This window comes from Passer domesticus, chromosome 17, assembly GCF_036417665.1.
Source record: "Passer domesticus isolate bPasDom1 chromosome 17, bPasDom1.hap1, whole genome shotgun sequence".
NCBI classification, from domain to species: Eukaryota; Metazoa; Chordata; class Aves; order Passeriformes; family Passeridae; genus Passer; species Passer domesticus.
Genome location: NC_087490.1, coordinates 12,270,573 through 12,334,881, shown reverse-complemented (window position 1 = coordinate 12,334,881; position 64,309 = coordinate 12,270,573). Strand labels below are relative to the sequence as shown.

Here is a 64,309-nt window from a genome sequence, read left to right as displayed (position 1 = left end):
GAGGGTTCAATGGCCTTGGGATCCGCAGCCCGTGGTGGGGAAACTGCCTGGAGAATCCATCTTCCTGCAATCTGCGGAAGAGATAACTTATATCGGCTGCCCGCATGTCGTGTAGCAGTGGATGCACCCACACAGGTTAACGTCCTGTTAGTGCCATAAACACAACCCAAAAGGGGCAGGGGTTTTGTGTCAGAGCCCCGGCAGCCCCTCCTGGTGATGAACAAACAGCCTGCCCTGCTCTGGGCCGCGTGTGGGACAGGTGGAGAGTGACAGCCGAGCAAACACCTGCTGGATGTCCCCTGTGGTTGTGGGACTGGAAGCAGAGCTGTAATTTGTCATTTTTACTGAGGGCATCACCAGGGTGAGGCTGCCTGCTGAGCCCCGTGCTCTGGCGAGGCCACACCGCGAGTCCTGTGCCAACACTGGGCCTCCATTCAGGGGGGACATCGAGGGGCTGGAGGGACTCCAGGGAAGGGAACAGAGCTGGGGAAGGGTCTGGAGCCCCAGGAGAGGCTGAGGGAGCTGGGAAAAGGCACAGCCTGGAGAAAAGGAGCTCAGGGGAACCTTGTGGCTCTGAATAACCCCTCACAGGAGGGGACAGCCTACTGTAGGATCGGGCTCTGCTCCAGGGAACAGGGACAGCACAGCGCCTTAAGCTGCGCCAGAAGAGAGGTTTGGGTTTAGGTTGGAGAGGTTTAGGTTTAGGTTGGAGAGGTTTATGTTGGACATTAAGAATTTCTTCCCAGAAACTAAGAATTTCTTCCCAGTACTTAGATACTGCAATGTACATCCCAGAGAGATGGCGAGTCACGGTGCTTAAGGACAGCTCTGGCGCGGCACGGAGGGCTCTGGTTTGGATGACCAGGCGGTGCTGGGTGGCAGCACTGCTGCTGGGTGCCCCGATGATCGCAGCAGCGTTTCCCCCCAGCCCAGCCGTGACCCCGCGCCCCGCCCGCCGCCGCCATCGCCCCGCGCCCCTCAGGGCCGGGCGGGCCCGCGCTGCGGACGGATCCGCGCGGCGCACGGCGGCCGCGACGCCGCCGCGCCTGATTGGCTGCGGCGCGCCTGGCCCCACATCAGCCCAGAGCGCGCTCTCCTCGCGGCTGGCCCGACGGGGGAAGAGCCGACGCCAGCAGGGACCAATCAGCGCAGAGGTTTCTCAAGCCGCTCTCCCTGCCGGCCAATGAGCGGCCGGACCGGGGGGAGGTGTGCCCAATCAGAGGAGCGCTCTCATGCGCTCGGCGGGCGGGCGGGGGTCCCTCAGCGCTGAGGCGATGCCCAAATGGTGCCGGTTTAGGGTGAAAAAGCGCGGTCACCGAATCGATTGGGCTGGCACAGACCCCTCAGCTCATCGATCCCGGCCGGTGACTCAACACCACCCTGGCAACCAGAGCACGGCGGTCATGCGACCTCTCCCGAGCCCGGTCGTGCCCCCGCCTTCCTTCCTAAACCCACTCTAATATCTCGAACTATTTTAAATATTTCTGCCAGGTGTTTCCTCCTAAAAGCAGCAGCTAAACTGCCGCTTCTCCCACCCAAAGCAACCTGAACTCCTAAAAAGAAAATCAGCAGCTAAATCACCTGAGAAGGGACCCAAAAATCCTCTTGCAGAGCAGAAAAAAGTGTAATTTAGAAAGGACTGACCCGGTTAGAGCTCAGGGAGGAAGGGGAATGATGGATTTGCTGATAAAAGTGGGCTTTTGGGTAAGCCTGACAGCACTTCCTCCATTATTAGCAGCAGTTTTACTGTTGTATCTTTAGTTAAGAGTTTAGTATCCTTACTATTTACTATTGTATCCTTACTATTGTATCCTTACTTAAGCATCCATGTTCCCTGCTTCATTCCAGTTTTCCCTTATCCAAACCAGTTTTTTTCCCTCTTTCAAAAGTGACTTTGGAATAATCAGAAGTAAAAGAAGGAAAATGAAGCAAACCTTTAATGAGAAAATGGGAATTAACAGGACTGCAGTGACTCTTGAAATTAGTTTGGAGACTAGATTAGGAGGAGGAAAATAGCCTGAATAAGATTAACCGGAATTGTCCATCCCCAAATCTTTTTAAGCCTTGCCTTATGCCTGCTAATAGTAATAACAGGGTAGAAATGAAATCATGTTTTCTGCCTCAGATTAGATTAGGGGCCGTTCTGAAGATGCTTCCGAGCTGAAGAGCAGCAATAATTCTGCTGATGGCACAACCCCACCGAGGTAACCTGGAGTCACCTGCAGGACCAAACTGATGAAATGCCAGAATCTATGAGATAAAAGTTTTGTAATAATGCCTCAGGGCAATCTCTGCAATACAGCGAGGCCTGACCATGATCCCTTGAACCAACAGCTGGAATAAGATTTCTAAAGATTTTGGAATTATTTTTTTTTAATCCTATATTCAGAGCATCAGCCAGCTGGTTAATGAGTCTGGGTAAGAATAAGAAATTCCTGACTCATTTGATGTCCATGATCTCTGCAACCTCTGTATGGTGTCAGTAACCAGAATCAAAATCAAAGGTGTTTGGAGAAAGGGAAAAAGAAATAAAAGGAAAAGGGAAAAGAAAAGGAAAAGGGAAAAGGGAAAGGAAAAGGGAAAAGGAAAAGGAAAAGGAAAAGGAAAAGGAAAAGGAAAAGGAAAAGGAAAAGGAAAAGGAAAAGGAAAAGGAAAAGGAAAAGGAAAGTAAAAGAATAAAAGAAATATTGACACATTGCAAGAAAGACCTCATGGGGCAAACATTAAGGAAAAAAGGCCTAAATGACAAATGGCCATAAAGAGATCAGCTTGAGACTGTGAGAGGAAGCAAAGACAGAAATATAAGGTCAGTGAGGTTCAGAATTGTAACATCAGCTGGCTTTCTTTAAGGCCATGCCACTTTTCTGAGCATAATGATGATTTTTACAGGGAAAACCCTGCGATCTGCTAAAACTCAGACCCCTAGAAGCCCCCAATTTTTCCTAAACACTGCTCAAATTGTTGTTAAATCCCTGTCTCTGAGTGAGACACCTTACACCGCGGTTGGTGCAGATGAGGAAATAGAGAAGCACATTTCCCTGTGCAGTGAGACCCTCACCAGAGGACCTTTCCAGAACCTCCCAGCTCCCCTCACTGAGAAGCTGTGTGGCTGAGATCTGTGTTCCATGCCATGATGCAATGCATTCTTTGAGCAGACACTGTTTCGTTTATTTAAACGAGGAGGGTGAAATACCACGTAATTTCATAAGAGCTGGGCATTTGGAGAGATCAGCTCACCTGAAATGGCTCGTTGAGACAGGCCAGGATATCAACGAAATACCAGGAATTTTCCCAAATTGTCCTGACCTCGTGCAAAGGACAGCCACTACCACAGGCCCCTGGAACTCCGTGAAGAGCAGATGGGAAGGCACAACAGGCACTTTGGAGAAGGGATTTTGAGGGGATTCCACCGTGGAAATTCACACAGAGAAATAGGAACGTTCCCAAATTTGCACAAACAAGACCCATTGAACCATAAACAGCCATGCCAACTGGAAGCAAAGCAAAGAATTATACCAGGCACAGAAAGCAACACTCAGGACAGCTAATTATCATCAAGGTTTTTTTGTACCATGTAACATGCAAGAAATGCCTCAGAAACTGACATTTAGTGTGTGCTCAGAGTATAGGCACAAGGTGGAATTGACAGAAACCTCCTAAGAACCTCCAAAATCTCATCAGTTACCAACCTGCTCTGGAGCAGCATGAGGCTTCAGACTCTGCACAGGTATCAACAGATCAGCAAATCTTAAATGAAAGAAAATTTATAAATATGTCAAGCATCTATATCCTGCTGAAATCGAATCCTAAGTACCTTCCTGGATGTGGGCCCAAGCCTTCCAGGGCCAAATAGAAAACAATGCTGAAATGTCCAGGCCGTTCTGCTAAATGTGAAAATAAGTGCTTTGGCCAGACTCAAACTGGGAAAAAGGCCATGGCAGAGATGTCTATATTCTAAATGTCTACTCAGCTACCGGTCCTAGGCTGAGGCACACGGTTTAAACATCAAGAACATGGGGTATAAAATCAGCTCCCACAGTCTCTCCTCACAAGAGATGTTCCAAACCCCAAATCATCTTTGTGGCCTCGGCTGGACCCTGTCCAGCAGCTCCTTATCTCTCCTGCACTCAGCACCCTGAGCTGGGCACGATGCCCTGAGGAGGCTGACCCAGAACAGAGAGACTAGACAGAGTTACAGAATAAAGCAGGGATTTATTTATTAGAAGGCTCCATGGATCCACTTTGGGCAGCACAAGAGCCCAGCCAGGGATACACCAAAAAATAGTCACAAAAAAGATGACTGGTCACAGGGTTTCACACTTTTATAAGTTCTGCTCCATTTGCATACTGGGGTTAATTGTCCAATTACAGCTTTAGGTTATGCAGTCCCATCCTGCTTGTTTCTCTCTCTTCAGTCCACGTTTGTACTCTTGGGCCTGAGATTTGGATCATTTGTCCCTGGTCCCCAGCTAGAGACGGAATTGCTTTGTCTCCCTACTCTGTGAAGAGACCATACTAATACAAAGCTCACAGCTACACCCTAAAGCAGCACAGAATCTGAAAACTAGAAAAGCTAAACCTGAGGCAGCGGGCACAGCGCTCTGGACCCGTGTCTGTGGCGGAGCAGAGAACAGGGCCCGTGCCTGTGGCGGAGCAGAGGTACAGCACCCCTGTCTATGGTGGAGCAGAGGGCAGGACCCCGTGTCTGTGGGGGAGCAGGGAACAGGGCCCCTGTCTGTGGCGAAGCAGAGGGTCAGACCCGTGTCTGTGGCAGAATAGAGAACAGGACCCCTGTCTGTGGCGGAGGAGAGGGCAGGATCCCTGTCTGTGGCGGAGGAGAGGGCAGGATCCCTGTCTGTGGCGGAGCAGAGAACAGGGCCCGTGTCCTGTGGCGGAGCAGAGGGACAGCACCCCTGTCTGTGGTGAAGCCGCGGACAGCACCCCTGTCTGTGGCGGAGCAGACGGCAGGACCCGCTGTGGCCGCTCCCCTCAGGGCCTTTCCCAGCCCCGCCGCCTTCCCCGTGATTTCCTCCCGCCGCGGGAGCCCCGCCCGTGCGGGCGCAGCTGCTCGGCGCGGCCGGCGGGCGGCGCTGCGGCGGGCGCGGCGGGGCGGCCATGGCGGCGGCGCGGCGGGTGCAGCTCCGGGCGCAGCTGCTGCTGCTGCTGCTGCTGCTGCTCGGCGCGGCGGGGCCCGGCGCTCGGGCCGCGCGGAGCCGCGGCGCCGACCGCCAGAACAGCCTGCGCCGCGCCGCCAGCGGCCTCTACCAGGGCGTCAGCGGCCTCTTCGGCGAGGACAACGTGCGGGCCCTGCAGAAGGTGAGGTGCTGCTCGCCGCCCCCCTCCTCTCCCTTCCGTCTCCTTCGCTCGTTCTGCCCCCGCCCGGCGCTGAGCGGGCGGCTCTGGGGCCGCAGCCCCGCGGCCGCATCGCCCAGCTCGGGGCTGGACCGGCCGTGGCCTCGGCGGCGGAGCGGCCGGAGCGCTGCTGCGGGAGCAGAACGGGAGGCCGGGCTTGCAGCACACTGGGGGGAAATAGCAGCTGAATGGTTAAAGGAGGGTGCGAGGTGGGGGACACGGCCGGGCCGGGCAGCCCCCGGCTGGAATCCGGGCTGCAGCAGCAGAGCATCCTGCGCTCGCAGGGCCGCGGGACTCGCGGCGAGGCAGGCGTGCATTCCTCCGTGCCTGATAAATTCTGCTGGACTGACCTCTGAGTACACCTGAGACATTCGCTGGGCACATCGCTCAGTTGCTTGATTAAAAGGAATTCTTTGGTTTGCCTTGCCAGTTGTTGGTAAATCTTTCTAATCTTCAAAACGATAGTAAAGCCAATAAAATGCGTTTTTAAATCCTGCCAACATATACATTTACATGCCAAAATACCTACAATAACGATAATTGCAACGCATAAATTCATGATTCGCACAGTTTAAAAAAAAAAAATCAGATTTACAATTTTTCCCATGGGGGACTATGAAATAATCTGCAATTCTTGCTTAATGAATTATAATTCTACTCATGACAAATAAGTCTCAAAGTGTTACTTTAGGAATTTTTACTTTAGGAATTGAGGATTTTTTTTAATTTTCAATTTTATTTCTCAGTTTTTCTCAAGGTTGACAGAGAGGTTTGTGAATGGGGTGGATGTATTAATGGACACATTCTGGAGAATATGGACTGATTTGTTAGATGTTCTTGGAATTGATGGTAAGTGTGATGCCTGCTCACCCTTGAACTGTCTCAGCCTGTATCAGTGTTTCAAGCAAATGGGAAAACAGTTACATTTTATTGTGCTGCTTAAACATCCATCAGTGGTGTGTCTCTCTGCTTCACATGGCTTTGATTTTCCTATTAGTGTCTTCAAACAAGACTGAACCCACCATTCCATTTCTGTATGTGTGTCCACAGGATGTGTATAGAATGAATTACCATGCACAGCTGGTTCCTTGGTGTCATCATTAAATGGATTCACACAGCCAGGAACAGTGCAGGGAAATCAATGAGGACCAGAGGAGGGAAAGATGCAGTTGAGAGCCTTTAGAATGTAGCTGTTACAAAGCAGGATCTGTAGCCCCAGTATGAGTTTTGACCTCAGGCTGTACAGTGGTTTGTCTTTAAAGAGCCTTTAGCACCTTTCCTGGAATGAATTCAGTTGGAGCTGAGCCAGTGATTTGAAGAAAGTTCACCCAGAAATAGGTGAACCAGTTTTACCCTTTAGAAAACACAGCCATGACGTGACCCCACTGCTGTGGGGGTTTGACCCTTGGAGCTCTGCTGGTTTTTGTAGCCCCACTGCTGTGGGGGTTTGACCCTTGGAGCTGTGCTGGTTTTTGCCCCACTGCTGTGGGGGTTTGACCCTTGGAGCTGTGTTGTTTTTTGCCCCATTGCTGTGGGGGTTTGATCCTTGGAGCTGTGCTGGTTTTTTGCCCACTGCTGTGGGGGTTTGACCCTTGGAGCTGTGCTGGTGTTTTTGCCCCATTGCTGTGGGGGTTTGACCCTTGGAGCTGTGCTGGTTTTTGTAGCCCCACTGCTGTGGGGGTTTGACCCTTGGAGCTGTGCTGGTGTTTTTGCCCCATTGCTGTGGGGGTTTGACCCTTGGAGCTGTGCTGGTGTTTTTGCCCGGTGCCACCTTCAGCTCATTAACATCCTGTACATTTCCCTTTGTTTTTCAGCCTCCAACCTGACTCATTATTTCAGCCCAGCAGCCATTGCCAACAACCCGACCCGCGCCCTCCTGCTGATCGGTGCCATTTTGCTGGCCTACTGGTTTTTATCTCTCTTCCTTGGATTCTTCTTCTATCTCCTGCACATGCTGTTTGGCCGCTTCTTCTGGATCGCCAGGGTGGCCCTGTTCACCCTGTCCTGTGTGTACATCCTGCAGAAGTACGAGGGCGACCCGGAGCACGCCGTGCTGCCCCTCTGCTTCGTCGTCGCCGTCTACTTCATGACGGGGCCCGTTGGCTTTTACTGGAGGAGGAACAGCAACAGCAGCCTGGAGGAGAAGATGGACCACCTGGATAGTCAGATCAGGCTGCTGAACATCCGCCTTTCCAGGGTGATTGAGAACCTGGACAGGGGCACTGAGCAATGAGCCCGGCCCTGCTGAGCACTGCACACCAGCTCTGGAAAAATCCTAAGCACTGTCTCATCCGAAGTGACGAAGCAACAAAACATCACATGGTAAAAAGTGTGCAAAGTTATAACTTCTCATCGTGTCTAAGACTAATTTATCTAGGTTAAACACTCAGCCGTTAGACTTCTAGGAGAAAGAAAAAAAACATTTACAAAATTCAGCTGTATATTCAGAGTTTTATCCAGTACTAGAATTTTCTCAGTAGATAAACGCTTACTTTTACAAGCATTTAAAAACATCTTTTGTAAAGTTTTTATAAGAGCAAATTGAGTAGTCTTTCAGATATTGAAATTGAGTTAAACATATGCAAATTTGACACTTTAACAGTTAAAAAGAAAAAAAAAATCTCAAGCTACCAAGCACTTCCATTGAGAAGTAACTGCTGTGGGTCCATATTTTTTCTTCAGAGTTGTGAATGTTTTTGTGTTTTTGTTGGCTTATTTCATTGCCTTGAAGTTGCCTTTCATAGAGTATCAGATGAGGAATTTTCTGGTATCCAGGCCAAAAAATTCTCACCATAGCTTTTAACAGGAGGTGGGGAATGAGGGAGAAGGAAGATCTGAAGTCCTTAAATGCCAGTCCAATGTGAGGAAGCACACGTGTGGCATTTTACCATTGCATTTCATCCCGAGAACTTTAATTTGTTAGTGTCTGGAAGGAAGTCTGCTTTAATAAATTGGCACAGAAGGAAGACGTAGCGTGACAAATTGTAATTCATATTTGATCTGCACAGTGAAGCATTTTCCAAGCTTAAGTGCACAGAGTAAAACATGGTTTTTAATCTCAGGACCCACGTACCTTCTCAGAAAAGGCAGCAGTTAAAACACGTGCAAATGTATTGTTGCTTAAAGCTTTCTCAGGACCAATCAGCGGCAATAAATTATCTTCAGGAAGATCTGGATTTTTTTCTAAAATTACAATAGTTTTATAGGAGCTTTTTGCCTGAAGTCTATGTCCTCATGAGGTTTTGGGAAAAGCGAGTCACCTTTAGGAGGAGGGTGTAGGAAACGGTTCTCTTTCAAAGCAGTGGAGCTTTGGAGCAATTTTATTTTGCAGGATTTCTGTGTTTCTTAGAAGCTAACGAGCTTGGTAGGGCATCACTGGCTGTGCTGGTTTACTGAAACAAAGGGAACCTCAGGGAAGGAAGCCTGGGATGTGGCTTCACCTGGAAACAGCAGCATCCAAGGACACAGATGTGAGCAGGGAGGGGAAGCACCCGCCCCTAGTGACGAGCACAGTTCTGGCACCACCAGGGGTAGGATGGAGCACAGCTGGAGCATTCCATATTCCATAGGGTCCAAAAGAACAACTGCATCAAAAAGCGCAACAAAAATTGGTCTGGGATGGGGCCTGGCTACCAGGCAAGGGAACCAGGAGGAGGAGGAGGAGGAGGGTCCCCAGCTGTGCCTGCCAGTGCCAGCTCCAGTGGGCTGAGCACAGCTTGTTCTTCCACTGGGCAAAGCCTCTGGGTGTGATGCTTAACTGAATGTAACTGTGGGGCAAGTTTCTGTTTCTCTTCATGCTGAAGTTCCGTGTTCTTCTTGAAATGTGTGTGTTACTTGCCTGACCTCTTTGGGTCTGTGTGTGGCATTTCCATGGGGGTTATTTTTAAATCCATGTCAATGGCCTTTACTCCTGGTGATCACTTTGGTTCAACAAGGTTGAAGTTCATATGCACTTGGCACAGTCGGAATGTGTTTTAATTTTTTATGTCACCTGTAAATCCCCCTGCACCCCATTTATTAACAAGTACATGGTTTAGAGTTGTTAAATAACTGGTTATCACAATTTAGAATCTTTCCTGTGATCAAACAGGGACTATGGCAAAAAATAGTCCATTTTGTAAAGCTGAAAATATGAATTACAGGAAATTAATTTTTTCAGCTCATTCTCCATAGTATTACAGAGTCTTCCCTGTATTACTCAGTGAGAACTGAGTATTACAGACTCAGTTCTCGCTGCTGTTGTGCACAGAGGACTGGGCTAAAACACCAACCTGGAAATTGGGAATTGACCAGTAAAGCTTGTCAGGTCTTGATGTGTTTTGCCAAATTTGAGACCTGAGGACCAAAGTTTGCAAACCTCGCTCGTGTCAGTGGCTCCATGGCCTTCTTAGGACAATGTGCATGGGTCAGTTTGCATAGGTTGTATTTTGTCTAATCCATATTTAACTTCAAAGTTAAAAATACTGAACATTTCTATATTAAGAGTTGTCTATGATAAAGGTTTCTTTGAAAGTATTATATAAAAGTTAATTTGGATTATAGTTTCTCCCTGTCTCACTCTAATAATTTATCTTACTTTTGTAAAATCGGCCCTCCTATATTAATACTGTTTATTTCGATCACCCTGCTGCTTGAAAAATGCTATTTTTATATTTACTTGCATCCCATGTATAGCAAAATATTATGTGAAAAGCAGTATATATAAAATTGGGTATTTTTAATCAGTATTTTTCCCAGCACTCAGTTTTCACGTTAGTCAAATTCAGAAGTAATGATTTTTTTAAAGCACAATCTAATCTTCAGTATATATATATAAATATATATATATAAATATATACTTTAAAATGCTCTGTATTTTTAAACATGCACTGTAGTGAAAGCGCTTTTGGGGACATGAATGTGGTATTGTATTTGATCTCTTTCAACTTTTGTAAATACCTTTTACAAGTATTTTCCATACCGGGCCATCTAGTTTATCCACGGAGGTTTTTGCTGTTTTTTAGAAACCCGTGCCAGTGGCTGCCCTGCTTTTGTGTCCCACAGAGCACCTCGGGGACAGGCAGGGCTCTGTGTCACCTGTGAGCCTGGCAGTGCCACCTGCAGGGGTGGCACTGGAGGGATCCTCAGCAGTGACACCTGCAGGGTGGCACTGGGACAAACCTCAGCAGTGACACCTGCAGGGGTGGCACTGGGACAAACCTCAGCAGTGACACCTGCAGGGTGGCACTGTGACAAACCTCAGCAGTGACACCTGCAGGGTGGCACTGGAGGGATCCTCAGCAGTGACACCTGCCCAGGAGAGGGGTGGCACTGGGACAGCCCTCAGCAGTGACACCTGCCCAGGGCAGGGGTGGCACTGGGACAAACCTCAGCAGTGACACCTGCAGGGGTGGCACTGGGACAGCCCTCAGCAGTGACACCTGCCCAGGGCAGGGGTGGCACGGGACATTCCTGGTAGCTTTGGCCTTTTGCTGTGACCTCACGGAGCTCTGCCCCAGCCACAGCTGCAGGGAGCTGCTGCAGGGGCCCAGGTGACACAGGGACGGGCCCAGGTGACACAGGGACGGGCCCAGGTGACACAGGGACGGGCCCAGGTGACACAGGGACAGCCCCAGCTGGCAGCTCCTGCAGGACAGACCCTGCCCCTGGACCTTGCTGCAGGAGGTCCCAGCCCTGTGTGAGCAGGGCACAGGTGCTGAGGAGGGCTCTGCTGAGGGCATCGGGAGCTCCACGGCCTTCCAGGGGCCCTCACCTGCCTGCTCTGGGACCAGCTGTGCAACCCTGCAGGGTTCTTCCTGTTCTTGAAGCTTTTCACCTGCCTGCTTTGGGACTCAGCCTTTGGAACCCTGCAGGGTTCTTCCCATTCCTGAGGGTTTTACCTGCCTGCTGTGGGACCAGCCTCTGGAGCCCTGCAGGGTCTTGAAGGTTTTCACCTGCCTGCTTTAGGACTCAGCCTTTGGAACCCTGCAGTGCTTTTCCCATTCTTGAAGGTTTTCAGCTGCCTGCTGTGGGACCCAGTTTTGGAACCCTGCAGGGTTCTTCCTGCTCTCAAGGGTTTTACCTGCCTGCTCTGGGACCTTGCAATGTTTTTCCCGTTTTTGAATCTTTTCACTTGCCTGCTCTGGGACCAGCTTTGCAATCCTGCAGGGTTCTTCCCATTCCTGAGGGTTTTCACCTGCCTCCTCTGGGACTCCGCCTTTGAACCCTGCAGTGTTTTTCCCATTTCTGAATGTTTTCACCTGCCTGCTTTAGGACTCAGCCTTTGGAACCCTGCAGGGTTCTTCCTGCTCTCGAGGGTTTTCACCTGCCTGCTCTGAGACCAGCTTTGCAATCCTGCAGGGTTCTTCCTGCTCTGGAGGGTTTCAGCTGCCTGCTCTGGGACTCAGCCTTTGAATCCTGCAGTGTTTCTCCCATTTTTGAATCTTTTCACCTGCCTGCTCTGGGACCCAGCCTCTGGAACCCTCCAGGGTCTTGAAGGTTTTCACCTGCCTGCTTTAGGACTTAGCCTTTGCAATCCTGCAGTGTTTTTCCCATTCTTGAAGGTTTTCACCTGCCTGCTTTAGGACTCAGCCTTTGCAATCCTGCAGTGTTTTTCCCATTCTTGAAGGTTTTCAGCTGCCTGCTGTGGGACCCAGTTTTGGAACCCTGCAGTGTTCTTCCTGCTCTCAAGGGTTTTACCTGCCTGCTCTGAGACCCAGTCTTTGAACCCTGCAGTTTTTCTCCCATTTTTGAATATTTTCACCTGCCTGCCGTGGGACCCAGCCTTTGAACCCTGCAGCTTTTTCCCATTTTGGATGTTTCCAGCTGCCTGCCGTGGGGCCCAGCCTCTGGAGCCGTGCCGTCCCCCTCGGGCTCCTGTGGGCACACCCCTGCAGATACCCGGTGTCCTGTGGAGTGTGACTCTTTCCCAGTGCTTTGGGCGTCAGGGTGCAGTGTACAAACCTGCTGTGGCTCCGTGCTGTGCTTCTGCTCGTCCTTCCCTTCGTGGTGTGCTTCTCGAGGCTCGTTGCGTCGTCGCTGTGGAAAATGCCCAGTATCAACCTTAGCTCTTCGGTGGTGTGGAAGTGTTCAAGTGTGGTTTGCCTCTCATACTGATCCGTATTTGGCAGCTAGTGACCATGAGTTCTCTTTGTCTGGGTTGGAAAGTAAAAGGTTTTATTGTATCCGCATGTATTTTGAACTTTTTTGGATAATTCCATCGACCTGTGATGGCAGCACATGTAAAAACCGATCTTTTCCTTTTATTCAGAAGTTCTATTTGCTGTGGTAGCACTTGTTGTGGGCACTGATGGTGGTGATTTCACATCCTGTTCTGTGCATCAGGTTTCATGATTACAGTGTTTAAGTTTGTACAATTGTTTATGTAAAAATGATTTGGTCTGGAGGGATGCTGTGAGTTCACTTCTGATCCCAGACACACACGAGATCCCACTGGTAACCCTGTTTAGTAGTTACAGCTGTACCAGACTTATTTTCTACAGAGCTTTACATGCCTTTATTTATTCCTTTATCGGACCACCCAAACCATGTACTCCGTAGCTCAGCATTTGTAGACCAGGTTCACAAATCAGCCTAAGGTATCGTGGTAAAGCTTCGAATAAATGTTTACTGAGACTTTGCACTGAGCCGTGAGCGCCTGCTGAGGGGCTGGGGAGTGGGGTGGGAGGGAAGGGAAGGGAAGGGAAGGGAAGGGAAGGGAAGGGAAGGGAAGGGAAGGGAAGGGAAGGGAAGGGAAGGGAAGGGAAGGGAAGGGAAGGGAAGGGAAGGGAAGGGAAGGGAAGGGAAGGGAAGGGAAGGGAAGGGAAGGGAAGGGAAGGGAAGGGAAGGGAAGGGAAGGGATAGGATGGCCTGGGAGGGGAGGGAAGGGGTGGGATGGGATGAGGTGGGATGGGAGGGAAGGGGTGGAATGGGATGGGCTGGGGTGGGGTGGGAAGGAAGGGGTGGAATGGGAGGGAAGGGGTGGTGTGGGGCGGGGTGGAATGGGATGGGATGGGGTGGAATGGAGTGGAATGGAATAGAATGGGGTGCGATGGGATGGGGTGGGATGGGATGGGATGGGATGGGATGGGATGGGATGGGATGGGATGGGATGGGATGGGATTGGGAGTCCCAATCCCGTGGGGCCGCCCCCCTCCCGCCTTTCCCCGCCCCTTTGGCTCATTTCCCCGCCCCTTCGGCTCATTTCCCCGCCCCTTCGGCTCATTTCCCCGCCCCTTCGGCTCATTTCCCCGCCCCTTCGGCTCATTTCCCCGCCCCTTCGGCTCATTTCCCCGCCCCTTCGGCTCATTTCCCCGCCCCTTCGGCTCATTTCCCCGCCCCTTTCCCGCCCTTCTCGCGAGACCCGCTGACCCGGAAGTGGCGGCAGCGCGGCCGCACGTGTGGCCGCTCCGTGCCGAGCCGAGCCGAGCCGTGCCAGCTTGGATCGTGCCGTGTCCCCGTCCCCGCCGCCGCCATGGGCCGAGCGCGCCGCCGGCACAACTGGAAGGCGCGGCAGGCGCAGGGCCCCGCGCCGCCGCCCGCCGCAGAGGCGCTGGAGCTGCCGCTGGAGCTGGGAGGTGCGGCCGGGCCGGGCCGTGCTGTGCCGTGCTGTGCCGTGCTGTGCTGGGCCGGGCCGGGCTCCCCGTGAGGGCTCGGGCCGAAGGGCCCCGCAGCGCTGCGGAGGCCGGAGCTGCTGCCGCCTCTGCCGGGTTTTTATCGCGTTTTTATCGGAAGCATTGTTACTTTTAAAGCCCCGGCGCTCCTCCGTGCCGGGGTGCGGCTCGGGGTGCCCTGGCGGTGTTGGGTGCCCGGCCGGGCTCGGTGCCAGGCTGGGCTCGGGGGTGTTTCCCAGCCGAATTCATGCCCTCGCTCCGTGTCTCGCTGGCTGTGCATTAACAGCTCTGTTTCAGCAGCGAGAGCCTCCAGGGAGCTCAGGAGCTGTCCCTGGCTCCCTTCTGAGTCAGTGGTTCCATTATTTATTACAGCAGCTGTATTCAACATATTAAACATGCTTCTTATATTTAATATTCGCTTTCTCAAACTTAAAAATATGGCGTTGCTTTAAAAAAGAATACGTTACTTATTCTATTTTTATTATTCAGAATCTAGTAATACGGTTTTTTTTAGTATTAAAATCCACTGGTGCCCGGGTGAAGCAGAATGCTGGGGAGTCACCCCAGGGCACACCGTGTCCTGACCCTGGGGGATTGAGTAAAAAGGCAAAAATTGCATAATACTGTTAAATAAATCTTGGAGAATCGCCCTCAGGGCTATAGAAAGCTCAGGGTTGTTGAATGCCCAGTTTCGAGGTCTTTTGCCCTTGCTGATGCTGCAGGATTTTTTATTTTTTTTTGGCTGGGCATGAGGGTTGTGTTTGTTTGAAGCAGCTAAATGTGGCCTGGTGCTTGATAAGCCTGCTGGGCAGTGTGCTGAAAATAACCCGCCTGGCCCAGGTGAATAACCCAGACCCTTCCCTCAGATGCTGCAACGCTGAAGGGGATTGATGAGAGTAATGCCCTGGTCCTGCCAGCAAAAAAAGCCAAGAAGAAAAAAGTCACCAGTGCTGTGCAACAGCAGAAGAAACCCCTGAGCAAGAAACAGAAGAAAAACCTGCAGAAGGTTTTGGAGCAGAAGGAAAAGAAAAAACAGGTGTGTTGCTCTTTCTGGCAACAGCAGCTTCTTAAATCCTAAATTCTTAAATCTTTAATTCTTAAATCTTAAATTCTCTTAAAATGAGGGTTTGGTGTTGGTGTGTGGGGAGGGGGGGATGATGATGAGGATGGTGAGGGAGCTGAGCTGTCAGGGGGTGTCTGTGACTCTCAGGGGTGTGCAGGTGCTGAGGGTGATGCTACAACACCAGTCCCCCTTTGCTGGGCATTTGGGCAAATGTGCCCAAAATTTTGCTGGGCATTTGGGCAAAGATGCCCAAAATTTTGCTGGGCATTTGGGCAAAGATGCCCAAAATTTTGCTGGGCATTTGCCCAAAGATGTCCAAAATTTTGCTGGGCATTTGCCCAAAGATGTCCAAAATTTTGCTGGGCATTTGAGCAGAGATGTCCAAAATTTTGCTGGGCATTTGCCAAAGGTGCCCCCAGGGGCTGCTGAGGGCAGCTGCAGGGGGAGGCACTGCCTGCCCTCCCAGAGGCTCAGGGCTGCAGGAACACCTGCTTTGTGGGCCAGCTCCTGCCCTGCCCAGGTGTGCAGGTGTGGATCCATCAGGATGGGATGGTTTTGCATTTTAAAAGCTCTCTGTGGAGCAGGTGCTGGGAGCAAACCTCCCTGCACCCCAGCGTGGGCCTGGCAGTGCTCCTGAAATGCTTGTTGTGTGTTTTCAGGGTGGAAATGGGAGTTTTTCTGTCTTTGTAAAAGCTTTCCAGGCAAAGTTAGTGTCCTGTTAGTGTCTGAGCAATGCTTTGACAGAGGAGCTCTGGTTTTGGAGGCAGCTCCAAGCTGTGGCTGCCTGCCCTGCCGTGTCCCACAGGAGCTGCCATTGCTCCAGGCTCATTCCAGTGCTTCAGTTCCAATCTGTGTTCTTTGCTGCTGTTTCTAGGGTGCAGCTGAGCTGCTCACTGCTGGGTTTTCTGTGGTACAGGGCTGAGATCTTCACCAGGCAGGACTGACCCTGCAGCAGCAGGAAGCTTTTACAGCAGGATTTGCCAGAGCACACCTTGGAATGCTCAAGTGCAGATCTTGGAATGAAATCCTTCCCTGGTCAAAGCAAGCACTGATTTTGGTTGTTTTCCCCAAACAGAGAGCTGAGCTGCTGAGCAAGCTGAACGAGGTGCAGGCGTCTGAGGCAGAAATGAAACTGCTGTACACCACTTCCAAACTGGGCACGGGGGAGCGCATGTTTCAGGCTAAAAGGTGAGGGGGTTTTTGGGTGGAACCCTTGCAGCTGGTCACTGTGTTTGAACAGCAGCATCCCGAGCTTTCCCCTGATTTTTTTTTCTTCTTCTTGGTGCAAACAGGTTCTTCAGAATGGATGGAGTTAAATAATTAGCTATTTTTGTCTGATAATGGGATAGTTATTTTCTTGGTCTTTCCTGTGGATGAGGATGAGGAGGTGACACAATCTGCAGGCTTTTAACAATTGTGCTAAACTGCAGAATTGATGGATAAACACTTCACTTATTTTCTTGTGCTGGAAGACATCTACTGATGTTGACCATAGCTGCTAGATTTATCAAGAGATAGATTGATCAAGAGCTGCATTTGTAGGTTAAACTGCAAAGATGCCTGCAGAAGAAATGGATAAACCCCACACAGGAAATGCTTAGATACAAAAATCCATCCACCAAAGGCAAGGCTTTACCTGGCAGAGCTGTGAAAACCCCCAGGAGTGGAGATCTGGTTTTTGGGGAGGTCATGTCTGCTTTGAGGTGCCAGAACACAGTTCACAGGTGGATGTTTTGTTCCCAGGGTGACACAGGAGCCAAGGACTGATGTCCCTGAAAGGATCAGGAGCATCAGCGGTGCCAACAAGAGAAGGCACAGCTCAGGTTCAGAATCAGAGCCCGAGGAGGAGCCCAGCAGCTCTGAGGAGGAGGAGGAAGAGCAGAAAGAAGACACTGAGCACTCCCCAGCCAGTGCTGTGAATGCTGCTGGGGAGGCAGAGGGAGGAGTGGGGAAGGCAGGGGCTGAGCAGCCTGCAGCTGCTCCCAGAGCCCCAGCTCCCCAGGCAGCCCCCAGCAAGGCTCCCTGCAAGCCTGCAGTGTTCATCCCTGTGCACAGGACTCCTGAGATCCAGGTGAGGCTCTGAACAGCACGGGCTTGTCAGGGGGATGGGGAGGAGGGTTCCAGCAGCTGGGTGCACTCAGCTCTGCTCCAGCAGCAGGAAAACTCGCCTTGTTTCAGGGTATTAGCATTTATCTTTAGCTTCACATACAGAATCTATCAACAGTCCTTTGCTGGAAAGTTTTCTGAAGTCCCTTTCAGCTCTCTGTTTTGTACCTGATTCTGGATGGTTTTGTCCCATTTGGTGTGGGCAGGGCATCGTGCAGAAACAGAAAAGCTCCACAAGAGCCTCAGCGGATGAGGCAGTTGTGAAATGAGTTTTCCCTTGAAGTGCTGTATTAAGAAACTCAAGGCACTCTGAAGTTTCACAAATTAAAGTGCAGAGCTTGCCCTCTGCTTGCCAGGAAGCTGCTCTGATGGCTCTGGTTCTCAGCCATGCTTGTGTGGTATGAGCTGGTTTAGAGATTCCTGAGTCAGGGGCTTGCAGAATTCCTGTTGTGGGTTTTATGTTCTGAGGAAGGTAACAGGTTTCAATCCTGAGGAAAACAAAAAAGGATGGAGAAACAACACAACTAAAATACGTGTTTTATACATTGTTTAGGAGGCAAGACTAAAGCTTCCCATCCTTGCTGAAGAGCAAGTGGTCATGGAAGCCATTAATGAGAATCCCGTTGTGATCATATGTGGAGAGACAGGGAGTGGCAAAACCACCCAAGTGCCTCAGTTCCTCTACGAAGCTGGATATGCCAGGTAGGAGTTGGATTTTATACGCAGCAAATGGAATTGCAGGGACAGCATTTTGGGAAAAACTTGACTGTAATCCATGCATCTTCAGATCTGCACAGGTATAACAGAAGGGAATCCCAAAGCTTCCTGTCTGTGTTTTTATTCCAACTACAGCTAAGACTGAGGCTGTGTGACTGATGCCATTAATCTAGAGCCATCAGCGAGAAATCCTGTTGTCATTTTTGGGGCTGCTGCTCTGTGTAATGAAAACAATTCCTCCTTTTCCTTCCCTCACCCCGTCAGCTCTGGCGGCGCCATCGGCATCACGGAGCCGCGGCGCGTGGCCGCCGTGTCCATGTCCCAGAGGGTCGCCAAGGAGATGAACCTGTCCCACAGGTGAGCTTCAGAAGGGCTTGGGACCTTGCTGGAAGGTGGCACTGAGGTGCTCTGTGGGTGACACGGCTTTGTGCTTTTCCCTGGGGCTGCCCTGGCGTTTCCCACAGAGTGGTTTCCTACCAAATCCGCTACGAAGGGAACGTTACGGATGAAACCCAGATCAAGTTCATGACGGATGGAGTGCTGCTCAAAGAGATTCAGAAGGTAACTTGCTCTCCTCAGTGTTATAAAAAGGGATTTTTTTTTGCATAGCTGGGAAGAGAGGCCAATGTGGACTTGTTGCCAGTCTTTCAAATCAGAATCCCTTTCAGCACCAGAGATTTATTTAATCTCTACCCTTGATATTCCTGCCCAAATCCCTAAACATTAGCTTATCTTGGTGGGGAAAATGAGAGCAAGAAGAGGCTTGGGAACCAGTCTGCTTTGTGTAGGGTGAGTGCATTAAACTGAGTGAGAAACAGAGCTGGGGATGGGGTCAGAGCTTGTGCAGCTGTGGGGTGTCCTGGCTCAGCTATCCCTGCTGAGGCCTCCTGTGCTGAAATCCATCTCCCTCCCCAGGACTTTCTGCTTTCCAAGTACAAAGTCATCATCATTGACGAGGCCCACGAGAGGAGCATGTACACAGACATCCTGATAGGCCTCTTGTCCCGCATCGTGCCCCTCCGGCAGAAGGTGAGAGGGGTGCCTCAGGTTTAACTCTTCTATTTTCACATTCTGTGCTGCTTTAGTGCGTGGGTCTGGGCTTTACATCAGGGCATGGTGAGCTCTGTGCACAGAGCAGGGAGACAAAACAATCCATTCTCTAGCTGGGGACCAAGAACTGATCCAAATCTCAGGTCCAAGAGCAGAAACCCTGTGGGCTGCAGAGAGAAAAACAAGGGTGGGACTGCAGGGGCTGCAGCTGGGGTTGGGCACTGAACTGCAACCTGCAAATGGAGCAGAACTTATAAAAGGGAGAGACCCCATGAGTAGTCATGCATTTTGGGACCATTGTGGTCCATCTTGGGTTCATTTTGGGACCATTTTGGTTCATCGTGGGTGCAGCCCTGGCTGGGCTCTTGTGTTGCCCAAGGTGGATCCATGGAGGAGATCCTTTTAATAAACCCCTAGTTTATTCTGTAACTCCATCTAGTCTCTGCTCTAGGTCAGCCTGCACAGGGCATCAAGAGGGGCAGGGCCCCTGCTCTGGACATGGCTGTGCCAGGGAGGGGATGTTCCACATGAAGAGGCTCTGTGATGTGGAATTCCAAGGAAATCTGACAGAAATACCACTCAGTTAACACATTTCTCTTTCTGTATGATTGAAGAAGCACAGGGCTTGCACCAAGGGGGAAATAGCACAGATCAGTAGCAAGAGGTGACTTTTCAGGCAGAATCCAGTTCACCTGAGACTTGCAGTGCAGATAATGGAATTCCAGCAGCAGTGCTGGGGAGGAGTGTGGGCACAGGGTGACAGATGTGTGTCCCTGCAGAAGGGGCTGCCCCTGAAGCTGATCATCATGTCGGCGACGCTGCGAGTGGAGGATTTCACTGCCAACAGCAGGCTGTTCTCTGTCACACCTCCTGTCATCCAGGTACTGTCCCCTCCCTGGGAGCTGAGACACAGCCAGGCAGCCTCTGGAAAACCAGGGACAAACAGGGGCACTCTAATCTTTCCAGTTGGTGCTGAAATCTTTCAGATAACTGATGTAAAAACAGTCATGTAGTTTAGGCTATTGTTTCTTTTGGGACTTGGTGTTTTTCTTTCCACCTTTATCAGAAAACCACCCTGGCAGAATCTGATTATCTTGAGAAACTCTTAAGTTATGGTTCAGGGGAAGTAGAAAGCCTCAATCTGAGCTGATGATGTGAAAGGGGGGAAAGCTTTGGTTTCTAGCATGGTTTTATGGTGGAGCTGACAGCACCAGTGATTTCTGTGGCCTTGGTGTTTTGTAGGGTACCAAACCCTGGAGGTGAACAGAAATGCAGGGTGAGCTTTTCTGGCTGTCCCATGAGCTCTGTAATGATTGTGTGGGGTTATGACAGCAAACAAACCCTTTATTTCTATAACTATCTTTATTTGGTGTTTGCTCTGCAGGTTGATGCAAGGCAGTTCCCTGTAACTGTTCATTTTAACAAGAAAACCCCCCTGGATGATTACAGTGGGGAGTGCTTCAGGAAAGTCTGTAAAATCCATCGGATGCTGCCTGCAGGTGAGAGAATTCACTGCTGAGAACCTCTCAAATTGAATATGTCCAAAGTTTTGGGGGTTGTTATTGGATTTTTTTTTCTTTTTTTTTTCCCCTTGCAGGTGGGATTTTGGTGTTTTTAACAGGACAGGCAGAAGTTCACTCTCTGTGTAGAAGATTAAGGAAAGCATTCCCATACCTAAAAAACAACACTGCAGGTAATGCTGTAGAAGCTGTTCAACTTCAGAATTATCCTGCTGAGAAGTGAGCTTGCTTTGCATCTGAAAATGTGAACTTCTATTTTAAAATCACAAAATAAGAGATTTGGGGAAAGTTGTGGGTGATTGTCATGACTGATAAGTTTTGTGCTGGTTTGAGTTTGGTTAAAGATCCCTTCCAGTTCCCCTCTGCCTTCAGTTTGCTTCTTCCACCTTTTCCAAGAGGAAAGCTTGCTCAGCTGACAGCTGTTCCACTGCTGTTTTTCAGGAGGAGAGGATGACAAAGAAGACTCTGTGGAAGAAATCAGGAAATTGAAGAACTCGAGGAAGCGGAGGAGAGTTCTGGTAATGTGTGATGGGTAGAGTTCCTCCAGGAGGCAGCAGGGAATGGCTGCAGGCAGCACTGCTGTGGGGCTGTGCCTCTCACCTGAAGCCCTGCAGCCCACAGGTGCCCCCTCAGTGCTGCAGGGTGCTGAAACTCTGGGTGTTATGGGCAGGAGATTGATTTAGGTTGAGTACTGACCACTAAAACTTGAATGGAGGGAGCTCCAGACTTGCTGGCACCAGGGCTGCTCCTCATCTCACCATTTGTTACCCAGAATTTGGACTGGGTTTGACAGGGAGATGAAATTCTAACACTAACCCATGTTCACAGAAACTTTGGAACGTTTGTTAGACATATCTGGATTAGGAGGCCAGTTCTCTTCTTTCTAAGAGTTATAATAAATGACAATATAAAGAGATGGAATGGGATTTGGCATTGTATGCTTTTGGAATGCCTCCAATTTAAAAAAAAAAGTCTAATTAGGAAATACTTTATTTTGTACCTGAGAAGGCCTAAGAAATGTGAGTCCTTGTCTCAGCTTTGCCTCCAAAGCAATGCAAAGTGCTGCTTGTGTCCCCCTCTTAATGGGCTGCTTTCATCTTCCCTCTCTTTCTCAGACTCTCCCCAAAATTGATCTGAACAATTACTCTGTGTTACCAGTGGATGAAGGAGATGAGGACAGAGACATTGACAGTGATGATGATGCTGCAGGCTCTGATCTTGACCTGGATTTAGGAGATGGAGACTCAGAAGAAGGTTTGGCACTTGTGAAAGAAGGAATCCCTGTCTCCTGTGCAATGAGTGACTTGAGTTGTTTGTCCTGTGCTGAGCTGTGGCCCCAGAGCAGCCCCATGCCATGGGAAAGCTGTTCAGCTTTTCCAGCTCCAGTCCCAGTTACTGGCACCAGTTTGTACCAGTTGCTTTCCTGGTTTTAGTGGTGTTTGTGCAGATGTTGCTGGGGCTAAGCCTGAAGCTGGACTGAGCAGTGTTGCTTTGTTTCCCCACAGATGAGAAATCTGATTCATCCCTGCCCCTGTATGTGCTCCCACTCTACTCCTTGCTGGCACCAGAGAAGCAGGCAAAGGTAAAGGATTTATTGTCACAGTGAGCAGGAGATCTTACAGATAACAGTGATCACTGTCTGAGGTCCCAAGTGAGATAAAACTCCCATCTTGGACTGTGACAGCTTGAATGGCCCAGTGGGCAGGTTGGGGTGGGACTGGGGCAGGCCTGGCTTGGGCTGGGCTCACAGGGTGGGAGAGGTGATCAGCCACAGCCCTGTAGGATCTCTGAATCCATCCTGGCCCTGGGCACGTGGAGATGCTGCTGCCAGCAGGCAGCTCGAACAGATCCTGCTGTCCTGGAGGCAGCAGCAGTGTCTGAACACCACTCAGTGCTGGTGTGTGCCCCACTGCAGCCCTGGGGCCACACCTGAGGCTTAACCCAGCTGGACAAAGACCTTCAGGGCTGGAGACACGGGGCTGGGTCTGTGCTCTGACTCCTGCATGCCCCTTGCAGTGCCACATACACTGCCATGCCTTTGCAGCCCCCCAGGACCAAGCCTGCCCCTTTCCTTGCGCCCTTTCCCTGCCCCTTTCTTTCTTCCCTGCCCCTTTCTTCCCTGCCCCTTTCCTTGGCCCTTCCCTGCCTCTCCCATGCCCCTCTGTCTCCTGCAGGTGTTCCGGCCTCCTCCTGCTGGCACCAGGCTCTGCGTGGTGGCCACCAACGTGGCTGAGACGTCCCTGACCATCCCTGGCATCAAGTACGTGGTGGATTGTGGCAAGGTGAAGCGGCGCTGCTACGACAGGATCACGGGGGTCTCGTCCTTCAGGGTCACCTGGATCTCCCAGGCCTCGGCCGACCAACGCGCCGGCCGCGCCGGCCGCACCGAGCCCGGCCACTGCTACAGGTCAGGGACAGGGAAACCTTCAGCCTGGGGGTTTGGCATCATTCTATGGCCACTGCTACAGGTCAGGGACAGGGAAACCTTCAGCCTGGGGGTTTGGCATCATTCTGTGGCCACTGCTGCAGGTCAGGGACTGGGAAACCTCAGCCTGGGGGTTTGGCATCGTCCCATGGCCACTGCCACAGATCAGGGACAGGGAAACCTTCAGCCTGGGGTTTGGCATCATCCCATGGCCACTGCCACAGATCAGGGACTGGGAAACCTCATCCTGGGGATTGGCATCATCCCACACCACTGCTACAGGTCAGGGACAGGGAACCTCAGGATTGGGCATCATCCCATGGCCACTGATACAGGTCAGGGACTGGGAAACCTTAGTGGCATCATCCCACACCACTGCTGCAGGTCAGGGACAGGGAAACCTTCAGCCTGGGGGTTTGGCATCATCCCATGGCCACTGCTACAGGTCAGGGACAGAGAAACCTTAGTGGCATCATCCCACACCACTGCTGCAGGTCAGGGACAGGGAAACCTCAGCATGGGGCTCTCCCTGGGGATGTGGCATCACCCCCCACCCACTGCCCCATCCCCTGCTGCTCACAGTGCTCTGGGGTGTCTCTGTTCCAGTTCAAGGTGAAGCCAAGTGAGAGCTGGCACTGGTGGTACTGGTTTGGGCACGGGAGTAATTAGCATGGACTCCATGATTGCAGAAGGCTGATCCATTGCCTTGTTAAGCTATGCTATGTTATGTGGCATTCACTTTTTCTGGAAAATGCTTTTGCCCAGGATTTTTCTCCTGGGAAGCTGAGAAGCCTCAGAGAAAAAGGAAAACAAATATTACCTCATTTGCTTCTGCTGTGTTGTGTTCACATGTGGAATGTGTTTGGAGATTGTTTACCCACAGGTGATTGTTTCATTGGGTTCTGCTGTGAGTTGTTTTCACTCTTTGGCCAGTCAGGGCCAAGCTGTTTCAGGACTCTGGAGAGAGTCACCAGTTTTCATTATTATTTTTTTAGCATTCAGTAAATATCCTTTCTGTATTCTTTAGTATAGCATTCTTTAATATAATATAGTATTATAAAATTATAAATTAACCTTCTGAGAACATGGAGTCAGATTCATCATTCCTCCCTTCATTGGGGCACCCCATAAATACAATAATATTATATTATACTGTGAAGAAACTCGTGACTCTTACAGACTGTCTGATGCAGCTTTAACTTAATTGTCAATCAATCCAAACACCATCCAGTGTCCAGTTAAGAAAGCACCCTTTGGTAAACAGTCTCCATAACACATTCCTCATGTGCAGAGCAACAGGTGCAGCAAGTGGAGACAAGAATTGTTTCTCATTCTCTTCTCTGAACTGTCTCACAGCTTCCCAGGAAAATCCTGGGAGAGAGCTGTGTCTCTGCTCAGAGGATGTGTGATTGCCACATCACTGGTTTGGGTTTGGCTGCTCAGGGGCATTTCTCTTGCTGAAAATTCTTATTTTCATGGCTGGGTTAGATTTACCATGGCCAGGTGGATTTAACTCTCAGCCAAGTTAACTTGTGAATAAGGCAAATGCCCCAACCTGTAAATAATGATAGGATGATGTAAATATTATCCACAGTTGCCCTTTTTTAATCCCTTGCTAATTTTTCCTGCATATCCTTTGGGTTAAGATTTCTTTTAAGTATCTAAATAACACTTCTGGTCCACTAGGTTATACTCCTCAGCAGTTTTCATGGACTTTGAGAAATTTTCTGCTCCAGAAATAACAAAGCGACCAGTGGAAGACCTGATTCTGCAAATGAAGGCATTAAATATAGAAAAGGTGAGCTGGAAAGGGCTTTGTACCACAGCACCCTTTAAAGTGGTTGCCCTTAGGAGCCAGAAACAAACAGGAAATGTTACAGAAATGTGTTTTATTGTCACTGCTTGAAGCTGTGCCTTGTGGCAGAACTTCAGATCCTGAGTCCATTTTGGTTCTGCACATTGCAGGAGCTGCTCTGAATTCCACTGGGCCTTAACAGACATGTTTGTTCAGGCAGTAAATGCTTTCTTATATTCTTAGAGGTTAAAAAAAGCCCTGGGTCTGTGTTTTGGAGATACTGGAGCTTTCAGAAAGCACAACACTTGAATTCAGACCTTCCAGCAGCCTTGCCTGGGCGTGCCTGCACTCAGTGCCAGCTCAGGGTGATTCTGCTCTTCCTGTTCCCTCCTGGTTTTGTTCCAAGCATTTCCTGCCATTATGTCTCCTTTCCTTTCACTCCTGGCAGGCATCCTGGATGTTTTGCTTTGGCCCAGGTAACCAGAGGGGAGGATTTCACTCCCTTGCAGAGCTGCTTGCTGTGCCCAGCCTGTTTTCCAGTGTCAGTGGAGAACTGAGGGGCTTTGCTCTTGTTTCCCTAGGTCATCAACTTCCCATTCCCAACACCTCCTCCCACGGAAGCTCTGGCAGCAGCTGAGGAGCTGCTGATAGCCCTGGGTGCCTTAAAGGAGCCCCCCATGACAGGAAGGTAATGCCTGTGCTCCCCCACTGATGTGAGCTCTGCTGTCCTGCTCCCGTTGCACCCCACAGCCAGGGATGTCCTTTGGCTCAGAAACTGCCCAGTTTGCTTCCCCTCTGCTTGTTCCATGGCCCTGGGTGTGTTTGGGCAGGGAAACACTGCTGGGAGCCCCAGCAGGGCTGCTGGGAGCTGTGGGAGGAAGAGGAATCTTTCCCCTGCTTTTGGCACCATCACACACCAAAACCTGAGAAAACACCTCCAATTAATTGGGCTGCCAGAACGGGGAGCACAAACTTGTTATCAATCAAACCTACCTCACTACCTGAGCTCTCTGTGCCCTGCCCAGGCTGAAGCAGCAGCTGGCAGCGAAGCTGAGCTGCCCCATCAGTGCCCTGGGCAGAGTCATGGCCACTTTCCCCGTGGCCCCCCGCTACGCCAAGATGCTGGCCTTGAGCAGGCAGCACGACTGCCTGCCCTACACCATCACCATCGTGTCTGCCATGACTGTCAGGGAGCTCTTTGAGGAGCTGGACAGGTGAGTGGCTGAGCCCGCCTGTGTCCCTGTCACCCTGTGCCCTGTGCCTGGAGCACAGCTCTCACAGTGCTGCTCTGTGTTCCCTGCAGGCCAGCAGGCAGCGAGGAGGAGGCAGCCCAGCTGAAGGGGAGGAGAGCCAAGTTTCTGCAGATGCAGAAGGTCTGGGCTGGGCAGGGCCAGATGCAGAAGCTGGGGGACCTGATGGTGATGTTAGGTACAGAGCCTGCTTCCCTGCACATTCCCCTGGTTCTGTGATTCCCTGTGCCATTCCTCTTGTTCTGTGTTAGGTACAGAGCCTGATTCCTGTGCCATTCCCCTGGTTCTGTGATGGGTACAGAGCCTGATTCCTGTGCCATTCCCCTGGTTCTGTGATTCCCTGTGCCATTCCCCTGGTTCTCTGATTCCCTGTGCCATTCCCCTGGTTCTGTGATGTTGGGTGCAGAGCCTGATTCCCGGTGCCATTCCCATTATTCTGTCCTCCTGCTGTCACCCTGAGCCCTCAGCCTGGCACTGCCAGAGGCTCCCCTGTGCTCCCTTGTGCTGTATCCATGCAGGTGACCCCCTCACAGCAATAACGTGCTCTGACTCCATGATTCAGAAAGGCTGAACAAATGCTTTATTAAGCTGCACTATATTACACTAGTGCTATATTATCTTACATACTAAAAAGATAGTGCACTAAAGAATACTAAAGAAATACCCATGAGTGTCTGAGACAGCCAGGACACAGCTTTGAGTGATGGGCCAGTCACTCAGAACAGCTTTCACCCATGTCTAATTAACAAATCACTTCAGGTAAACGATATCCATAACACATTCCACATGTGCCAGACAACAGGAGCAGTGAATAGAGATAAGAATTGGTTTCTTCTCTGAGGTTCTCACTGCCTTCTCCAGGAAAAATCCTTGGGAAACTTGTGCCTGCTGCTCTCTGTGAAGAGAACTGCACCACAGTGCTGCAGGGCTGAGCTCAGCACTGCTCTCCAGCCTCCGCTCCCCCAGAGCACACAGGAAACCTGGCACATTTCCTGAAAAATCCCTTTGCCCAGGATTTTCTCCTGGAAAGCTGAGAAGCCTCAGAGAAAAAGGAAAACAAATTCTTACCTCATTTGCTTCTCCTGTGTTGTGCTCACGTGTGGAATGTGTTTGGAGATTGTTTCACTGGTTTCACGTGGATTGTTTTCACTCCTTGGAACTGAAGTTTGCAGTGTTGCCATTTCCTGGTGTTCAGGTAGGAAATGTTATAAAAGAGGTAAGAAGTACCATTAGTTCATCTTGTGAAGTGCTTGGTGTCTCCAGAGAAGGTGAAGCAGAAAATGATGGGGTTATTAAAAACCTCCATCACTTCAGGAAAGCTTAAAAATTTCACAGTGCCAAGCTGTGTCAGGGCTCTGGAGAGAGTCACCAGTTTTCATTATTATCTTTTTAGCATTCTGTAGCTATCCTTTCTGTATTTTTTAGTATAGAATTCTTTAATATAGTATCATAAAATAATAAATTCTCCTTCTGAGAACATGGAGTCAGATTCATCGTTCCTCCCTTCATCGGGGCACCCCACGATACAATAGAAACCCTGCAATGCCACATTGCCTGGGGCAGTGCTGTCCCCTGTGGGCTGATCAGTTCTCCTAATTAAACCCTTCTGTCCACACCAGGAGCAGTGGGGGCCTGTGAGTTTGCTGGCAGCAGCCGGGAGTTCTGCGAGCAGCACGGGCTGCGGCACAAAGCCATGCTGGAGATCCGGCGCCTCCGCGGGCAGCTGACCACTGCAGGTGAGGGGCTGGGGGAGCTGCTCTGCTGGGGGAGCTGCTCTGCTGGCTCTCTGCTGGGGCTGGCACACCCCCACAGAGCTGGTTCCTGTCCTGCTGCATCCTCCCTGCCCTGGTTTCCCCGCAGTGAACTCGGTCTGCAGGGATGCTGGCCTCTACGTTGACCCCAAGATGAAGCCCCCAACAGAAGCTCAGGTCACCTACCTGAGGCAGATTGTGCTGGCAGGGCTGGGGGATCACCTTGCCCGGCGGGTTCAGGCAGAGGAGCTGCTGGATGACAAGTGGAAAAATGCCTACAAGGTGAGCAGCGTGGGTGGGCTCAGTTCCTGCTGCCCTGCGTGGCAGAAAGGTGCTGCTGTGCAAAGCCCAGGCTTCTGGCTGGCTGCAGCACTGAGGATGCCTGGGCTGCCTTCCTGCAACTTCTCTCTGTGGAACTGAAGTTTGCAGTGTTGCCATTTCCTGGTGTTCAGGTAGGAAATGTTATAAAAGAGGTAAGAAGTACCATTAGTTCATCTTGTGAATGCTTGGTGTCTGCAGAAAAGGTGAAGCAGAAAATGATGGGATTATTAAAAACCTCCATCACTTCAGGAAAGCTTAAAAATGCACCTCTGAGAGAGACTGAAATGAGGAAATTGGATTGTCAGTAACTGCTTCAATCTCTGTGCCTCCTTCCAGACTGCACTCCTGGAGGACCCAGTGTTCATCCACCCCAGCTCCGTCCTGTTCAAAGAGCTCCCAGAGTTTGTGGTGTATCAAGAGATTGTTGAGACTTCAAAGCTGTACATGAAAGGTGAGGAGCTCACAAGTGCCTTGGCAGTGTTTCCCCCTGTGCTGGCCTTTCTGAGTGGTTGTGACTGCTGGGATTTGGATCCTTAAGGCTTCCTAGATCTGGATCAGGAGATAAATTGCTCCTTTTTTTTTATTTATCTGGCAGAATTGGCTGGAGCAAAGCTCAGCTGCTGAAATAGCTCCTTTGCCCCAGCCCTGCCAACCACAGCTGCCTGCTGCTGATCTCTGAACAGATTTTTACAACATAAAAAGTCTGAAAAAATCGAGGGACAAGTAAATCTGTGGAGATGAGACCCTGACCGTGCCCTGTACCCCCGGGGCTGCCAGTGAGCTGTGGCCCTTGGCAGCAAACCTTTATCCAGGTGTGTTTTCCCTCCTCCTCAGGTGTGTCTGCAGTGGAGCCCGAGTGGATCCCTGCCCTGCTGCCACCCTACTGCCACTTTGGGAAGCCTCTGGAGAGCCCCCCTCCCTCCTACTGCCCTGGCACGGGCCGGGTTCGCTGCCACAGACCCAGTGTCTTCTGTAAGTGTCCCTCAGGAGCTGCCCTGCCCCACAGGAAGGGCCAGGAGGGGCTCTGAGCACCTCCACGGGCTGTGTAGCATTTAAATATTGGCATTTCCCCCTGGAACGGGCACTGTGGAGGCTGGCTGGGGCTGGCAGTGTCCTCCCCTGTGGTGCCAGGACAAGGGAAGAGATGAGAATCTTGGCTCCATGTTTCTGAAGGCTGATTTATTATATGATGATATATATTATATACTAAATTATACACTAAAACTCTGCTAAAAGAATAGAGAAAGGATCCATCAGAAGGCTGGAAAGGACAGGAGAGGAATGATAACAAAAGCTCCTGACTCCCAGAGTGTCCAAGCCAGCTGACTGTGAGTGGCCATTAATTAGAAACAACCAATATGCACCAGTCCCACATTAATCAACCATTAATCAACCAACATGCACCAGTCCCAGATTAATCAACCATTAATCAACCAACATGCACCAGTCCCAGATTAATCAACCATTAATCAACCAACATGCACCAGTCCCAGCTGCACCTGCTGCATTCCACAGCAGCAGATAATTATTATTTACATTTCTTTCCTGAGGCTCCTCAGCTCCTCAGGAGAAAAATCCTGGCAAAAGGGTTTTTCAGAAAATATCGTGGCTGCATTGCCCCCTTCTCCTGGCACCTGTGCTGTCCCCCTTCCTGGAGGTGTGCCCTCCTGGGGAGCAGGGGGCAGACCTGGGCTGTTTGTTGTTTCCAGACCGGGTGGGCTGGCAGCTCCCTGCTGTGGAAGTTGATTTCCCCGCGGGAATCGATCGCTACAAACACTTTGCCAGGTTCCTGCTGGAGGGGAAGGTGAGTGTGCCCCAGCTGCACCATTTCCCTCAGGTTAGCAATCAGCTTCTAGCCCAGATTTTGGAGGAGATGAACCTTATGGCTTCATTTTTGGTGCCTCCCCATTCCTCATCACTTGCTGGTGGGTGGAGGAGTTTGTTGTGGTTGACGAGGTGGGAAGGGATCTTTAAAACACAAAATAAGCATGAAAAAAATCAGTATTTCAATAAAACACACCCCCAAATTTAACTCCTCTTTTTGCAAAGTAAAAAAAGCTAAAAGCTCTGTCTTTGTCCACCCTGAGACAGAAGAATTGTCCAAGAAGTCAGGACAAGATTATGGACACAGGGATGGGAGGAAATGGTGATGGAGAATATGGCATGGAAATCTGCAGCAGCACAAGTTCATTGATGGTTGTTATCATAACACAATTAATTTACCTTATTCATTATAGAATTGTTGTAACAAATCTTCCAGGTCATTAAAAAGCTGAGTTCTTACAGCCAGTGCCTGCTGTCCAGTCCCCTCATAATGCTGAAGACATGGTCCAAGTAAGTTCTTAAAAACAAACTTCAGGTCCTGTCTCCACCAAACACCTTTCACTTCCTTTCTAAATTAAAAAATTCAGTGCTGAGGAGGGTGGTGGAGATTGTGATCTTGGGAAAATGTTGTCTGAGGGCCCTACAATGACCAAGTTTTCTCCTGTTTTAGTCAGGTCAGAGCTCAGCTTGGCCCCTGGGGAATCCTTTTTGCTTTGCCTCGAGCTCTGCAGCTGCAGGGGAGACACAAGAGCAACTGCTGCTGCTTTTAGCCACGGGAGGTGGTGGTGGGGGGAAGAAAACCCTGGTAGTGAATTTTCTTCAGCCATGTCTGTGTGCAGAGGTTGTGTTTACACATCTGTATTTAGCCTTTCCCAGAGATGTGGGGTTGCTGAAGGTGAGCTGCATGCTCTGCCTCTGCTGAGCTGTGCTAATGAACGTGGTTCTGTTCTCCATTTCTCTGATTCAGACTTCAGCCCAGGACAGAAGCCCTCCTGCAGGCTCTAGTTAAAGAGAACTGTGATAATCGTGGTGCCTTGGTGGCTGCATGGAGGAAAAATCCTAAATGTAAGTGTTCTGCTTGCCTGATCATCAGGCGTGGCAGTGGGGTACCTCGAGCACTACTGAATTATAATTTCAAAAAATTGACTCTTTCACTTCTTAAGCTCCAAATATTTCCTGTTTTCTTATCAGAAGCAGTAATGCCCTGTGCTTGGCTCTTGTGAAAAATGACAGAGAGCACTTCAGAAAGCAACATTTATTTGTATTCTAAGATTTTTTTTTCCTGTAGTTATAACCACAGTTAAAATGCACAGACTGTGATGGTACTGTCCATGGATATATTGAATTTTTTTCCTGGTAAAATGGATTTCCTTCAGCCAGATGATAAGAATTCCTTGACAGAAGCAGCAGCGAGGTGCTGCAGTGATGGCTCACAGAGGTTCCTGGAAGCATCCCAGCTCCATCCCAGCAGTGGCTGCTGCTCCTGGCTCCAGGGGGGTGATCCCTCAGGAGATTTCCCAGCCAAACTCAGTAGCTCTCCTCTCCCCCTGCAGATCTGCTCTCAGCCTACTGCCAGTGGCTGCCCGAGGCCATGCACCAGGAGCTCGCCCTGAAGTGGCCACCAGTAGCCCTGTGACCCTGGTAATGATGGACTCCTTCTCTCCAAGGTGTTCTGGGAGCTTTCCAAAGGTTTCCTTGGAAATCTGAACCAGATGGACTCACCAACTGTAGTGATATCTTTCTGTAAGCAAACCAGGTGTTGTTCTGCTTTCCCAGAAGTCCTGCCAGCTGTTGGGCTGCTATTTTATAATATTAATGTTTGGATAATTTTATCCACTGTATTTTACAGATTTATTTTTTTAAACCTGAAGTGTCTCTTTGGACTATATTAGTCATATGAACTGTAATAAATATGTGAAATTCTTGGTCTGGATGGGAGGAATGTTTGCTGTGTGGGATGCTGCAGTGAGCAGGATGTCAGAGCTGTGCAGGCACATCCTCACGGGTGTCAGACAGAACCTGGGCAGCAGCTCAGGACAGGGAGCACAAAAATCAGGAATGGTTTAATTAGTGAAGGGAAGAAGCTTGAGTTTCCCTTCCCCTTCACCTGATCCTTCTGAGCCTGGTAAACCCAGTGCTGCTGGGCTGCTGCTTGTGCCACTGCTGCAGGAGAAAGCTGGGCCAGGGACCCTCCTGTCCCCGTGTCCTACAGAAACTGGTGCAGCCCAGCTGGCTGGATCAGTCCACAATTCCCAGTGATCCCACCACTGCCATGGGCTTCAGGGGAGAGGCCAGAACACAAGCATTAAAAACATCCAAAGCTGAAGAAACAGCAACTTTATACCTGCAGCTAGAAAGAAAGCAGCCCCTTGGTGTGTTTTCAGTCAAACACTGGGGTTTGGAATTTCAGCACCATTGGGTTTGGGGTGTCCCCAGGCAGGAGGGTGCTGGGGCTCTTAGCAGGGCTCCTTTGTTTAGCAGGGATTGCAGCACAAGTCTGCACACTCGGCTGGCGGGAGGGAAGAAAATCAACAGGCGGTTATGGACTGTATTGGGAAATTTCAGCTCCCCCCGAAAATGGAGCAGGAAAAAGCAAAAAGAGCCGGCCTGAAGGGTGGGGGCAAAAAGTGGAGATGCCGGGGATTGAACCCGGGGCCTCATACATGCAAAGCATGCGCTCTACCACTGAGCTACATCCCCTCGATGAGGGGCCGTTTGCACACAGTCTATACACGGATAGCGGCAGCCGCACAGTGGCCCGGCGGTGACAGCGCGGTGACAGCGCGGTCACCCCGAGCCCCGCGCTGCGCCCCGGCCGCGGGGACCGAGCGGGACAGCGGCGGCTCCGCCGGGGACGGGACTGAACCCTCATAGGGCACAGCAAAAGCAGCATTGCTGTACCCGTCCTCGTTAGTATAGTGGTGAGTATCCCCGCCTGTCACGCGGGAGACCGGGGTTCGATTCCCCGACGGGGAGGTACAGTTAATTTTGTCCCCGGACGCCATTTTTTGTGGGCGGCCCTTCGTTGGGTTTGTTTGTGGCGCTGCCGCGGAACCCCCGCCGGACGGGCGGGGCAGAGCCGCCTTTTGCGCCAGGGGAGGGGCGCGGAGTGCCCGGGGTGCGTGCGGAACACCCAGCCGCGCCGGTACCCGGGGTCTCCGTGGGATCCTGGCAGTGGAAATGGAATCCTGGCAGTGGAAATGCCGGCGGGAAGGTGCGAATCCCGGACACCCCGTTACCGGGCGGCGGAACCCCAGCAGGAGCACGGGTACCGCCCGGGCCGCGGGGCGGGGTCGTATCCACGGCCAGCGAGGGCGCTGTCGCCCGCCGAAATAGCTCAGTTGGGAGAGCGTTAGACTGAAGATCTAAAGGTCCCTGGTTCGATCCCGGGTTTCGGCAGAGGGGGTTACACTTTTAGGTCTGGTTGGATTTTCTTGGTTTGTTTTTTTTTTTTTTCCTCCTTAGTGTCAAGACGGTTCCTTTTGCTGCCGAGCGGGGGGAGCGGGGGCTGCTGTCGCTGCGCCGGGCGGCTCAGCCGGTGCCATCGCAGGCGCTCCCGCGTGCGGGAGTTTTGTGTCAGGAGCCGCTTCCCGAAGAGCGGTGGCGATGGCGCAAATCCCGCGGCCGCCTCGGGCATGACCTGGCCTGCGGGGAGCCGTTTGCCAACCGTCCTCGTTAGTATAGTGGTGAGTATCCCCGCCTGTCACGCGGGAGACCGGGGTTCGATTCCCCGACGGGGAGGTTGCGTGTATTTTTTTTTCTTCCTTTAATTTTTTTTTTTCTTTCCGCTGGGATTTCTCTGCTTTCCGACGGAGCAAAACCATTCGGTTTTGCGCGTGCGAACCAGCGCGATCCCGTCCTTTTGAGGGCCGCGCCAGGCTCTGTACCCTGCAGCGGGTCTCGGTGCCTCCCGCCCCGGGGCCAGCGCAGCGCGGAGCGGGCGGGCGGGCAGGGGAGGCAGCGCGGGCACGGGGATGTAGCTCAGCGGTAGAGCGCATGCTTTGCATGTATGAGGTCCCGGGTTCAATCCCCGGCATCTCCACGGGGCTGCTGCTCTTTTTCCTGCTTTTTGGTGATGTTTTATCCCGTCAAAGCAACGCGTCACGTTAAGCAGCAGCAAACGTGAGGGCCGGAATGGGCACACAGCGGCACTTCCCAGAGATAAAAAGTGCTGCATTTTTGGTTTTTTTACATTTGTTTTTCCTCAGGCCTGTGCAGACACACACGGCTTTTGGTCCCATCTGTGAACTAAGGGACGCAGGAGGCACAAAAAGAAGGGCAGAGCAGCAAACCCCGAAACGCAGGGGGACAGTGGCCACTCATGGCAGGCTGGCACTGCCACATCCCCAGCCTGGCAGAGGTGCAGCCACAGGGAGCTCAGGGCTCTGCCCCACGTTCCCGGAGCCAGAGGGGAAGGACAGAGCCAGGGCACTCAGGAGCAGCTCCTGGCTCCGCAGTGCCCGCTCCCTCCCCTGTCCTGTCCCCCCTGGCAGCAGGAGCGGCTTGGGAAGAGCTCTCGGGAAAACAACCCCCTCTCAAGGTTCTTTGTAATTTCTTATCTAAAACATTCTCTGTCTGGCCTGCCAAGGTCTGTTCGGCTGGTCAAGCCAACACACACTGCCCTCCCACGGGGCTGGTGTTGCCTTTTATACTACAAACTACATATTCGATATTTACAGTTATGTTCCAATACCTGTCACCTATGTTAGACAGTGACTTTCTGCTCCACACCAATCCAAATATGCTAACATCACCAAGAGATGGAGGCTGGGAAGAAGAGGGAAGAACAGGACAACGTCCAAATTCCTCCATCTTGTCTCCTAGACCCCCATAGTAAAATTCTGCAAATTTCCACCTTTCACCCTGTGACAACTGCTGTTATGCTGCTTAAACTTTTGTGACTTGTAATTCTTAATATAAGGCTGGTAATTTGCTCCATGAGTTGAACTCAAAACTTTGAAGATGCCTGCTGTAAATTACTCCCTGGATCTCCCTGGCAGCTACACTTCTGGAATGTGCCCTGCATAGGAATGTAAGAGACAGTAACAAGCATGCAGAAATTGACTTTTTCTCACAAAACACTTTCCCATGTGCCTTTTTGGTGATTTTCTGACCAGTCCCAAGTGCTCACCTTGTAATAAAAAGAACAAACTTAACATTATTATTCACTTTCTGCTGAGGAAAAACCCAGACCTGGAAGGATTCTCCAATTTTTGATGCTTATATACTCCCAATGCACAGCATCAGCCACTGAGCAGTAACCAAAAGACTTCTGTGGTATTTTTTTTTCCATCTAAATGAGTGTTTGAGATTATTATCACTACAGCTGTGGTGAGTGTTAGTACAAACACAAAGCAGCAGAGGCAAAGAGCTCCCCAGAGCATTCCCTCTGTGTGTCAGGCAGACACAGGCACTTTTCCTCAAACCACAAAGCTGTTCCTGGACCTCTGCTCCTTCCCTGCTGCTGAGCAGCCCTGGGTGTTACCAGTGTCCCTTCCCTTTTCCATGGCACTGCCAAATGAAAGGTTTTGTAGGCGAATGGAACCGAGTGCCTGAATCTTGCAGACAAAGCTCCATTCTGTTCACAGCTTTGCTGGAGCTGCTGCGCAGTTTGGATAGGATGGTGGAGTGCAGTATCAGAAGGGGCTCTTGGACAACAGAATAATAAATAGGCATTATTAGTTCTGATTTTACCCCTGAGTTACAAACTGCATTACAGCTCAGAGGCATACCCCACTTTATGTGTGCACATCTGTACCCACACTCATTGATTATCTCTCGGGCACGCCGTCTGCAGGACTCCATCTCTTTATCCACGGGCCTTTCTTTGTCCCTCATGTTGTAACACTCACGTCCCCTCTCCATGCTCCCTGACCTCCCTCCGCAGGCAGGAGCCCCTGCAGCCCCCCTTGTGCTCCCTGCCCCTCAGGCTGCCCCAGCCTCGCCGCAGCAGCCGCACACCTTCCGTGCCCGTCCCTTGTCGCACGGGCACGGTGGCACCGAGGCTCCGGGATAAACAAACCCGTTCTTCCAGCCGTGCCCACCCCAGCGGGGCTGTGCCTGTGTGGGTGACAGACACCCCTGCTCTCTCACGGGAATAACTCTGGAGGCGCCCCTCGGGATGAAGCCGCCGGCTCCTTCCCTCAGGAGCCCCTCACGGCGCGGCCGCGGGCACAGCCGACCCTCGCCCTGCCCTAGGGGTAAAACCAACGCCACGTTTATCAAGCAGGGGCGCAACTGCAGGGTTTAACCCCCCGAACATCACGAAACTTTTTATGTTTTCTGCTTTTACGAGCGGCCGTGGGGTCGCTTGGCTGGCCCCGCTCCGGCGGCTCCGGGCCGGCTTTTCCCGCCGCCCGCCCCCCGCCCGCGCGAGCCGCAGCGCAGCCGCGCGAGCCGCCGATCCCTCCGCGCCGCCCGCCCCCCGCCCGCGCAGGAGAGCGGAGGCGCGCGGCGCGAGGGAAATAGTGCGCAGCGGAGTGATCCGAGGCGGGGGCGGGGCGCCGGGGGCCATATAAGCACCTAGCGGAGGGATGCGTGGCGCAGTTGGCGCTGGGTGAGGTTTGTGCTGTCGGCGGGGCCGAGCGGCGCCGCGGTGAGAGCTCGCCGGGGGAGGGCCTAGATGCGGGCTGGGCGTCCGGGCGGGACGGAGGGCGCTGTGCGCTGAGAAGCTGCGGCGCTGCGGCGGGGGGCGATGGCGGACCGTGATGGCGGGGGGAGGGCTGGGACGTTGCCTTCCCCTCCAACGGCAGCACCGCGAGGCGGTGGCGGGGAAGGGCCGGGGCGAGCGGCCGCTGGCAAAATGGCGGCCGCGCAGGCGCAGCGGTGCTTCAAGATGGTGGCGCGCGCCTCGGGCGGGAAGGGGAAGCGGGTGGGGCCCCGCCCCTCCACGGGTGTGGGCGGGGCTTGCGCTGTGACGTCATGGCCGGGGCGCAGCCCCGCGTACGGGGAGCAGTCGCTAAAGCACGGCGGGTTTTCCTCTTCCAGGGAAAAATGCAGATCTTCGTCAAGACCCTGACAGGCAAGACCATCACCCTTGAGGTCGAGCCCAGCGACACCATTGAGAATGTCAAGGCCAAGATCCAGGATAAGGAAGGCATCCCTCCAGACCAGCAGAGGCTGATCTTTGCTGGCAAGCAGCTGGAAGATGGCCGCACCCTGTCCGACTACAACATCCAGAAAGAATCCACTCTGCACTTGGTGCTGCGCCTGAGAGGTGGGATGCAGATCTTTGTCAAGACCCTGACTGGCAAGACCATCACTCTGGAAGTTGAGCCCAGTGACACCATTGAGAACGTGAAGGCCAAGATCCAGGACAAGGAAGGCATCCCCCCAGACCAGCAGAGGCTGATCTTCGCAGGGAAGCAGCTGGAGGATGGCCGCACCCTCTCTGACTACAACATCCAGAAGGAATCTACCCTGCATCTCGTGCTGCGCCTGCGAGGTGGGATGCAGATCTTTGTGAAGACCCTGACAGGCAAGACCATCACCCTTGAGGTCGAGCCCAGCGACACCATTGAGAATGTCAAGGCCAAGATCCAGGACAAGGAAGGCATCCCTCCTGACCAGCAGAGGCTGATCTTCGCAGGGAAGCAGCTGGAGGATGGCCGCACCCTCTCTGACTACAACATCCAGAAGGAATCTACTCTGCACCTGGTGCTGCGCCTGCGAGGTGGGATGCAGATCTTTGTGAAGACCCTGACTGGCAAGACCATCACCCTTGAGGTCGAGCCCAGTGACACCATTGAGAACGTGAAGGCCAAGATCCAGGACAAAGAAGGCATCCCCCCAGACCAGCAGAGGCTGATCTTTGCAGGGAAGCAGCTGGAGGATGGCCGCACCCTGTCTGACTACAACATCCAGAAAGAGTCAACTCTGCACCTTGTCCTGCGCCTGCGGGGTGGTAACTGAACCAGCAGGTTGTTGCTTCCAAATAAAGGGTTCCCTGCACTTGTTCATTCCAATAAAGCTGTTGCATCTGTAAAAGTCTGTGTCCCGAGTTACACGAACAGTTGTTCTGACATTGCCCAACTCCAGGTCTCTAACAAACAATAATTACGTAGCTTTCCACAGACAAAGGAGTTGCAAAAGTGCCTTATGCAAGGCTTCCACATTCCTGGTGGTTGTAGCTAATCCCCGCGCCGTGGTTTTCCTGGCGTTGTGTAAGTGTTCTGATACCTGGCTGCAGCTCAGTGCCCGCCTGCAGATGTTGTGCAGCTGTGGTGTTGTGCAAGAAGGGATGTGCAACGGGGAGCTGTGGATGTTCCCCATCAAAAGGCTTTGAGATAGCTCTGGGTTGCCCAGCAACTGCCCTTATTTTGGGATTAGTGGAGAAACAGCAGAAGGGTGATCCCGCAGCTCTCACAGCCTGGGGAACAGGATGGTCCTGCAGCCCTTGGGCTTGGAAAGTGGGGTGGGAAGTGTAGATCTCATCAGTTACGGGGTGGACTTGTTGTTTTGTCGAGCTTAATGGCATTAAGCAAGCAGTAATTTCAGATGTACTTATTGGAAGTTGAATGTGCTTCGTTCCAGCTGTGCCCCAAATGGAAATGCTGCTGAGCTGTCAGAGCAGTTCCTGTGTCTGCAGAAGCCCTGGCAAAAGGGAAGTTGCCTCTGAAGTATTTGTGGTGGGGGTTGCAGGAGGGGCTGATGAGTTAACCAGGGGTGTGTGGAGAGGGAAAAGGGAGAGTGGCACAGATGCCCTTTCCAGGAGTGAGGATGTGGACTCGGCTGTGGAAGGGGATGTGGTGGGAGCTGGGTAATGGTCCCAGCTGGCTTCAGGGACCTGAAGGGATCTTACACTGCCTGCGTGGGACAGCAGGGTGTGCCCCCAGTAACACCAGTTCCCTTACTGGTGTGGCCTGTACGGAGCGAGTCTGGAGCACCAAGGTCTCTGCTGTGCTGGAGACAGCTTTTGAATGCTGAGGAGCCAAATGCTGTGTGGGTGGGAGCTGGTGCTGTGCCATCCTGGACATCCTGTCCTCCCCCACAGGAGTGCCCCGGGCTCTGCCCACGCTGCCCTGGCTCCTGCTTCCTGAGCTGAGCCCCAGCAACTGCAGGGAGCACTTGGCCCTTGTGTGGGCTTTCTGTCCTCTGGGGACAGCAGAATTCCCCAACTGAGCATCTCTCCAGCAGAACTCCTTAAACAGAGGTGCAGGGGAGCCTGTCTGGAATGCAGGGAGCACAACTGCACGTGGCTCTGATCTGAAGGCCTGACTGCCATCAGGGAGAGCTGCAGGAGGACACGGGGAGCTTCATGAATGCCAGAAGCCTCCACAAGTGACTACAGAGCCATACTTCAAGAAATCCTTTTATTTTCAATGTCTCAGTAAAAAGCTTTACAGTGTCCTGTTTAAAAACCACGGTGCTGTACAAGCCTGTCATGGCCTGGAGGAGAAGCCCGTGCTGTGACCTCGGGAGCTGGGTCAGCCTCTGCTGGCCACAAGGGAACGGTGTGAAGTGTCAGGAGGGCTGGAATGGGAGCTAGGAAAAAGTTCTTCCACAGAGGCTGGGTGTGCAGGCACCCTGGGGCTGCCCACAGCACCAAGCCTGCCCCGGTCCAGGATGGGTTTGGACAGCACTCTGAGGCACCTGGTGGGGTTTTGGAGCTGTTCTCTGCAGGTTTTTGACTTCATCCTCGTGGGTCCCTTCCAGCCCAGGGCATTGTATGGTTCTGTGCCCTCTGCAGGGTCTGAGGAGCTCAGGGCTCAGCGTGGCAGTGCCAACGCCTCAGAGGCAGCAGAGACCACGGCTGGGGTGGGATCAGCCACGCCGCAGAATTTGATGAGAGCAGCAAAGCTTGTTGTCAGCTTTGGGGCTGTGTTCTGTTCCAGCCGTGGCGGAACACGCCGTTCCCAGAGATCTTCTCACGGTTGTTCTGCGGCGCCCCAGGGAATCTCTTGGGTTTTACTGGGGATTTCTGGGATTTGAAGGAGAAATTCCTTTCACGGCGTTTCTTTGTAAAAAAAGTCCTAAAAAGTCAAACGCTGCACCTGCTTTGTGCAGTTCTGAAGGCATTGCTGCTGGGAGAGGGGGCCATCCCGCAGCGCAGACCGGCCAGGATTGAACAGAGACATTGTTAATTGATCTGGTAATTAAACAGAGGCAACTCTCAGGGTAGGAGATTTAGAAGGAAATAAAAATACCCAGTTAAGTGTAAAGACACAAATGTAGATGTTCCATTGAGGTGGGGGCCGTGGCAAGAGGCAGGTGCTGTGCTGGGCCCTGCCTGGTGAGACCGTCCCCTCTCTTCATGCAGGACACTGTGTGGCAGGTGGAAGCACTCCAGTTTCCAGATGTGTTAGCTCAGCTGGGACAATGGGATGGTGTGTGTGATTGATTTAAAACAGGCTGTCACAAACTGGACTCTGTTTTCTGCTGCCTTCTAGATGCTGCTGGGGATGAGTCTCAGCGAGGCTTTTATTCAGGGCCATGTTCAGATGCACAAGATGGACAGAAGACCCAGTTTTTTGGAAAAACAGAGTTGGTTTAATGGAAAAACAGAGGCAGGTTAATGGTGATGTTTACTCCTCAGGGAAAACATATATATATATATACACACACACATGAATACAAACAAGTTTACGTATTTTTTATCTAGCATGCAGTGACAGAACAAGAAGGAATGGCTTCAAACTGAAGAAAAAAATAGGTTTAGATTAGATATTAGGATTATTTACTGTGGTGATGGTGAGGCACAGGGACATGTTTCCCAGAGCAGCTGTGGTGCCCCTGGATCGCTGGCAGTGCCCAGGCCAGGCTGGACAGACTGGAAGATGTCTATAGCAGTGGGTAGAACGAGGTGATCTTTAAAGTCCCCTCCAACACAAACCCATTCTCTCCCACAATTGCACGATATTTTATCTGTTTATACATTTCCGTTCTCGCTCTGTTTTACCGATTTCCCCGTTTTTCACACACGTGTTTGCATTGACGCCGCGCTCGCTTTCCCTCTCCCGTCGCGCCTCCCGCAGGGGGCGTGGCCGGAGGCGTGGCCTCAGGCACAGCCCCGCCCCTCCGTCGCGGCCCCGCCCCCTGTGCCGGGCCGGGCCGGGCCGGGCCGCGGGGCCATAAAGCGGCCGCGGCTGCGGCGGGGCCCGCTCCCGGTCCCGCTGCCGGTCCCGCTCCGCCCCGCCATGGCCGTGGCCCAGCGCAGGCTGTCCGTGGGGCTGGGGCTGGCCGGGCTGGCCTGCGCGCTCGTGGGGGGCTGCCTGCTGCTGCTGGGGCCGCTCATCGTGCGGCAGCAGGTCATCAAGGTCAGCGGGGCGCCGTGAGGGGCGCGGGCGGGCTCTGAGGGGAGCGGGATGCGGTGCGGAGCGGGGTCGGTGCCGGGGCCCTGGGGGGTGTGCCGGGGCCCAGGGGGGTGTGCCGGGGCCCTGGGGGGTGTGCTGGAGGCCGGCTGCGGTGCGGGGCTCGGTGCGGGGCTCGGTGCGGTGCGGGCCGGGGCTGGTGCGCCTTTCCCTTGTGCAGTGCGGTCCGGAGAGCCGAGCGCTGGGGATGGAAGCGTCGCTGCTGCGGCTCCGAGCAGCCTCAGGCTCTTCGGGCAAACGCGGGTTTGGGGTGTTCCGCCCTTGGTGGCAGCCCCCGTGCCGGGAGTGAGCCGGTTAACCACCCCTGCTTAGCGAGGGCTCTTTGCATCGCTGGAATTAGCTGGGATGCGGTGCTTGGCAGAGCATCACCCTGAGCAGGCGCTTCCTCCCTTCCCTCTGCCTCCACCTGCAGCACCAGTTATTCCTTTCATACGTAGATGAGCACACTGCCGGGCTCACGGCGAGATGCTTTCCCCGCTGGAAACAGGGTGATGTGCGTGGAGCAGCCTCCAAGTTATCCTCTCTCCTTCTAAAAGAAGTCCTTCAGACTGAAAGCCTGAAGAATTGCTTCTCTGAATACCTCTTTTATCCCCAGGAGAGGTGCTGAGGCTTTGTCCCCAAGGGTTTGCCCCCAAAATGTGGGGCTGTGGATGGGGTTGTTGCTCTGTTCAGCAACTGCTGCACAGTTTTATGAACCAGCACTCCTGTCCCTGCTGCAGGGTCAGCAGTTATCCTGCTGTAACCCAGAGCTCATCCCCACCTTCAGCCAAACCTTTTCCTCCCTGTCCAAGGCAGATGTGCTCCCTGCCTTGGCCTTTCTCCAAGCTTCCACCTACCCAGGTCAGCCCCTGGAAATTTGCTTCTGATGAAAGAGGTGAACAAACACACCTCATAGCCAATGGCTGGTGCTGCGTGTGGCGCAAAGTCTCTGCCGAAAATGACCTACTTAAACATACCCCTTGGAAGTGCTGCTGGCTGGGCAGAGCCAGACAGTCCTGTGGATTAAACAATAGAAAATCTTTGTTCAGTTTCAGGACATCAGGAACTGGTACCTGCCAATAAAAGGCTGAATGGCCCCTGCAGGACTGAAATGGCATTTTTTTGTGTAAAAACCTCTCTGCCCTCTTTTTAGCTAATCCTGATTTTTTTTTTCAACCTAATTAGCTAAGTCCTAATAATTTGCAATGAGAACAGAAGATGAAGAAAAGATCAACCCTTGTTTCTCCTCTCTTCACCTCAAGCCCTTGGTCTCCCCATCTTCAACACGACACAAAATTACCCTGAGCACATTTTTTTCCATTTCATATTAAGCCTAATAGCTGAGTGATGACGGGTGATGAGAAACATTCAGGTCCTTACTGAAACTCCTGGGTTGGTCTTAGTGTGGGTAAGAGGAGCTTGGAGGGCTGGGGTTGGGCAGGTAGAGGCTGGTTTGCCATCCTGCCCCCTGAGCTCTGTCAGGATGGTGTGTCCTGATGGAAAAGCACTTAGTTATGGAGAGGTGGTGGTTTCAAGGATATCTCTGGGTGAAGTCTGCAGGGACAGCAGGCAGCTTGGAGCCTGCCCCACCTGCACTGGGCTGCCTGTGGGGTTTGCCCTGCAAAACCTGGGGAACATTGCTTTTCTGGAAGCATCTGGAATGCCACAGACCTGCCAAGGTGTGAGCTTGCACCCAGATGATCAGCTCACCCCTCTGCCCGCCGTGGCTGCTCCCCTGGAGCTCGGCCGCTGTCCTGGCTGCAGGAGCAGCACGGTCCTTGCTGAGGTAGGAGGGTGCTGACAGGATGTGCAGGGTGAGGTCTGCCTGACACCTGCCCTGGCTGCTCCTCCCAGGCTGCAGGGAAACCTCACCTCTTGTTTTACTGAGCACGGTGCCTCCCTCCCTCCTGGAGAAGCAGGATTTGGGTGCTGTGGTGGAGCTGCTGCTCTCCTGGCCCCATCTGGAGCTGATGGGCAGTAACCAGTTCCTTTCAGTTCCTCGGGAACAAAGATCAGCCTGGTCAGGAGGGGTCAAAAAACTCAATGTCCCTTTGCAGCTCATCTAGTTGACAAATACTCTGGTTTTATTTCAGACATGTGACTGTGTCTGTTTTGACCTAAAAATAGTTCATTTTAAGGCTACCTGGTTGTGGGGAACTTAGCAGCACCTTGAGCTGGTGGGGAGGGAGCTGGGAAAGCAGCAGGGAGCTGGGATGTAGCTCCATCTGACTGGGTGCTTATTATAAAAATAAATGCATATGCAACAAGTGGTCAAGGGAGTGCAAGGCAGAACAAGCAATTAAAGGAAAGGAGATGTTCTTGATCATAATCCATTCAACGCTTGGGAATCAGGGCTGTAAAGCAGACTAAACAAAAATCTGTCCTGTTGCTGCTTCTTTGCCATGAAATCCTTGAGGCTGACAAAATCAGAGCAGTGTGTGGTGGTGGGAAGGGTGTGCTGGGTGAGATGGGTTACACAGCATTGTGGAGATGTGTTCCCAGGGATGGGGCTTGGATGAGGGGCTTGCAGAGGCCTCCTGCTCACAGGTAGCTCAGCCTTGCCATGAAATTCCTTAGGAAAGGAGAGATGTTATGGGGAAACCTCTGGCACCCCAACTCCCTGTGTCAGCAAATATGTGCCCAGTCAGATGGAGCTGCTCCAGAGCAGGAGCTGTGAGCTGCTCCAGCACAAAGCCCACGTCCCTCCTCCTCCTCCTGATGGATCAACCCCACTTCCATAAGCTGCCTGCGTTACCTAAGCAGGGACAAGGATCTGTGCTTCCAGAAGAAAAGATTATGGTGGAACACATCCAGAGTGGGTGCTCAAGAAGGAACAAGCTCTTGCCCTCCTGCAGCAGCCTGGGGGCAGGGAGGGAGTGGAGGCAGATGTGCCAGCTCTGAGCTGAGGAGGGCTTAAGCTGTGTTGGAGCTGCTGCAGGCATTTCCCAGCACACAGGACAGTGATATGGGAACACGATTGTGCCTTGCCTTTGACCTGCCTCATGATCAGCTGTGAGTCAATGCAGGCTGGCAGCTGAGGGGAGGCAGGGGTGTCCTGTGCTGGGCTGTGCTGCTGGGACACAGCTGCCATCCCAGTTCCCCATATTTTTGGGAATTCTGGTGGGCTCTCCCTGCTGGTACCCAAGCAGTTGTGAGGATAGCTGTGCCACTTCTCCTTGCTTGCATTTAGCTGTGTGGAGCTGCCAAATGCATGAGCAAAGGCCTTTGGGACAGACAAGTAAAACATGAATAAATCAGAGCCAAGTCTGCAGCACATCAAAACACTCGGAAGCCCTGTGGGTAGGATTAGAAAAGTTAAGCCTGAATAAATAAGCCAGCAGACATCCTGGCTTTTAAACATAAACCTGATGCTTCTGCACACACAGGAGTTCTCACTGTATGGTTTCAGTCTGCCAAAACCACCTGGATCCTCTGGAGAGAATCTGTAACTGCCACCTTCAGCTGTGCCTTACACTGAGCTGAGGGTGGATGTGTTCACCTGCAGCCACAGAGCCCAAATGTTGTATCCCCCTTTTTTTTTTGCCTTACAGAACGTCAGGATCGACCCCAGCAGCATCTCCTTCCAGATGTGGAAAGACATCCCTGTTCCTTTCTACCTGACTGTGCATTTCTTCGAAGTGCTGAACCCCAAGCAGGTGCTGCGGGGAGAGAAGCCGGTGCTGAGCCAGCGTGGGCCCTACGTGTACAGGTCAGCTACCACTTGTGCTCCAGCCTGGCATCAGCCTGACCACTGTGCTGCCTGCCAGGCTGCTGGCTGGCTCCTCTGGCAGGAGGACAGGGCATCAGCAGGCTCGCTGAGAGCCCAGGGGCACTGCATTTTAAAGGGTGTGCTCTAATTGCTCTGATCTTGCTAAAGACACAGGTGGGGCCTCTGGTCACTGAGACAGGGAGATTGGTGGGTGCTCCACTGAGCTGTGCAGCTCAGTCCTTTTCTGGGGCCTCTTGGGCAGGCAGACCTGGGGTGATTCAGTCCAAACATGGGTGGCGTTGGTGTGGTGGTGGGTGACTGTATCTTCAGAGTGCTTTTTTTATCTTTACTGTGCATTTAAGAGCCCAGCTCTTGAGCTGGAGTCACCTCAATATCAAACTTCACGGGCCAAAGTCCCTGCCTAAGGTGAGACCCAGAACATGCCCAGAATGAGTGTTCTGGTCATGGGAACCAGCATGGAGCTCTAACACTGGGTCAGACCCACACACAGCAGGGCTGGGTCTGTTTCCTATGGCTGAAGATGCTGGCTGAAGCCCCAGGTGCTTCTCAGCTCCCAAAAGGGAAGCAGTGATTGATGTTGAGTGTGTGAACCTCCCCACCAGCAGTGATCTTCAATATATTAATACCTACATTAATGGGGTGAGGTTGAACAGCAGCCTAAGCAAGCTCATGTGGGAAGATTACTGGTTAATCCAAAGCTGTTGGAGCAGTGTGAGGGGACACCTGCAGTATGTATGTGCCCTTGTTTGCCCTGGCCTTGCCAGGTCCCCCTGTGGGTTCTGTATGTTGCCATCGCATCGCTCTCTTGGCTTGGGGAAAAGCTTCACTTACTGTAAATAAGAATAAACAAAGGGGCAAAGCTTATTAGTGTCCTTGTGTTCCTGCTGAGCAAGATTAGTGCCCTTCCCTAATGTGGGCTGTAAAACAGAGGCTCCACAGTGAAGGACTTTGTTTTTGCTGGTGAGCTGAGCTTCAGTTCCTCCAGGAGCAGTAACAGGCTTGTGCTGTTGGGGACAACCTCGCAGTGCTGCAGAGCACTGCAGCCTCCATGAGGCTGGGGCTGCCCCTGTGCTGTGGCTGAAGTCCAGCAGCACTGGGCTGATGCCTAGAGAGGCTTCCTAGAACAGAGGCTCCACAGAGTTAAATGAATAAAGCAGGGATTTATTAAAAGGCCTTCAAAGGATGCACCTTGGGCAGTGCAAGAGCCCAGCTGTGGCTCCACCCACAGATGGATGGCATGTCATAAGTTTTCACACTTATAAGTTTTGGTCCATTTCCATATTGGGGTTAATTGTCCAATTCCAGCTCAGGTGATGCAGTCCCACCCTCCCAGTTTTCTCTCCTCAGTTCTCTGTTGTTTTACACTTTTTGGGGCTGAAGCTGCAGTGGTGTCCTTGGTTCTGGGGCTGGAAAAGGATTGTTCAGTGTGACTGAGCTGTGAGAGCTGCTGGCACTTTCTATGAAGTTCAGAGCTACATACTAATGCAGTACAGAATATGGAAAATATGAAAGCTAAAGGCATCAGGCAGTGTGCAGGACATGGATGGCCTGAAGCCCCGAGGAGCAGAAGGACCACGGTGCTGTGCGGAGGGTCAGGCTGCCCTGAACCCAGGAGCCATCACATTTGCTTGGGAGCAGATCACTGGTGGAACATGGGGCATCTTGGCTGGTTCTCTCCTGTGTGCAGGTTGTTCTGGTGTGTGGGTTGCTGTGCCAGGCACAGCATGTCTGGGCACCTCTCTGGTGTGCCTGGCATTTACAGCGGGTGAAGCAACAGAGGAGATTTACAGTTTTGTCTTAAATTTCTTGGGTAATTAGTTGGGAAGAAACACTTTGTGTCTGCAGGAATCCAACCTGTCAGGGATGCCTGGCTCTTGGGCTGCCCTCTCCTCCTGCCAGACCCTAACCCTGGCTGGGGTGGGAGTTTATATCTGATCCCACACTGCAGTTCTGTGCCAGACCCTAACCCTGGTTGGGGTGAGAGTTTATATCTGATCCCACACTGCAGCTCATGCCAGACCCTAACCCTGGCTGGGGTGAGAGTTTATATCTGATCCCACACTGCAGCTCCATGTCAGACCCTAACCCTGGTTGGGGTGAGAGTTTATATCTGATCCCACACTGCAGTTCTGTGCCAGACCCTAACCCTGGTTGGGGTGGGAGTTTATATCTGATCCCACACTGCAGCTCCATGTCAGACTCTAACCCTGGCTGGGGTGAGAGTTTATATCTGATCCCACACTGCAGCTCATGCCAGACCCTAACCCTGGCTGGGGTGAGAGTTTATATCTGATCCTACACTGCCTCCCCAGCTGCCCCATGGCCCCTCACTGGGGTTTGGTCTCCCCCAGCAGCCTGTGCAGCCCATTCTGGCTCAAGGGGCTCTGCCTGGGGATGGTTCCCACGATCTCCCATCTCTTTGCAGGGAGTACAGGTTTAAAACAAACATCACATTCCATGACAACGATACTGTTTCCTACCTGGAGTACCGGCACCTCTTCTTCCAGCCAGACTTGTCCAATGGCACGGAGGACGAGTACATTGTTGTGCCAAACATCATGTTGATGGTAAGTGCTTCTTGCCTGGATGGGTTCCACCTTCTGAGCTTGCAGGGAGGTTGGTGGTATCCAGCATTGAATTACTGAGTTACTTTCTTGTAGGGCTTGAGGCTGATCAAGCAATGAGGTGGTTAAGCTTATATAATGTAATTTTCTGCTTTCTGGGTGTTAATTGTTCTGTTAGGCTGCTACTGTTCCAAAACCAGAGTGTGCAGAGCAGCTGGTCTGGAGTCTGCAACTTCATCTGAGCATCCTGTGGGGAAATCACGCCTGTGAGCCCTCAACTGCTTTCTTCCCCAACAGGGAATAAATGAAGAACCTCAGTCTGTGCAGAGGATTCCTCTGGGGCTATGGGAGCAGCAGAATGATTTTGGTTAGCACCAAAAACGCTTCATCTTTGCTAAAGATGGGCCTCTCATCCCAGACATTTGTTTTCTTTCTCAGGGAGCAGCTGTGATGGTGGAAAAGCTGCCAAATTTTGTGAAGCTTTTACTGAGTGGAGCCCTGGCTAGCCTGAAGCAGGAGGCGTTCATGAACCGGACGGTGGGGGAGATCATGTGGGGGTATGAAGACCCCCTGATAGATGCAATAAATATGATTATTCCTGGCCTGCTGCCTTTCAAGGGGAAGTTTGGATTATTCATGGATGTAAGTGTTGGTTGGGAATGCTAAAATCACAGCCATATTATCTTGGGGGTAGCTCAGACACTCAGCTGAGTAGAAGCTGAGTAGCGCCCAGAGTCAGTGAGGTGTTGTGTGCTGTGCATTAAACAATCATTCCTTCTCTCTGCAGTTTAACAACTCCAACTCAGGGCTGTTCACAGTAAACACAGGCATGAAGAACATCAGTCAGGTTCACATGGTGGATTCATGGAATGGGCTCAAGAAGGTGAGTGCCTGGCAGCCATTGGATAATGGGGAGTGCAGGGTTAGCTGAAAGCTCTGCCTGCTCTTGTGTATGGGTCAGGTGTGAAGAAAAGTTTCTACAGGGCTTCAAGTGCTGCAACTTCCATTCTAGCAAGTTGCCAGGAGGCAGCCATGTGGCAAGGAGCTTTTCAGGAAGCAATAAATTCATCTCCTCATGGGTTTTTCCCTTGCAGTGCTGTTGGGGCTGGCTGCCTCTCATGGTTGAAGTCTCAGGCTCCTGTGGTCAGTGTTGGAGGTGTTAAATACTCTTGTTAAAGGATGCTTTACTCTCCCCTTGTGGAATTCTGCTCCTGACTAAACTCACTGAATGTAGAGCTCGTCCTCTGGGAGCAGGGGGCTCTTGTCCATTAATTGGGTGGATGTTTGGCTCACAGAATCATGGAGGATGGAAAATGTGCTTAAGATGGGACAGATCTTTGGTGCTGCTGTGGAAGCAGTGTGGGGTGGTGGACACTGCATGCAGGGTGGGAGCTGGCTCCAGCACGCTCATCCTTCTGAGTTCTTCTCTCTGCACCTGTCCCCCAGGTGAACTACTGGCGGAGCAGCCAGTGCAACATGATCAACGGGACAGCAGGGGAGATGTGGCCACCCTTCATGTCCCCAACCTCCCTGCAGTTCTACAGCCCTGATGCCTGCAGGTGAGGCCACAGCTGCCAGCCTGTCCCCGTGCAGGTGGCAGGACACGCTGCACCCATCCTGCAGAGGGCTCAGGAATTGTCCCTGCAGTTAAGTTCTGCAATTTGGGTCTGCATTATCTCTGAGATTTGTAAACAGGGTACTTGTGTCATCATCAGCATCTTGGGGTGTCCATAAATACCTTCCAGATCACTGCAGATGTTCAGCTTGCCCACCTTTAATCAGTACAAAAGGACCAGATGTGGTCATCTGATGTAGATGAGATGTGGGCAGTTAGAAGGAGAAGTAAGGGTTGTCAGAGGGAAATGCAACTGTAACTGCAGAACTCTTTCAGCTGACTAAGCCCGTGGAGAAATTATGTCTGGGAGGAGATTCGTGCCACCATTCCAGGCTCTTTCTTTTTTTTTTTTTTTTTTTTTTTTTCCTTTTGCTTGTGTAAGACACCCTGACCTCAGCTGATCACCCAGGGGTTAAAGTACCCCACAGAGCTGGCCTGTGTGGCTGTGCCCAAGGCTGGAAGGAGGGGAAGCAGGCACAAAACCCCTGTCCCTAGCTTGGGGAAGATAATGATAATTCCAGCTTTGTAGATAGTGCTGCAAAACAAGCAAGTGCTCATGCTGGATAGAGAACAATGAGCAGTGAACAAACAGACAGCTGAGCTGAGCAATAGCACAGGGATTCCTCTGCACAAGGGACATCAGCAAGCACCAGAATGACCTGGAGCTAGGAATTTACAGGGAAGTTTACCTGTGACTGAAGTTTGAACACTGTTCCTGTCAAACTGCGGAACCTCAGGAGCAGAGCATGCTTCCAGGCAAGGCTTCCAGTGAAGTGGAGGAAACCAAGCTTGGTTTCTTGTTGGCACAGGAAGTTCCTGTCACACAGAGCTGTGGGGAAGTGGCTCAGCTTCTCAGACAGTGCTGTGTCTTCTCCCCAGCCCTCTGCCTCAGCCTCTGTTGGCACAGTCACAAATATCTCTTGGTGGGCTCAGAGCATACCTGCCTCTGCAGGGATCTCTGTGCATGTGAAGTGAGCTGATGGTGAGAGGCAGCCACCAGGGTTTTGTCCTGCTGATGGGCTACAGCAACCTCCCTGCTGGGAGGTGAGCAGAGCCAAGCACTGCTGAACATGCCCTGAATCCCCCATCCTTGTTCCCAGCACCAAAGGGACCATCCTCTGTAGGAATGAGCATCCCCTGGGCCTGCCCAGGCTGTCCTGGCAGCCCACTGTGACCCACTCACCCATTCTGTGATTCTCTGATCCCTGCAAGCCTCACTCAGGTGTGAAGGGGGCAAGTTTTTGTCCTGGAGACTTGCATCAAACCTGGCCAACAATAATGCAGCATAGTATCAACAGCCTCTAGTAGCAGGAAAAAAAATCTTGCTGTGTTACATGGGGAAATTTTCCATTCCCCTGGCAGTCTGTTGCTGGAGAATTTATCCAGTGTCCCTGCCCTGTAACGGAGCACCTGGGAGCCAAGGCTTGCATAAAGTGGGTATTATCTCTTGGAGAGCAGCCCTGGGGATTACTGCATGCCTTTAAACAAATCTCACCTGCGTTAGCAAACAGACTCATAAGCCTGTGGTTTCTCTCCCTAACTAGTCCTGACCAACCCTTTAGATGTGCTTAAAACATGGAAAGCAAAAGGCTTAAATACTCATTCCCCATTCCCCGAAGCACTGCTGAGGGTTTATCTTGATCTCAAAGTCTAAGTTACATTGCAACTGCATCTTATCCAGCCAAGATAAGAACCCACTTCTGTTCTGGGAGCCTGTTGGCTAATCCTGATCCTTCTGCTCTGAACCCCTTGCAGATCCCTGACACTGGTGTATGAGCAGTCTGGGAACTTCCAGGGTGTGCCCACCTATCGCTTCGTGGCACCCAAAACCCTCTTTGCCAACGGCACAGACTATCCACCCAACGAGGGCTTCTGCCCCTGCATGCAGTCTGGCATCCAGAACGTCAGCACCTGTAGGCTCAGTAAGTCCTTTCCCCCGTGGCTCTCCTTAGTGGACCAGTATTAAATTTGAGGTGCAATAGAAGCTTGATTGTTTGGAAAAACAGCTCTAGTGCCTGCTGGGATGGGGAGAAGTACTGGTGGGCTTTGTTTGCACTCCCACAGGCCACTCAGCAGTGAGGGAAAGAGGGAAAACCCTTTCAGTGCCTAGCCTTCAGTGCCCAGCCCTGTGACAGCCTGGCATTTGTGGGAATGCCCAAGGCTACAGTGGGAGCATTACATCCCCTGGGCTGCTGGGGGGAACGAGGAAGAGGCAGCCCACACAGCTCCCAAATTAAATGTTAACTTTGGACTGAGTGTGTGTCTGAAAGTCCAGACTGGGTGCCCTAACTGGAGTCTGGGAACAGGGAGTTACCATGGCTTGGTGGTGTGAGAGAGTGGGGGTCCTGAACCCTCCCAGATCAATGGAACAAACTGCAGGGAGGGAGGGGAAGGTGATTGCTGGCTGGGAGGAGAAAATATAAAAGGCTGTTCAGAACAAGTACTGCAAGGGCTTAAAAACCTCAAAAAAAGCTTTTAGGTGGGTGTGGAGCAGCTTAAGATGCCTTTAATCTCATGCAGATGCGCCGATGTTCATTTCCCACCCTCACTTCTACAACGCTGACCCATCCCTGGTGAATGCAGTGGAAGGCCTGCACCCCAGCAAGGACCAGCACGGGCTTTTCCTGGATGTGCACCCCGTGAGTGAGCCCACCAGGGCCCCCCTCACCCCAGGGACCCTGCCATCTGCTGAGTGGTGGCACCACTCTGCTCTCGTGGCACTGATCCGAGCAGGTTCCATAGTGCAAAGACTGGCGAGGGCGTGCAGATAAAAATGTCAAAGCCATAAACTAATTGAATAATTAGCCTAGCTTCTAGAGAATTGCAGAACTAATTATAAACATAATTGTTTCGATAAGCACAGTGAAACTCTTTCCACTGACTCAGGCCTATAACACCAGGAGGTGTATCTGGCAGCAGCCCAGCTCTGCCCCAAATCTGCCAGTGCACACTGCCATGAGAACTGCCTGGCAGAGTCTGAAGACCACGCTGTGGCTCAAGCTGGCACCTCCATTTTTGGGCTGGCTTCTTCCACTCTCTCAACCTGCCCATGTGGAACTGGCTGCTTTTTCAGTGGTTTTTGGCTGCTGCTGTGTTACACCCCTCCTGTAGCCACAGTGAGGGTGAAGTCACCACTCCAGGGGGTGTCCTGAGGTATCCCTGTCCCAGCTGCTGATGGCAAAGGGACTTTGGGATTTTCCACCCACAGCCTGCACTGTCCGAGGTCAGTTTTTCTAAATGTTCAGTGATATTTGCTCAAGCAAAAAAAAAAAACTGTTTCCCTCTTGAGGTAAGGTAAACTGTGTGTCTTATCTAGACGTTGGGTTCTGACTGCTTTTCTTATCGCAGTTATGAAAATCTAATTAAGTTTATTACAGTATCAAACATCTACTGATAAAAGTACAGTTAACTGCATTTTTATCTAGCTGCAGGCTGCTGACTACAAACAGGGACAGGGGCAGTCCAAGAAAAATTCTCTGCTTGTAAAAATGTGTTGCAAAACTGCAGAGTCATGAGGAACCAATGTCTTAATGGGTGTCAACATGACCAGCTTTGAAGTGTGATGTTTTCCATGGGCTCAGAATGTTGGAGAGGGTCTGTTGGTCCCAAGAAGTCACTGATGAACTGGTTGTTCTCTTCCTCTGCAGATGACTGGCATCCCCATGAACTGCTCCATCAAGCTGCAGCTGAACCTGTACATAAAGCACGTGTCTGGTATCATGTAAGTGCTCACCTCCTGGAAATGTCCTTCTGCCTTCCCTGAGCAGGGAGTTCTGCTGGTGCTGAGCTTGCTGCAGAGTTTACTCTCTCCACAGCTTTACCATGAGCAGTTGTCCTGTTGCTGGAGCCATCAAACATCAGCCATTCCAGTGACCACAAGTCCCATCCTTTAGCAGTGCAGAGTGCCTGTTTGCTCAGCTGGGGCAGTGTCCCTGTCCCTCACCAGACAGCTGGCATGTTCTCCTGCTGGGGCAGGAGCTGTTCACCTCCACTGTGCTGCCTCTCAGGAGTTACCTGCAACACAGAGAGGCAAAACCCACTCTGCCTGTGGGGCAGAGAGTGAAGCCTGTGTCCAAATGACACTTCCAGCTCTATGAAAGCAAACAGGAGGTCTCTGTAACCAAACTGTGTGGTGCCAGATGTTAAATACCAGCAAGGGAGGGAGTGTGCTCTTGCTGCTTGGGCTGGGGGGCAAACACCTGCAGAGAGCCCCCATGGTGCCACCCAGGTGACTGAGATGGGAACTTCAGCATTCTGCTTCACTGAGTTCATCTCCCATGAGCCCAGGTTTGGGATGGCACTTCCTGCTGTCCTCGGGCAGCTAAACCCATGGAAGCATAAGCATAAAGCACCTGGTCCCCCAAGGTGGGAGCAGCTCACTGGAGCAGCAGGGATTGCCACCTCCTTATGGCTTCCTGGCCACTGTCAGTCTGTCAGACCTGTCCCCTTAGGAAGAATTGTGCTGCTAATTGTGACCTGATCAGCCATAAACCTAAGCTTGTGTTTCTTTTTGAATTTTCTTCCCCCCAGTCAAACAGGGCAGATTAAGCCCGTGGTCCTGCCGCTGCTGTGGTTTGCAGAGGTGAGCTGCCTTCCTCAGCATGATTCTGCAGAGCCTCCCCTGCTTCCCCATCACCCCATGCTGGGGAAACTCCACTTTGGATAAAGCTCTAAGCCAGCCAGACTAATTAAGCACCAACAGACGGCTTTTCAATACTTGGCTATGCCATTAATCCCTCTGAGCTGAACAAACCCTGCACTATACTTGGTAAATCTCTGGCTCTGCCCTGGATGTGGGGTTAAGTGGGGCCCTGGACAGAGCTGCCAGCATCCCTGTCCTCCTGTGGGCCAGGGAGTGCAGCTCCAGCTGTGGGTGCATGTCCTGCTATTCAGTAAAAGCTCTTAACCTGACTGAACCTTGCATAAATCCCCTAATTTATGCTGGGAGGTGGTGGGACAGGAATCATGCAGCTGGTTTGTCTCAGCCCTGGAAGGGAGGGAGATGCCACTGACAATCTGCTTTTTTGAGCAGAGTGGATCCATCGAGGGCTCAGTGCTGAAGCAGTTCTACACCAACCTGGTGCTGCTCCCGGCGGTGCTGGACTACCTGCAGTACATCCTGCTTGGCCTCAGTGTCCCACTCATTGTCTCAGCAGCTGTCCTCATGGCAATGAGGAAGGTAAGAACCTGCAGCTGACTGCTGGGAAGTGCTGTCAGTCAAATCAGACCCAATCAGAGGCTGTAGTTTGGGCTGCCAATCTAACCTGTCTGAGGAAACACTGGCTGACGCCACCAACAATCTCCTAGTGGTGCCAGGTGCCAGCAGATAGCAGCAGGGCTTCCTCAGCCATCTAGAAACTGGGCTGCAAATAGATAACTTGAAGCATTTCAGCAGTGATGGAAGTGGCTTCCTGGAGGAGCAGGTATTTCTCAGCTCACCCAGCTAATGAAGAAACAATCCTAGTTTATCAGCCCAGCCTCCACAGAAGGCAGCAGCAGCTCTGTGCTCTTGCACAGATCTGCATCTCTGCAGGGTCCCAGCATTTTTCCAGTCAGAGCAGAGCCTTCTCCAGAGGATGGAGCTATCTGAACACAGCCTGCTGAGGGAAATGCAGTTGCTGTGTTCTTGCAGAGGGGACACAGCCACTGTGGCTGCCTTTCAGCCCAGCACAGATTCTGCATTTCCTTGAAACGCCCTTGCTGTGCAGACTGCTCCAAAGGGCTCTGGAAGTGAAACCCTCAGAGCCTTTGTGGATCTGGGCTTGCTGAGAAGTGAAGACCTTTGAAGCCTGCTGGCAGCTGGGCAGTGGGGCAGGCAGTGGGGTGAGGCTGAGCTGGGCTGTCAGGGCTGAGTGTGAAACAGCCAAACCACTCCGTGCAGCTCTGTGGCTCTGGCTCCACAGTGATCTGGCAACACTAAGCTCCCTGCCAGCTTTAGTTCTGGGAGTGGGAATCTGACTTCCTGCCCCAAGCCTGTACCAAAGGAAGCTGATTTAGCTCTGCCCTGCAGTCAGGTGGCTTAGGCTGCCTCTAAAGCTGCAGAGGTGGAGAGGCAGTTCTTGGGATGAGAGCAGGCTGAGGGGGAGCCTGTGAGGAGCTGCCCTTGCCCACCTGCTTCCTGCCCTCCCTGGAACTGATGCAAACCCACCTTGAACAGTGCCAGGGCTCTCGGAGTACCACGTAATTGGATTTTAATCAAGTCTACAATTACTTAAGTGACTTAAACACATGATCCCAAATCCCCTTGTTCCTCCACACACTTCCCTGCAGGGTGGGAGTGATGCTAGGGCCCAGCATGGAGCCCAGAGCTCACCACCAAGCCCTCACTGTGCTCCCAGGATGGTCCTGGGGTGACCTGCTCCCCTTCAGCACACGTGAGTGTTGCTGGCTGGCAGACAGGCTGCACTGTGCTGCATGAGCCCAGGGGCTCTGAAAAAGGGCTGGGCAGCTGCTTGTAACACCTTATGCAGCCCTGAGCTGGCATTTCCTCACCCTGCTTTGTGCAAGTCTTAATTCCTGGTATCAAAGAGATTTAACCATGCTGGAAAGGGTCAGGGAGAAAAGCTGGATTTTAAACTCATGGAAGCCAGCTGAATATCTGCTTGTGAAACATCCCAAACCCAGGCAAAAGCCAGCTGTGTTTCTGTGCTCAACCCAAAGAGTCACAAAGCGTTAGAACTAAAAATCAACGTCAGGAAGTGCCTGGCTACCTGGAAAGTGACTAAAAAACCTCAATGACTTCACAAATCTCTAAGAAAGCTGCACAACAACTCCACCTAATGAGCAGATAAGAGGTTGTAAACTGGAAGCCAGCGATTTGCAGCCAAGGTGTGTTCCTCATTTGATTGAAGTGTTGCTGATCTAGCTCTGATTGCTTAATCGTGCACAGCTCTGCCTCCCGAAGGCACAGGCATGTCAGAGGGGACACTGAGCGGGGACATTGTCCTCACCTTCACGTGTCTGCCAGCGTGCAGGGCTCCCTGAGCCCAGCTCCTCCCTCGGGTGTCTTGTGTGCCGCTGGCTTCTGGAGGGAGCAGTGTGCTCTGAGGCCAGCGCAGATGAGGTACTTAAAACCCTTGAATCTTAGTCTAGTTTATAGTGGAGCCAGTTTGAAATGCATCTGTTGGACTCACAGCTCTAAAAAAAACCATAATCTATGCAGGTGTAAAATACCCCCAGATGTTGGAGCTCTCTGCCATTGTGGCATAATGTGTGGTGACACTTTCCAAAGGCAAACAGACCATTTTAAAACTGGCTTGACACTGAACAAAATCTCAAATAGGACTGAGCTTAATCTAAATTTCAAAATCTTCATTAATAACTAGATTCTAGTTAAGCAGTGATTTCTCAAATCTGCTCCGGAAATTGGAACCCTGATGAAATCCGTGTCAGAGTGCACCATAAACCAGACTGATTGTCTTCTAGGAGAAATGCTCTTTATTTTGGAGTAGCAATAAAAAGAGCTCAGACAGTAATAAGGCAAACCAGGCCACCTCTGCCAAAAAGCTGCCTGCGGTTAAGGGGACGGTGTTGCAGGAAGCCAGACTGTAGGTGGGTACCCAGTCAAGGTAACACGCTTTTCTTCATCCTGATTTGATTAAACTTCACTTAAAACCAATCAAATGAAACCTTTGCTGTCCACATCTCCCAGCCGTGCCCTCCTGGCGAGCTTTGATGGAGCAGTGTTGTCTCCTGGCTTTATTTGGGGCAATTTAGATGTCTTAATACTGGCACTTAACCAGGTTGCAAGCACATGCTGTTATTGTTTCTCCTGGTGTACCTGATCTGCAGCCCTAATAATTTCAGCAGGAATCAGGGGAAAAGTGGCATTGGTGTGAGGAAATACTTTTCTTGCCTGTTTTGCCCCCATCTCTGAGTGTTTGAGTTCCAGAGGTAAGTTTTTTGAATGGGGTAACAGAGGTCAGTCCACTGGTGGGTGTCACCCCTCCCCTCAACAGAGAGGCTTCCAGGAGGGAATTTCTGATGTATAAAATGTCTGGGTTTGTATTACAGGAGCACAAAATCCCTGAGTCGTTGAGGTTGAAGGGACCTCTGGAGGTCATCTATCCCAATCCCTCTGCTCAGGCAGAGTCACCTAGCTCAGCACCATGTCCAGATGTCTCTTAATGTCTTCAGGAGTGGAGATTCCCCAGGGCAACCTGTTCCCGTTTTTACAGTTTTCACAGGAAAAAAAAAAGGAAAAAAAAAGTATTTCTTAATATCCAGATGGAATCCCCTTTAAGTGTTAAAGTGTCCCTTTGCTCTTGTCCTGTCCCTGGACACCACCAAGAAGAGCCTGGCTCTGTACTTGCACCCTCCCTCAGAGCCTTGTTTTCAGTGGTGAGGTCCCCCTGAGCCTTCTCTTCTCGAGGCTGGACAGGCCCAGTTCTCTCAGCCTCTGCTCCCTTAAGAGACTCCAGTCCCAAAATCACTTCACTGCTCCTTTGCTGGGCTCCTCCCAGCAGCTCCATCTCTCTCTTGTGCTGGGAAGCCCAGAACTGACCACAGTGCTCCGTGTGTGGCCTCACAGTGATGAGCAGAGGGCAAGGATCACTCCAGGAGCTGCTGGCAACGCTCCCAGTGCAGCCCAGGACTCAGCTGGCTGCCTCTGCTGCCCAGCCACACTGCTGGCTCACCCTCAGCTGCTGCCCCCAACACCCTCAGGTCCTTTTCTGCCACACTGCTGCAGAGCTGGTGACCTTTAGGGTGTACTGCTGTGTGGGGCTGTTCATCCTAAGTGAAAGACCTTGTACATCCTCTTGTTGAACTTCATGAGGGTCCTTCCAGTCCCTTTCTCAGCCTGCTGAGGTCCCTCTGGTGTACCAGCCACCCCCCCAGGTTTTGCAGATCATTAATAAAGATATTAAACAGGCCTGGACCCAGAACTGACCCCTGGTGTACACTGATGGTTACTGGCCTCCAACTCAACTCTCTGGGCCTGGCTGCTCAGCCAGTTTTCAGTCCACTCACTGCCTGCTCATCCAGTCCCTGCTTCATCAGCTTCCCCATGAGGTGTTTATGGGAGATGGTGTCAAAAGCTGGAGTCCAAGCGGACAACATCCACTGTTCCCCCTGGTCTGCCAAGCCAGTCATTCCATCACAGGGCATCAAGCAGAGTTTTCCCTTGGTGAAGCCCAGGGACTGCACTTGGTGATTGAATTGTGCCTGGGAGTGGTTCCTAGAATCAGCTGCTGCATCACTTTCTCGAGGGTGAAGGGAGACTGGCTGGTCTCTAGCTCCTGAGATCTTCCTTCCTGGTCTTTTTCAAGATCTGCTTTCCTTCAGTCTTTGAGCCAGGACTGGTCAAAGACAGCAGGGAATGGCCTTGCTGTGACATGAGCCCACTCATCCCATCTTGGTCCATGGATTTGTGCATGTCTAGGTTCCTTGAGTGCTCTCTGACCTCATCCTCTTCCACCAAGGGTGCATCTTCCTTGCTCTGGACTTTCCCCTGGTTTCTGGGGTCCCCTGCCTCATTCAGCCCCAGGCCCTCATGGTTCCTCCTCTTTCCTTCGTCACCTGGGTACTTAGAGAAGCCTTTCTTGTCTCTGACATCCTTGGATTCAGTTCCAGTTGGGTTTTGGCTTTCCTATCTTCATCCCTGCATGCTGGGAGTTTCCCTGGGTTCCTGCCAGGTTACCTGTCCCTGCTCCCACCTTCCACGTGTCTCCTTTCTGCAGTTGTGTTTGGAGCTCCTGGTTCATCCATGTTGCCCTGCTGGCATTTTTTCCTGGCTCAGGATGCTTGTTAGGGTGGAGCATCCTTGAACTTTGAGGTGGTGACTCTTGAATATTAAGCATCCTTTTTGCCCTTACTGCATGCCCTCACCAGAGGTCTATAGACACTTTTACACTCATAGCCTCATCAAGGTTGAAAATTCCTCCAAGATCCTCAAATCCAAACTTCAGCCAAACACCACCATGCCCAAAGAGTCCCTGGGTGTTCCTGGTGCTGTCACTGGAGCAGCAATGGGCAATATCAAAGGGTTGGACAAACCTCCCAGTCCATGTCCCCAGCCAGAAAAAAGCTCTGGGTGAGGGCCAGGTTGGTGTCCCTGTCCCCAACAGGACTGGGGGGAGTGGGAAGTGGGAAGTGACCCACTCCTCTCACCTGCTGCTTCCTCCTGAGGCTCTTGCATTAATTAGGGTCAGGAACCCTGTGATTTAGGATCAGGGCCCACGTGGGCTCTTGGAAGGCGTAGCTGGCTCCTGCTCAGCCCTGAGGGTGGTGAACCTGTTCTGTAGGTGTGTTTAGGTGAGGAGGAGCCATCTTGGTGCCAGAAGGCATCACCTTCCCCAGAGGCTGCACCTTCATTATCCCAGGAAGGCGTGCTGCCTGTGTGTGCTGCAGCTCGTGCCTGGGGCTCTCCAGGCTCTTCTGTCCCTGTCCCTTCCATCTTGGATGACTGTCCCACAGCTCTGGGTGCTCGGGTGGTGTCACAGGTGGGCAGGAATGGGAATAACCTCGTGTTGGTAAGGCAGGAGCTACAGAGAGGAGGCACAAAAATGTTCAGTGTAAGAAATGGGTCCTTGGCCACTGCAAGAGGCTTGGGGAGTGCATGGCCAGGGTGGGGACGCGGTGGCACTGCTGGGTGTGGCCGGGCTGTGACCTCTGTCCCTCCCCTGCAGAGAAGCAGCGCCCAGAAGAGCCCCCGTGGCCGCGGCACGCCGAGCACAGCCACCCCCTCCTCTGAGACCACGCCGCTCCTGCAGGACTGCCACAGCCCCAGCCAGCAGGGACCCGAGGCCTGAGCCACCCTGGGACAGCCTCCAGTGGCACAGGGATCCCGCTGGGACACGGATCCCACTGGGACAGCTCCCCACTGGGACGTGGATCCCACTGGGACACCCTCCTGGTGGGACAGCTCCCCACTGGGACAGGGATCCCACTGGGACATGCTTCCCACTGGGACAGCTCCCCACTGGGATACACTTCCCATTTGGGATACCCTCCCACTGAGATGGCTTCCCAGTGGGACACACTTCCCATGGGACACCCTGCCACTGGGACACAGCCAGGCTGCAGGTGACACTGCTCCGGATCCCCAGAGCCCTCTGGAAGGTGGAGTCCTGGACAGCTCAGCAGAGATCCTGCCCAGCACAGGGAAGCCGTGGGATGGTCCTGCTGCTCAGCATTCCTCCTCATGCAGAAACCTCAACACCACGTTCAAGAACCCTTTTGTCCCCAAGGGCCAGCCTGAGGCACTGCCCTTCTCTCCGGTGGAATGAAGATGGTTGCTGACTGATCTGAGAAGTTATTTGCAATTTAAAACTGCCTATTGCTAGGGATAAAAGGCACTTTAATGGCAGCCTTTAAAATAAATGAGGTTTGTACAGGTAGCACTGATGGGATTTAGTGATCTCTTTAAAAGCCACTGTTCATCTCACCAAATGGGGCACGCTGTCCTGGAGCCACTCACACTTTTATTGCCACTTGATGTACCCGGACTCTGCAGCAAATCATTTCTGGGTGCTGTCACTCCAGTGCTGCCTGTTCCCACAGCCTTGGCACGTGTTGCAGGGTAGTGCTGACTCTGAGAGCCCCAGTCCTGTGCCATGACCTTGTGCTCCACGGCCATTCCAGCTCTCTGCCCTGTCACTTAACCTCTCCTGGCTGTGTGAGATGAGCCTTGGCAGGGCTCGTGGCACCTCTGAGCTGTCACTCAGCTCCTGGCAGTTGTCCCTGCTGCCTGCTCAGCCATCTGGGATCAGCTCCTGTGGCCATGGGCACTGCTCACACTGCTCACAGGAAGGGGGAGGCTTGGCCCTGTCCTCGGCGTGTTCGTGAAGATATTTGTGCTTTTGAGAAGCAGGAATGTGTGCAATCATGAAAGCAACAATGGCCTTAAGTAGGGTTTGATTAAAGTATTGCAGATTTCTGAAATGCTGTGTTGGCTGTCCTGCGGCTGGATGTTACCTGGGGGTGGGTGGTCTTGGGCCACACTTACGTGGGAAGGAACCCCAAAGCCCAGGAATATTTTTTGAAAATTACTAGCCCGTAGTTGTCTACCACACCTGCCTTGTCTACTTCCAGCCAGGAGCTTGGGAAAACCAAAGGGTCCTGACAAGGATGAGACAGAGGTGGGGAATCTCTGCTCTGGCTTGGAGCAGAGGCCTTGTAGCACTGTGTGTGACATGGATGCTCATGGGCTCTGGAAACCTCCGGGACAGCCCTGTGACTTTCCAGTGGGGTAACAATTTTAAACCTCCATTCCTCTCACTGGGCAGGAAGAGCACAGGACCTTAACCCAGTTCTAGCCAGTGCATTCCTTGCTGTGTCCCAGCCCTGGCGGGTGGGTTTTTGTGGTTTTTGGGGTTGTTTTGCAGCAGCGGGCGGTGCGAGAGCGCTCCCCGTCCTGCGGCGCGGCGATCGCGGCGCTGCAGCGCTGCCCGGGACCGCCGGAGGGCGCTGCGGGACCGGGGGACCGGGGATGGGACCGGGGATGGGACCGGGGATGGGGACAGGGGGGACACGGGGGACAGGGGATGGGGACAGAGGGGACAGAGGGGACAGGGGGACAGGGGATGGGGACAGGGGGGACAGAGGGGACAGGGGATGGGGACAGAGGGGGACAGGGGATGGGGACAGGGGATGGGGACAGGGGGGACAGGGGATAAGGACGGGGGGAAGAAGGATGGGGGATGGGGGGGGACAGGGGTCTGATGCTGGGGGACAGAGGATGGGGGACAGGGGAAGGGGATGGAGAGGACAGGGGGGACAGGGGATGGAGGGGCAGAGGATGGGAGACAGGGAGGACAGAGGGGACAGTGGTCTGATCCTGGGGGACAGAGGGACCCAGGAACAGGGGGTCTGGTCCTGGGGGACAAGAGGATCCGAACAAAGGGGGGACAGAAAGTGTGATCCTGGGGGACAGAGGGTCAGATCATGGGGGACAGAGGGGTCGGGGGTGTGATCCTGGGAGTCAGGGAGGGGCAGGGATCTGATCCTGGGGGACAGAGGGTCTCATCCTGGGGGACCCAGGGTCTGATCCTTGGGGGACACGGGCTCTGATCCTGGGGGACAGAGGGTCTCATCCTGGGGGACACGGGCTCTGATCCTTGGGGGACACGGGCTCTGATCCTGGGGGACAGAGGACCCCGGGCACGGTCAGACCCTCGGCACTGATCCCCGCTGTGTGTCTGTCCATTGGCACTTTCCTCCTGTACTTCAGTCACCTTGTTGGCTGCTTGTGAATTTTCCAGCTCATTTAGAACGCTCTTCACAGCACCGAGCCCGTCCCTGGCCCTGAGTCACTGTCCCTTGCCAATGCCACCCGTTCAGGGCTGCCCCTGGTGCTGCACCCTCCCTCCCTGTGCCAGGCCGGGCTGGAACCCTTCACCCTCTCCCGAGGATTTTAACTGGCCCCCACAGGCTCAGTTCTCATCACAACAATCTCGATTTACTGTGGGAGCCGCCTTTCACCCGGCCTGGCACAGCCATGGGAAATGAACGGGTCATCTCCATCCTCCAGCAGCCATCACCATTGGGGTCTGCTTCCCCCAGCTTGTGACAGAGGCTCCTCTGGAAGAGAGGAAAGAGATAACACAGCCCCCTCCATCCCCACTGGGGCTGGGGTGCTTTTATAAACGCAGCACGGAGGATTCCCCATTCCCTGGGAATTCCCATTCCCTGGGAATTCCCATGTCCCACTCCCACCTTTCCTGAAGCACCCCCAGCCTGGCCATGCCCGGGGGCTGCAGGGACAGTGCAGAGCCTGCTAGAGCAGGAGCAATCTCTGTGTTACCCCCTTCACCTGTGCCCCATCACTGCCAGGTGCTCACTGTTAGCTGTGCTGGTTAAAACCCTGCTGGGCACAGAGAGCTCTGCTGTGAGCTCCAGCCAGATTCTGCTGTGGTGTGTGCTTGCTCTGCTGCCCCTCATGGCAGCCAGCTCTGCTCCTGGGCTGTGCCTCTGCTCTCCTGCACCCAAAGCTCCTCCAGCAGTGACCAGCTCCTCCAGCAGTGCAGGATGGTGAGTGGGGCTGGTACTGGGGTGGTTGTGGGCAGATGCGTCTCTTGAGGCAGAGCTCGGGCTCTTCTTGCTTAAAAAAAACCCAAAAGCCAACCAAACAGAGAGTGTGGAGCTGTTGTAGTTATAGGGGTGGTATGGTGGTGTTTGATGGGAAGTGTTTTCCCTCCTGGCAGCTGTAGGGTACCCAGCTCTGTGGGTCTGCAGGACCCAGACCCCAGGCAAGAGCTGCCTGGAGGAGATGAAGTGACTCGTGGTACCTGGTTTCTCTTGTGTTTGGCACAATGAGCCTCTCTGTCTGGAACAAAGCTGCTGGAGGGAAGCCAGGCAGCTCACGTGGGTTTGGAGGAGAGCCTGGGCTGTGCCTGGACACTGCAGGGTTTGCTGTGCCCTGGGCTGGCTGGGTTTAACCCTTGGCCAGGGCTCTGTGGTGCAGGATTCAGCTTACACCCACCACCTCCTGTGTGCAGCGTGGGGCTCAGCCCTGGCCCTGCTCCCCAGGCTCTCTGAGGGGCTCTCTGCTGGTTTTTTAAGCTACTTCCCAGCATGGCACAGAGCTGGGGGTGCTGGCAGTGCCCTGCCCAGCTCTGTGCAGCCTCTGCTGTCACCAGGAGGTGCCCAGCACTGCAGGGATCCCTCCCCTGCCAGCACAGCCCAGGGGTGACCCCAGCGTTGTCCCCGGGGTGAGCCCTGCCCTGGGTGCCCCCTCCCCTCCTGGGAACGTGCTGGGTCCTGTGCTGGGTGTGTTTTTGTGGCAGGGATCAGCTTTGGCAGAGCACCCTGGGCTCTCAGGGCTGTGTTGGATGTTAAACTTCACAGTGTTTAATGCCTCGTTGAAGGAGTGTGACCAACGTCCTTGAGGACACAGGAGCTTGGCTTTATTGCCTTGCCAGTCACCAGAGTCAGGGCTGGGCCATTTCTGGGAATCTGCCTGGCTGTGCACAAGTTCCTCCACCCAGGGCTGCCAGAAATTCTCCTGCCCTTCAAAAAGGGAAACAAAACCCCCTGCACTTCTTGCTTTGGGCTGTTGTTTTCACTGAGGTGTCCCCGTGCCCTGGCAGGGAGAGCCAGGGGCTCAGCCCCTGCACACAGCATCCCTTTGGGGTGCTCCATCCTTGCTGCTGTGGGCACAGGGCTTCCCAAATCACCCTAGTGCCACCTCCTCGTGGCTGCTCGTGTGCCAAACCCCGGGTCTGTTGGGTCAAACCAGACTGCAGCCCCTGTTTCCCCTCCCCACCCACGAGGGAAATGCCCCCATTCCAGCAGGGAGCTCCCACTGGAGCCCAGCCCGTGGGGCTCAGGGTGCTGATGTGCAGCCAGCTCAGATCCGTGCTCCCTGTGCTTGGAGGCTCCCTGGGAGCACGAGAAACAATTCCTAA

At 52.5% G+C, this 64,309-nt stretch overlaps 4 protein-coding genes and 5 non-coding genes across 17 annotated transcripts; 8 read left to right on the top strand and 1 right to left on the bottom strand.

Annotated features, from left to right (window-relative positions):
- The first annotated feature begins 5,080 nt into the window (after positions 1 to 5,080).
- On the top strand, positions 5,081 to 12,973 carry BRI3BP (BRI3 binding protein). 4 transcript variants are annotated; one of them, XR_010348599.1, is made up of 4 exons: positions 5,081 to 5,316; positions 6,099 to 6,201; positions 7,167 to 10,495; positions 10,610 to 12,973. XR_010348599.1 is itself a non-coding variant. In XM_064392180.1 (3 exons), exons 1-3 carry the CDS (start codon positions 5,116 to 5,118, stop codon positions 7,583 to 7,585), a joined length of 723 nt encoding a protein of 240 aa, XP_064248250.1. In that variant the 5' UTR covers positions 5,081 to 5,115; the 3' UTR covers positions 7,586 to 12,973. The 4 variants fall into 4 exon arrangements, 1 of the variants encoding a protein (XP_064248250.1); XR_010348598.1 differs by having other exon boundaries at positions 7,167 to 10,572; XR_010348600.1 differs by having other exon boundaries at positions 7,167 to 11,894; positions 11,960 to 12,973.
- Positions 12,974 to 13,707: 734 nt separating this feature from the next.
- DHX37 (DEAH-box helicase 37) lies at positions 13,708 to 31,698 on the top strand. Its single transcript, XM_064392468.1, has 27 exons — positions 13,708 to 13,907; positions 14,810 to 14,979; positions 16,082 to 16,194; positions 16,750 to 17,077; positions 17,666 to 17,814; positions 18,094 to 18,186; positions 18,294 to 18,390; positions 18,745 to 18,858; positions 19,659 to 19,760; positions 20,264 to 20,378; positions 20,477 to 20,572; positions 20,841 to 20,917; positions 21,515 to 21,653; positions 21,905 to 21,981; positions 22,574 to 22,806; positions 24,511 to 24,622; positions 25,201 to 25,307; positions 25,645 to 25,833; positions 25,923 to 26,047; positions 27,489 to 27,605; positions 27,730 to 27,902; positions 28,278 to 28,392; positions 28,776 to 28,913; positions 29,651 to 29,745; positions 30,202 to 30,275; positions 30,733 to 30,830; positions 31,319 to 31,698. Exons 1-27 carry the CDS (start codon positions 13,805 to 13,807, stop codon positions 31,399 to 31,401), a joined length of 3,432 nt encoding a protein of 1,143 aa, XP_064248538.1. The 5' UTR covers positions 13,708 to 13,804; the 3' UTR covers positions 31,402 to 31,698.
- Positions 31,699 to 32,393: 695 nt separating this feature from the next.
- On the bottom strand, positions 32,394 to 32,465 carry TRNAA-UGC (transfer RNA alanine (anticodon UGC)). The gene has a single exon. It is a non-coding gene; the product is annotated as a tRNA-Ala (tRNA).
- A 204-nt stretch (positions 32,466 to 32,669) lies between these two features.
- On the top strand, positions 32,670 to 32,741 carry TRNAD-GUC (transfer RNA aspartic acid (anticodon GUC)). Its single transcript has one exon. It is a non-coding gene; the product is annotated as a tRNA-Asp (tRNA).
- Positions 32,742 to 33,091: 350 nt separating this feature from the next.
- Positions 33,092 to 33,164, top strand: TRNAF-GAA (transfer RNA phenylalanine (anticodon GAA)). Its single transcript has one exon. It is a non-coding gene; the product is annotated as a tRNA-Phe (tRNA).
- Positions 33,165 to 33,434: 270 nt separating this feature from the next.
- TRNAD-GUC (transfer RNA aspartic acid (anticodon GUC)) lies at positions 33,435 to 33,506 on the top strand. Its single transcript has one exon. It is a non-coding gene; the product is annotated as a tRNA-Asp (tRNA).
- Positions 33,507 to 33,735: 229 nt separating this feature from the next.
- On the top strand, positions 33,736 to 33,807 carry TRNAA-UGC (transfer RNA alanine (anticodon UGC)). The gene has a single exon. It is a non-coding gene; the product is annotated as a tRNA-Ala (tRNA).
- A 2,362-nt stretch (positions 33,808 to 36,169) lies between these two features.
- Positions 36,170 to 37,751, top strand: UBB (ubiquitin B). 3 transcript variants are annotated; one of them, XM_064393156.1, is made up of 2 exons: positions 36,170 to 36,321; positions 36,753 to 37,751. In XM_064393156.1, exon 2 carries the CDS (start codon positions 36,759 to 36,761, stop codon positions 37,674 to 37,676), a length of 918 nt encoding a protein of 305 aa, XP_064249226.1. In that variant the 5' UTR covers positions 36,170 to 36,321; positions 36,753 to 36,758; the 3' UTR covers positions 37,677 to 37,751. The 3 variants fall into 3 exon arrangements, with proteins under 3 accessions (XP_064249226.1, XP_064249225.1, XP_064249224.1); XM_064393155.1 differs by having other exon boundaries at positions 36,175 to 36,326; XM_064393154.1 differs by having other exon boundaries at positions 36,204 to 36,360.
- Positions 37,752 to 40,800: 3,049 nt separating this feature from the next.
- Positions 40,801 to 60,845, top strand: SCARB1 (scavenger receptor class B member 1). Of its 4 annotated transcripts, none has more exons than XM_064393149.1 (13): positions 40,802 to 41,020; positions 44,605 to 44,762; positions 47,209 to 47,350; positions 47,786 to 47,989; positions 48,135 to 48,230; positions 48,794 to 48,906; positions 50,718 to 50,884; positions 51,483 to 51,601; positions 52,610 to 52,683; positions 53,493 to 53,544; positions 53,995 to 54,141; positions 56,388 to 56,513; positions 59,591 to 59,726. In XM_064393149.1, exons 1-12 carry the CDS (start codon positions 40,901 to 40,903, stop codon positions 56,511 to 56,513), a joined length of 1,518 nt encoding a protein of 505 aa, XP_064249219.1. In that variant the 5' UTR covers positions 40,802 to 40,900; the 3' UTR covers positions 59,591 to 59,726. The 4 variants fall into 4 exon arrangements, with proteins under 4 accessions (XP_064249223.1, XP_064249219.1, XP_064249222.1 ...); XM_064393152.1 differs by lacking the exon at positions 59,591 to 59,726 and adding an exon at positions 56,976 to 57,851; XM_064393153.1 differs by lacking the exon at positions 56,388 to 56,513 and having other exon boundaries at positions 40,801 to 41,020; positions 59,591 to 60,845.
- The last annotated feature ends 3,464 nt before the right edge of the window (positions 60,846 to 64,309 follow it).

Excerpts from the sequence above, each read along its gene's own strand:
- DHX37 (XM_064392468.1), top strand. The coding sequence starts at position 13,805 with ATGGGCCGAGCGCGCCGCCGGCACAACTGGAAGGCGCGGCAGGCGCAG. Across the intron at positions 18,187-18,293 it reads GAGATGAACCTGTCCCACAG|AGTGGTTTCCTACCAAATCC; the intron begins GTGAGCTTCAGA and ends CGTTTCCCACAG. Across the intron at positions 28,914-29,650 it reads CCACAGACCCAGTGTCTTCT|ACCGGGTGGGCTGGCAGCTC; the intron begins GTAAGTGTCCCT and ends TGTTGTTTCCAG.
- SCARB1 (XM_064393149.1), top strand. The coding sequence starts at position 40,901 with ATGGCCGTGGCCCAGCGCAGGCTGTCCGTGGGGCTGGGGCTGGCCGGG. Across the intron at positions 47,990-48,134 it reads AGTTTGGATTATTCATGGAT|TTTAACAACTCCAACTCAGG; the intron begins GTAAGTGTTGGT and ends TTCTCTCTGCAG. Across the intron at positions 50,885-51,482 it reads CGTCAGCACCTGTAGGCTCA|ATGCGCCGATGTTCATTTCC; the intron begins GTAAGTCCTTTC and ends AATCTCATGCAG.
- BRI3BP (XM_064392180.1), top strand. The coding sequence starts at position 5,116 with ATGGCGGCGGCGCGGCGGGTGCAGCTCCGGGCGCAGCTGCTGCTGCTG. Across the intron at positions 5,317-6,098 it reads ACGTGCGGGCCCTGCAGAAG|TTTTTCTCAAGGTTGACAGA; the intron begins GTGAGGTGCTGC and ends TTTATTTCTCAG. Across the intron at positions 6,202-7,166 it reads AGATGTTCTTGGAATTGATG|CCTCCAACCTGACTCATTAT; the intron begins GTAAGTGTGATG and ends TTTGTTTTTCAG.
- UBB (XM_064393156.1), top strand. The coding sequence starts at position 36,759 with ATGCAGATCTTCGTCAAGACCCTGACAGGCAAGACCATCACCCTTGAG.